Source organism: Muscardinus avellanarius (assembly GCF_963383645.1).
Source record: "Muscardinus avellanarius genome assembly, chromosome: X".
Classification (NCBI taxonomy): Eukaryota; Metazoa; Chordata; class Mammalia; order Rodentia; family Gliridae; genus Muscardinus; species Muscardinus avellanarius.
In genome coordinates, this window is record NC_137792.1 from 110612896 (window position 1) to 110684692 (window position 71797).

At 45.8% G+C, this 71797-nt stretch overlaps 2 protein-coding genes across 2 annotated transcripts; one reads left to right on the top strand and one right to left on the bottom strand.

Moving 5' to 3' along the window:
- Positions 1-5255: 5255 nt before the first annotated feature.
- On the top strand, positions 5256-44843 carry GCNA (germ cell nuclear acidic peptidase; the record flags this gene model as incomplete). The annotated part of the gene is made up of 10 exons (XM_080718992.1): positions 5256-5317; positions 12451-12494; positions 14573-14642; positions 16667-16710; positions 29461-29587; positions 31973-32114; positions 36050-36188; positions 38285-38489; positions 38720-38876; positions 44784-44843. 10 exons carry the CDS (start codon positions 5256-5258, stop codon positions 44841-44843), a joined length of 1050 nt encoding a protein of 349 aa, XP_080575118.1.
- Positions 44844-45002: 159 nt separating this feature from the next.
- CXCR3 (C-X-C motif chemokine receptor 3) lies at positions 45003-50384 on the bottom strand (the record flags this gene model as incomplete). Its single annotated transcript, XM_080718994.1, has 2 exons — positions 45003-46094; positions 50373-50384. 2 exons carry the CDS (start codon positions 50382-50384, stop codon positions 45003-45005), a joined length of 1104 nt encoding a protein of 367 aa, XP_080575120.1.
- Between the last annotated feature and the right edge of the window lie 21413 nt (positions 50385-71797).

Below are 71797 nucleotides of genomic sequence, written 5' to 3' on the forward strand. Positions count from 1 at the left end.
GTAGAAGACTGGCTGAGGGACGAATGGGAGGGGAAATGGGTAGAGGGGTTGAGCCTGACTGGTGGAAGGCTTTGAGGCATGAGTCATGGGAGATGGGTGGAGGGGCTGAAGCCTGATTGGTGTAAGACTGAGAGATGATATATGGTTAGAGGGACTCGAGCCTGATTGGTGGAGGACTGGTGGAGGCACAAGTGATGGGGGGAATGGGTGGAGGGTTTGAGTTCTCATTGGTGGAAGACCAGCTGAGGCAAGCGGGGAGAGGAATGGGTGGAGGTAGACGGCTGGCTGAGGCAAGTGTGGAAGGGAATGGGCAGAGGGGGTCAAGGCTGATTAGTGAAGAATGGCTGGTATGATGCAAGGAAGAATAGGTGGGGGGCTTGAGCCTGATTGGTGGGAGACTGGCTGAAGCACGAAAAGAAGGGAGAGTGGTGGAGGGGTCGAGACTGACCGGTGGAAGACCAGCTGACACAAGTAAGGAGGGGAATAGACAGAGGGTCAGTGCCAATTGGTGGGAGGCTGGTTGAGGCTAGTGAGAGTGGGAATGGGCAGCAGGATCGAGCCTGACAGAAGACTAACTGGATTGGGAGGGGAACGGGTGGAAGGGTTAATCCTGATTGGTGGAAGACTAGCTGAGGCTGGATTACGGAAATGGGCGGTAGTGTTGAGCCTGATTGGTGTAAATCAGGATGAGGCATGCATGGGAGGGGGAATGAGTGGATGAGTCAAAGCCTGAGTGGTGGAAATCTGGCCGAGGAATGAGTGATGGGGGACGGGTGGAGGGGTCCAGCCTGATCTGTAGAAGACTGGCTGAGGGGCAAATGATGGGGGAATGGGTGGAGGGGTTAAAACTTGATTGGTGGAAGACCGACTAAAGCAAATCGAGAGAATGGGAGAAGGCGTCGAGTCCTATTTGTGGAAGGCCGGCTGAGGTAAGTGGAAAGTAGAATAAGCATGCGAGGAACCCGGCTTTTTGAAGGCTAGCTGAGGTGAGCACGGAGGGCAACAGGGGAGGGGTCAAGCCCTATTTGTGGACCGCATGCTTAGACGAGTGAGAGGGAGAAGGGCGGAAAGGGCGGGGCCTGGCTAAAGAATACCTGAGCCACGATGGGAGGGGGAATGGCGAAGGGGGGGGGGTAGAGCACGAGAGGTAAAAAAAAGGCCCGAGGCACAAAGGGAGGGGGGGATGGCGAAGGCGGGAGCTCATGGACGGCGGAAAATGAGGCACTACGGGAGGATGGCAGAGGTGGCAGGGTACGGACGGGAAAACCAGAGGCACTGCGGGAAAGGAATGGCAGAGGGGGTAGCCCACTGACGCGGAAAATGGCTGAGGAAAAACAGGAGGGGGAACGAGTCAGAAAGCTCGAACGGGATTGGTGGGAGACTGGCTGAGGCACGTGGGAACAGGGGAGGACTTGAAGCCGATTGGTGGAAGACCAAGCGAGGTGGGTGGGGAGATGGATGGGCGGAGTGAATCCCTATTGGTAGAAGACTGTCTGGCGCGAGAAGAGAGATTGGGCAGGGGGTGGAGCTCAAGTAGCAAACGACAACGGACTGAGGGAAGCGGGGAGGGAGAGGGTTGGAGGCTTGGAACTTGAGTGGTGGAAGAAGAGGGGCTGACTCCACCGGGTAGGAGGTTGGGACGTCTCGAACCCGAATAGTGGAAGACCTGCTTAGACGAGTGGGAAGGGGGGTGGGGAAAGTGGAGCCCGAATGGTTTACCGGCTGAGGCGAGTGGGGAGGGGGATGTGCGGAGGGGTGGAACCCGAACGGTGGAATAGCTGTGGCGTGGGGGGGGGGCAGAAGAGTGGCGTCCGAAGGGTAAGAGACCTGTGGAGGTGAGGAGGGGGGATAGGCGGCAGGCTCGAGCCCCATTCCTGGAAGTCTCGAAGGGGTAGGGGAAAGTGCAAAGGAGTGGAACCCTAAAGGTTGAAGACCTGCTGAGGCGAGTGGGGAGGGGGATGGGTAGCGGGGCTCGGACCTGATTGGTGGAAGACCTGCTGATGTAATAGCGGGGAGGGGGATGGGCAAAGAGTTGCAATCTGAATGGTGGATTACCCACCGAAGCAAGCGTGGAGGGGGATGGGTGGAGGGCTCGAGCCTGGTTTGTGGGAACTTGCTATGGCACAAGCGACGGGGGACTGGGCGGAGGGGTGGGTCCAAATGGGGAAGTGCGGAGAATGGGCGAAGGGGTTGAATTCAACTGGTGGAAGGCTGGCTCAGAGGGGTAGCGCTCTATTGTTTGAAGAGAGGCTGAGGCGCATGGGAATGGGAATGGGTTTGAAGGGTCGAGGCTTGATTGGTGGAAAACTGGCCGAGGTACAAGTGATGGGGGAGTGTAAAGGCTTGATTGTCATAGTCTTCTGGAGTCTTCTGGGTGGAGTGAGACAGTGCAGAGGAATAAGCCCGCGCCTGTGGAGGCGGGGTGAAGAGGATAAAGTATATCTGATGGAAGACTAAAACAAGGCTGGAGAGAGAAATGGAGATGCAGGGTGGAGGTGGCCAGGGTCATGTTAGACCAGAAGGAAGCAGGAATAAGAAAGTGGAATGGGTACAGCATCGATTCGAGAGCGCAGTGCTCTGTGATGGGGATGGCCGCCTAACCTGGGCATAACTGGCTGAGATGGGGAGTAAGAAGGTGGAATAGTGTGAAAATGTGGAGGAGTCTTTGTCTGATAGGCGAAAGACTAATTTGGGGCATGAGACGGAGCAGTGGAAGAAGTGCTGGGGATTGGTAGACCTTTGGAGGCAAGACGGTCTGGGGGAGGGGGCTTATGAATAATAAAGCCTTAAAATAAAACATTTGGGAGGGTAAGACTGGAGAATGGCGGTTTGCGGACAGCCTCAGGTACTTAACAAGGTCTTTCGCAACTCAGACCCTGTTTCAAAAACTAAAAAGATTAAAAAATAGGACTGGGGATGTAGCTTGGAGGTACAATGCCCATGGGGTCCCAAAATAAATAAAATAAAAAAATAAAGAGGAAATTAGAGCCGGGCGTGATGGTGCACAGTGGTATAACCAGAATTTGGGAGACTGAGACAGAAGGATCAAGGTTTGTGGCCAGGCTCTGCTATTTAGTGAGGTCCTTTGCAGTTCAGTGTGATCCTATTTAAAAATAAAGAATAAAAAATAAGGCAGGGGATGTAGCTCAGAGGTTGAATGCCCCTGGGTTCCATCACCAGACCCATAAATAAATAAATAAATAAATAAATAAATAAATAAATAAATAAATAAGGCAGGGGTGGAGATCAGAGGTAGAATGCCCCTGAGTTCCATCTAATACCTCAAATAAATAAATAAATAAAATGAGGAATTTAACTGGAAGCTAATAAATGAATATTTTCCTTGTGCACTTTTCTAACGTATTTTTATATGATTTAATTTGTTTTGTTCTGATTGATTTCCAGAGAGCCTCACTGAGGAAAGGTGGGGTGGGTGATACACCATATCCCTAGGTTTTTTTTTTTTTTTACTTGTTTTTGTACTGGGGATTGAAATCAGGGCATTCTACCCCTGCACTATACTCCCAGCCCTATTTTATATTTTATTTTGAATCAGGTTTTCAGCTGGGCATGGTGGCCCACTCTTGTAATCTCAGTACTTGGGAGGCTGAGACAGGAGGATTGCAGGTTCTCAGCCAGCCTCAATTACTTAGTGAGGCCCTCCACAATTTAGTGAGACCGTTTTTAAAAGTAAAGAATAAAATAGGGCTGGAGATGTAGCTTGGAGGGAGAATGCCCCTGGGTTCAATCCTCGGTATCGAAAAAAAAAATATAGGACTGGGGGAATAGCTTGGCAGTAGATAGATGCCCCTGGGTTCAATCCCCAGTACCTCCCCCCCAAAAAAACAGGGTCTCTACATAGGGAGGCTGACCTCAAACCTACAATCCTCCTGTCTTAGCCTCCCAACAACTGGAATTACAAGCATGTACTACCATAGCTCACTAGTTTTTGCTTGTTCTGCACTGCTCAGCCTGACCTTCAACTCTTGGGCTCCAGTAATTATTTTGCTTCAGCCTTCTAAGTAGCTGGAAATATAAACATGCTGTTTTTTTTTAACCAAGGAAAATGCAGTCAGAAAAAAATTTTTTTTTGTACTATGGATTGAATCCAGGGGCATCTTATCTCTGAGCTATACCCCTTGCCCTTTTTTAATTTGGAAAAAATGTCGCACTATTGTTGAAGGTAAGCCGAGCATGGTGGCACACATTTGTAAGCCCAGACAGAAGGACTTAGGCCCTTTGCAACTCAGTGAGACCCTGTTTCAAACTAAAGAATAAAAAACACAGCTGGGGGTGTAGCTTAGAGGTAGAATGTCCCTGGGTTCCACTCCTATTACCACAAAAAAAAATTGTTGAAGGGTTTCTTTATATTGCTGAGACTGGCCACAAAGCTACAACCCCCTTGTCTCAGATTCCCCAATACTTGGATTACATAGAGGTTGTGCCACCATGTCAGGGAGCAAAAGATTTTTGTGGTACTGGGAATTGAACCCAGGGGCACTCTAACTCTGAGCTATACTCCCAGCCCTAATATTTTATTAATTAATTAATTAATTTATTTATTTGCGGTACTGGGATTGAAACCAGGGACATTCTACCTCTGAGCTACACCCCAGCTCTATTTTTTCCTTTGCTTTTGAAACAGGGTCTCACTGAGTTACAAAGGGTGTCACTAAGCAGCTGAGGCTGCCCGCGAACCACGATCCTCCTGTCTCGGCCTCACAAATGCTGGGATTACAAGTGTGTGCCACCACGCCCGGCTCTCTCTTTTTTAAAATTTGAAACTGGGTCTTGCTAGGTTGAGGAGAGTCTCACTATTTGCTGTGACTTTCCCTGAACCTGCGATCCTCCTGTCTTAGCCTCCCAAGTACTAGAATCACAGGCATGTACCACCATGCTTGGCTCCAACAATTTTAAATGCTTCTCCTTTCACTGGGCAAAGTTTCAGGTTTAAATTAGGGTGAAGAAGCTAGGTGTGAGTGATGTACACCTGAATCCCAGCTGCCTAGGAGGCTGATGCAGTAGGGTCCCAAGTTCAGAGTCGGCCTGAGCAGTGTGGTGAGACCTTGTCTCAATAAATAAATGCTGAATAAATGGGCTGATATGTAACTCAGTGGTAGAGCCCCTGGGCTCCATCTCCAGGACTGTGAGATAAATGGAAGTTGCCCAAAGGCATATACAGAATGTAGAAATGTTGTGTTGGTTCTGAGTTCTATTATTTTTTAAGAAAGTATATTTTTGTCTTAGCTACAGATATGGACTGGTCAGAAGAACTGCCTGGCCAGTATGATGAATCATACATCGAGGATGGTAACTGGTGAGATGTGAAAAATTCTTGTTTTCTCTGTATAATCTTATTATTTTGGTGAAATAATCAGAAAGCACATGTTTACTTCATTAGACTCTACTTCATTTAGAGTCGGCAAGTATATAGTTTGGTTAATCTTAAAATGAAAGTTATAAGCTGGGCACGGTAGCACATGCCTGTAATCATAGAACATGGGAGGCTGAGACAGGAGGATTGCAGGTTGAAAGGCAGCCTCAGCAAGCAGTGAGGCTCTCATCTTCCTAAGAGACCTATTTTCAGATTTAATAAATAAAATAGAGGCAAGGATGTAACTCACTCAGGTAGAATGTCCCTGGGTTCACACACACAAAAAGAAAATTGTAAAGAAGGACCTCAGAATTCACAAGTCCCGCTTCCTATACAATGAACCTTATATTTAATATCTGTTACTGGCCTGGTGCTCACAGTTCCTCAAAGCAACACAGTACACTCTAAAATACGCACCATTTCTAGAAAATTCAGACCTGTGCTGTGTAACTTCCACCCACTGTTGATAGTACTGCTCCCCCGAGGGGCCTAAATTATTTTTCTTTATGATAGTTGGAAGTATTTTACGTTCCTATCTCTTCTAAGTTGTCTCCTTCCTCTCCAGACAAGAAGGTAAGTATATAATAGGGAAGAAGGTACAAAGCATGGGACAGTCTGGAAATAGATACATATAAAATTTAGTTCATTAGCCAACAATTTGAGGATAACTGGCCAAACATTTGGGAAAAATAAGAGTTGTGTTCTTTTGTGTGTGTGTGTGTGTGTGTGACACTGGGGATGGAACCTAGGGGCATTCAACCTCTGAGTTACACTCCCAGCCCTATTGTAGTTTTATTTGGATACAGGGTCTTGCTCGTTGATGAGAGTCTTACTATTTGCTGAGATTGTCCTCGAACCTATGATCCTCTCAGCCTCCCAGGTATTGGAGATCACAGGCATGTGCCACCACGCCCTGCTTATAAGAGTTGTGTTCTGACCTGGCATGGTGGTGCATGCTTTTAATCCTAGCATTTTGGAGGCTGAGACAGAATATCCAGGTTCCTGGCCAGCCTCAGCTACTTTGTGAGACTGTTTGAAAATAAAGAATAAATATAGGGCTGGGGGTATATTTCGGAGAGAGAATACCACTGGCTTCCATCCCCAGTAACACATACACAAAAAGGATAATTTAAGCCGGGCGTGGTGGCGCACGCTTGTAATCCCAGCATTTGTGAGGCTGAGACCGGAGGATTGTGGTTTGCGGACAGCCTCAGGTACTTAGTGAGGTCCTCTGCAACTCAGAGACCCGGTTTCAGAATAAAGAATAAAAAATAGGGTAGGAGGTATAGCTCGGAGGTCAAATGCCCCTAGGTTCCACCCCCAGACCCGCCCCCCCCAAAAAAAATAGAAAAGGTTAATTGAGAGCCCATCATGGTGACACATGCTGTAATCCCAGTACTGGGAGGCTGAGACAGGAGTATCACGGGTCAATACCAGCCTCTGCAACTCAGACCCTGTTTCCAAATAAAAAAAAAAATAAGGCTGAGAGTACAGTTGAGATGTAGAATGCCCCTGGGTTCAGTCCCCAGTACTGCAAAATTAATAAAATGGGTAACTGAGACTTAAAAAAAAAGAGTGTGTTCTTACCTCATCAGTCCTACTGAAATAAATTTTTGTGGATCAAATATTTTAAAATAGAGTTGGGCGTGGTTGCACACACTTGTAATACCAGTACTTGGGAGGCTAAGACTGGGGATTGAAACCAGGAATATTCTACCTTTTAGCTACGCCACCAGCCTGATTTTTTATTCTTTATTTTGAAACAGGGTCTAAGTTGCTGATTGCCTCACTAAGTAGTTTGTGGACAGCCTCAGCTACTTAGTGAGGCCTTCTGCAACGCAGTGAGACCCAGTTTCATAATAAAGAATACAAAATAGGGCTGGGAGTGTAGCTCAGAGGCCGAATGCCCCTGGGTTCCATCCCCAGACCCGCAAAGTAAATAAATAGGGCTGGGGTTTAGCTCCGAGGTAGAATGCCCCAAGGTTTCATATCCAGTACCACACACAAAATATTGTAGTGGGATGGTCTTCTGTATTTAATATCAGACAGAAGACATAAAAATAGCAAAAAGCTGAGTGAGGTGGCACAAACCTATAATCCCAGTACTTGGGAGACTGAGACAGGAGATTGCAAGTTCAAGGACAGCCTCAGCATGTTTTGAGACTCTAGACCCAATGAGACCCTGTTACAAATTAGGGCTAAGGGTATAGTTCCAAGGTAGAATGTCCCTGGGCTCAATCCTGTTTCATACAAAACACACACATAGATACACAAAGTGGCAAATAAAAATAGGCCCAATTTGGACTGATTCAAAATTAATAAAAAATAGGGCTTGGAGTGTAGCTCAGACATAGACTGGCTATATGTTCAATCCCCAGTACCACACACACACACAAAAAAAAAGGGAAAATATTTACAGTATATTAAAAGGGCTATTTTCTTTACAAGAATTTTTCTTATGGTCATTCAAGGTCTTGAACTCAAGGGAATTCTACCTCCAAGCTACATTTCCAACCCGATTTTATTTTTATTTTGAAGCAGGGTCTCACCAGGTTGATGAGTCTCAGTCTCGGGGGGTGATGGGCCCATTGCTCACCTCAGGAGTTCACGGTCGGCAGAGTCTTTGGCTTCTGTAGCAGAAAAGAGTTTGAGCATGCGCCAGTCAAAAGAAAGATGTAGGCTTATTTTAAAAAGTGGGAGATATATATTCAAAGGTGAACGCTGGCCATCTCATGAGGGAGAGAGCATCTTTGGAGTCTCACAGTTCTTTTATAGGAGGCCCGTGAGGGAGTGGAGGTCTGGACTTTCCCAGAATCCTCAGGGAACAGTCTTGAAGGGTGGTGCCTGAGTTCGACCCTCCTTATGGATCCTTTGTTTTGCTAAGCATCTCAGGAATCTCAGTTGCACAGAGGGGCCATTATGATTAAGGGTGTGGCCCTATTGAGGCCTCTGCCTAACCTTGAACAGACTCTATAGGGTGGGGTTAAAGATAATGAAGTAGTTTTTGTTTCCTTTCCAATTTGCCCCCCCCCTTACTGGGGCTGTATGGAACCCAGGGGCATTCTACCTCCGAGCTATACCCCAGCCCTAATCTTTATTCTTTATTTTGAAATAGGGACTCAGTGAATTGCAAAGGACCTCACTAAGTAGCTGAGGCTGGCTATGAACTGCGATCCTCCTGTTTCAGCCTCCCAAATGCTGGGAATAAGCGTGCGCCACCACACTCAGTGCCAGCATTATTTTTTATTCCTTATTTTGAAACAAGTTCTTACTAAGTTGTGGAGGGCCTCACTAAGTAGCCTAGGCTGTCTGCAAACCTGCGATCCTCTGTCTCAGCTTCCCAAGTACTGGGGTTACAAGCATGGGCTACCATGCCCGACCATTTATTTATTTATTTTTGTAGTACTGGGGAGTGAACCCAGGGGCATTCTACCTCTGAGCCACAACCCCAGCCCTATTTTTAATTAATTTATTTTTGCAGTACTGAGAATGGAACCCAGGGGCATTCTATCTCCATGCTATATCCCCAACCCTATTTTTTAATTCTTTATTTTGAAACAGGGTCTCATTGAGTTTCAAAGGGCCTCACTAAGTAGCTGAGGCTGGCTGCGAACTGAGATCCTCCTATCTCAGCCTCCCAAATGCTGGAATTGCAAGGGTGCACCACGACATCCAGCCCAATTTGTCCTTTTTTACCTATTTTTAAAATTTTTCCTATCCTACCTTATCACTATTTGCTGAGGATGCTTTTTAACCTGTAATTCCCAAGTATTAGTATTACAGACACGCACTACCACACCTGGCCTACAAAGATCTTTTACAATTAAATAATTTTTATAAAGGCAGTCAGGCATGGTGGTGCACACTTGTCATTCCAGTACTTGAGAGGCTGAGATAGGAGGATCACTGTTTCCAGGCCAGACTCAGAAAGTAGTGAGACTCTCATCGACCTATCAAGACCTTTAAAAAAATCAGTAAACCAGGCGTGGTGGCACACGCTTGTAATCCCAGCATTCGGGAGGCTGAGACAGTAGGATCACGGTTTGAGGACAGCCTCAGCTACTTAGTGAGACCCTTTGCAACTCAGTGAAAGAAACCCGGTTTGGGGATGTAGCTCAGAGGTAGAATGCCCCTGGGTTCTATCCCCAGTACTGAAAAAAAATAATAAGCCGGATGTGGTGGTGCACACTTGTAATCCCAACATTTGGGAGGCTGAGACAGGAGGAGCTTGGTTCGTGGACAGCCTCAGCTGCATAGTGAGGCCCTTTGAAACTCAGTGAGACCCTGTTTCAAAATAAAGAATAAAAACTAGGGCTGGGAGTATAGCTCGGAGGTCAAATGCCCCTGGGTTCCATTTCCAGTACCTCAAAAAAGAAAAAAAAATCAGAGCTGGATGTAGTGGTGTGTGCTTGTAAACCCAGCATTTGGGAGGTTGAGACAGGAGAATTGTTATTCGAGGACAGCTTCAGCTACTTAGTGAGGCCCTCAGCAAATCAGTGACCCTGTTTCAAGATAAGGAATAAAAAATAGGGCTGGGGGTGTAGCTCGGAGGTAGAATGCCCCTGTGTTCCACCCCCAGTACCACACACACACACACACACACACACACACACACCCCAGCACACCAGGCTCGGGGTGTATCTTAGAGAGATTGAACTAATGCTTCCTAGTTTAATCCCTAGTACCAAAAAAAAAAAAAAAAGAACAAACCCTGGGCAAGGTGGTACTTGTAATCCCAGTACTTGGGAGGCTGAGACAGGAGGATCGCAGATTTGCAGTCATCTTCAGCTACTTAGTGAGGCCCTCTGCCAGTTACTGAGACCCTGTTTCAAAATAAGAATAAAGGCAGAAGCTGGGCATGGTGGTATAGGTTTGTAATCCCAGTATTTGGGAGGTTGAGAGAGGAGGATTATGGTTCTCTGACAGCCTCAGTTAACACATCAATACTTGTTTCCTGTGTACTTAGTGAGACTCAAACTCAGTGAGACCCTGTTTCAAAATAAAGAATAAAAAGTAGGACTGGGGGTGTAGCTCAGAGGTAGAATGCCCCTGGGTTCTGCCCCCTGTACCTCAAAAAAGAAAGAAAGAAAGAAGAGAGAAGGAAAGAAAGAGAGAGAGAGAGAGAGAGAGAGAGAGAGAGAGAGAGACAGATAGAGAGACAGAGAGACACACAGGAGGACCAAAACCAGCCTCAGCAACTTAAGGAGTCTCTATTTCCAAATGAAAAATAAAATAGGGCTGGAGGTGTAGGTTGGAAGTAGAATGCCCCTCAGTTCAATCTGTAGTAAGACAAAAGAAAAAAATCCTAAAGAAGTTCGTGTGTGTGTGTGTGTGTGTGTGTGTGTGTGTGTGTGTGTGTTACTGGATATTGAGCCCAGGGGTGCTCTAACACTGAGCTACACCCCACTCCTATTCTGTTTTTTTTTTTATTTTTTGTTTTTTGATACTGTTGATTGAACCTAGAGGCATTCTACTTCCAAGCTATGCCTCCAGCCCGGTTTTATTTCTTTATTTAGAAATAGAGTCCCCCTAGACTCTATTTCTGAGAGCCTTGCTACATTCTGAGGCTGGCTTTGAACCTACCATCCTCCCAAGTACTGATATTAGGGGCAGTCTTCACCTCACCTGGCTATTTATTTATTTACTTACTTATTTGTTTGTTGTTGTGGCCCTGGAGATTGAGCCCAGGAGCATTCTATCTCTGTGTTATACCCCATTTCGATTTTATTTTTATTTTGAAACAGGGTCTCAGTAGGGCAATGGTTTGAGATGACAATGTGGGTTCTTGTTCTTAGCTACTTTTAAAAAAGTAACCAGAACTATACTGCTGCAAGGTGGAGAGAAGGGACAGATCAGTCAAAGCCCTGTGTCAGAGGGATGCAATAGAGTGCCTTGAAAGTAAGACACTGGAGTTTTTGAACACATGCACTTTTTATAAGAATCCATTATCTTTCCGCTCCCATCCTGTACTGTCCCCCTGTGTCCTTGGTAAGTTCTTAGCCTTTTTCTATTTCTATCTGCTAGAAGTTATTAATTATGTTGAAAACTGGCCTTATAATGAAGGGAAGAGAAAAAATACAGGGATGTAGTCCTTTAAAGTATGGAAGCTTTGGGCTATAACTCTTTTTGTGTAATTATTAACTAATGTAGGGTTCTTTTAACTTTAAACTACTGTGAGCATTTGGCTTTTCTTTCTGTTTTAACATTCTGTGTTTAGCTGGGCTTACAGCCAACTGTTAGCTGACTTTAGGTCAATATTGGCTGCAGCTCTTGGCTGACAGATTAGAGACAGAGAAAAGGATTTTATTGTTTTGCCTAAGTATGAAAGCTTATTCTTATTAGCAATTAACGCAACCTTATTAACAATCAACACAGGCTCAATCCCCATCAAATAGGTTGATGAGAGTCTCACTACTTGCTCAGGCTGTCCTCAAACCTGCAGTCCTCCAATCTTAGCCTCCCAAGTCCTGCAGGCCTCCAATCTTAGCCTCCCAAGTACCAAGATTACAAGTGTGCACCACTTTTTTATTTTTAAAAGGTTCCCTGCTGAGCATGGTGGCATGAGCTTGTAATCCCAGTACTTGGGAGGCTGAACCTGGAGGATCACAGGTTCACAGCCAGGCTCAGCTACTTAGTGAAGCCTCTGAAACTTAGTGAGACCGTTTCAAAATAATGAATAAAAATTAGGGCTGAGGGTGTAGCTTGGAGATAAAATGCCCATGGTATCAACCCCCAGTATCTCACTCCAAATAAAAAGAAGTAGAAGGCTCCTGCGTTCAATCATTAGTAGTCCCCCCACCAAAAAAAGAAAAAAAAATCTTTGGAAGAAAAGAGCCCTTTCCTTGCGAAGTGATGCTGCTCAGCTAATTCCTTTTCCTAGCTGTCATTCAGCAGTAAAGATGGAACCGAGTGTTGCTTTTTTTTTTTTTTTCCCCTCTGCTGTTGTGATCATAAGGGCTTGAAACCTTTTTAGGGTATAGAAACTGATTAGTTCTCTTCATTCGCGATTTCTGACATTTGGTTGCTTTTGATGTTGGTAGCCCCCTTTTTAAAAAGCATCTGTGTTATTTTTGCAGGGTTCTTACTCTGGAGTCAAGCAGCGATGAAGAAAGTGAGGCAGGTAAGTAGATTCCACTCAGAGCAGTAACGTTCCATTTGGAGTGCCTTTGTCGAGATGACTGAAATGCGATTTGGGAGCACAAAAAGCTGTCTGTGATTTTTCCAATTTCCTTTCTTAACCTTTCTGATTGATTCCTAGAGAGCTTCACCAAGGATAGGTGGCGGGGGATCATCTTGTCCCTAGATGTTTTTGTTTTTGTTGGCTTGTTTTTGTACTGGGGATTGAACCCAGGGCATAATACTTCTGAGCTGTACTCCCAGACCTATTTTATATTTTTATTTGGAAACAGGGTCTCCTAAGCCAGAGAGGCTGGCTTCGAATCTGCGCGATCCTCCTGTCTCTGCCTCCCAAGCGAGGGGATTGCAAGCGTGCACCACCATGCCTGGCCATATATTTTATTTTGAAACAGGTTCTCAGCTGGGTATGGTGGTCCACGCTTGTAATCCCAGTACTTGGGAGGCTGAGACAGGAGGATCGTAGGTTCTCGGCCAGCCTCAGCTGCTAAGTGAGGCCCTCCACAATTTAGTGAGACTGTTTTTCAAAGTAAGGAATAAAATAGGGCTGGGGATGTAGCTTGGAGGGAGAATGCCCCTGGGCTCAATTTTCAGTACCGCAAAAAAAAAAAAAAAAGAATAATAAAAATAGGACTGGGGGCATAGCTTGGAAGTAGATGTCCCTGGGTTCAATCCCCAGTACCTACTCCCCCCAAAACAGGATTTCACTACATTGGGAGGCTGGCCTCAAAATTACAATCCTCCTGTTTAGCCTCCCAGGAACTGGAATTACAAGCATGTACCACCACAGCCCACTAGTTTTTGCTTGTTCTGCACTGCTCAGCATGACATTGAACTCTTGGGCTCCAGGAATTCTTTTGCTTCAGCCTTCTGAGTAGCTGGAACTATAAGCAAGTGTCATGACCCCAGCATCTCTAGTTGTTATTTTTTTTAATCAAGGAAAATGAAGTAAGAAAAAAATGTTTTTTGTACTATGGATTGAACCCGGGGGCATCTTACCTCGGAGCTATACCCCTAGCCCTTTTTTAATTTGGAAACCATGTCCCACTATTGTTGAGGGTAAGCTGTGCATGGTGGCACACATTAGTCATCCCAGACAGAAGGATTGTAGTTCTTGGACAGCCTCAGCTACTTAGTGAGGACCTTTACAACTCAGTGAGATTCTGTTTCAAACTAAAGAATAAAAAGTAGGGCTGGGGATGTAGCTCGGAGGTAGAATGCCCCTGGGTTCTACCCCCATCACCACAAAAACAAAATAAAATTGTTGAGGGGTTTCTTTACATTGCTGAGACTAGCCTCAAAGCTACAACCCTCTTGTCTTAGCCTCCCAAATACTTGGATTACAGGTGTGTGCCACCAGGCCAGGGAGCAAAAGTTTTTTTGCGGTACTAGGATTGAAATCAGGGACATTTTACCTCTGAGCTACACCCCAGCTCCATTTTTTCCTTTGCTTTTGAAACAGGGTCTCACTGAGTTACAAAGGGTGTCACTAAGCAGCTGAGGCTGCCCGCGAACCACGATCCTCCTGTCTCGGCCTCCCAAATGCTGGGATTACAAGTGTGTGCCACCACGCCCGGCTCTCTCTTTTTTAAAATTTGAAACTGGGTCTTGCTAGGTTGAGGAGAGTCTCACTATTTGCTGTGACTTTCCCTGAACCTGCGATCCTCCTGTCTTAGCCTCCCAAGTACTAGAATCACAGGCATGTACCACCATGCTTGGCTCCAACAATTTTAAATGCTTCTCCTTTCACCGGGCAAAGTTTCAGGTTTAAATTAGGGTGAAGAAGCTAGGTGTGAGTGATGTACACCTGAATCCCAGCTGCCTAGGAGGCTGATGCAGTAGGGTCCCAAGTTCAGAGTCGGCCTGAGCAGTGTGGTGAGACCTTGTCTCAATAAATAAATGCTGAATAAATGGGCTGATATGTAACTCAGTGGTAGAGCCCCTGGGCTCCATCTCCAGGACTGTGAGATAAATGGAAGTTGCCCAAAGGCATATACAGAATGTAGAGATGTTGTGTTGGTTCTGAGTTCTATTATTTTTTAAGAAAGTATATTTTTGTCTTAGCTACAGATATGGGCAGATCAGAAGAAATGGCTGGCCAGTATGATGAGTCATATACCGAGGACGAGGATTGGTAAGAAGTGAAAAATTCTTGTTTTCTCTGTATAATCTTATTATTTTGGTGAAATAATCAGAAAGCACATGTTTACTTCATTAGACTCTACTTCATTTAGAGTCGGCAAGTATATAGTTTGGTTAATCTTAAAATGAAAGTTATAAGCTGGGCACGGTAGCACATGCCTGTAATCATAGAACATGGGAGGCTGAGACAGGAGGATTGCAGGTTGAAAGGCAGCCTCAGCAAGCAGTGAGGCTCTCATCTTCCTAAGAGACCTATTTTCAGATTTAATAAATAAAATAGAGGCAAGGATGTAACTCACTCAGGTAGAATGTCCCTGGGTTCACACACACAAAAAGAAAATTGTAAAGAAGGACCTCAGAATTCACAAGTCCCGCCTCCTATACAATGAACCTTATATTTAATATCTGTTACTGGCCTGGTGCTCACAGTTCCTCAAAGCAACACAGTACACTCTAAAATACGCGTCATTTCTAGAAAATTCAGACCTGTGCTGTGTAACTTCCACCCACTGTTGATAGTACTGCTCCCCCGAGGGGCCTAAATTAAGTATTTTTCTTTATGATAGTTGGAAGTATTTTACGTTCCTATCTCTTCTAAGTTGTCTCCTTCCTCTCCAGACAAGAAGGTAAGTATATAATAGGGAAGAAGGTACAAAGCATGGGACAGTCTGGAAATAGATACATATAAAATTTAGTTCATTAGCCAACAATTTGAGGATAACTGGCCAAACATTTGGGAAAAATAAGAGTTGTGTTCTTTTGTGTGTGTGTGTGTGTGTGACACTGGGGATGGAACCTAGGGGCATTCAACCTCTGAGTTACACTCCCAGCCCTATTGTAGTTTTATTTGGATACAGGGTCTTGCTCGGTTGATGAGAGTCTTACTATTTGCTGAGATTGTCCTCGAACCTATGATCCTCTCAGCCTCCCAGGTATTGGAGATCACAGACGTGTGCCACCACGCCCAGTTTATAAGAGTTGTGTTCTGACCTGGCATGGTGGTGCATGCTTATAATCCCAGATTTGAGGCAGGAAGATCTGGGTTCCTGGTCAGCCTCAGCTACTTAGTGAGGCTCTGTAACTTAGTGAGACTCTTTCAAAATAAATAATAAAAAATATAGGGTTTGGGGTATAGTTCAGAGAGGGAATATCCCTGGGTTCCATCCCCAGTAACACACACACACACAAAAATTGAGAGTTTAGCATGGTGACACATGCTTGTAATTCCAGTACTTGGGAAGCTGAGACAGGATCCAGGTTCTCAGCCAGCTTAGCTACTTAGTGTGGCCCTCCACAACTTAGTGAGACCCTGTTTTAAAGTAAAGAATTAAAAAAAATCGGGCTGAGGATGTAGCCCTGGTTTCAATTCCCAGAACCATACGTGTGTGTGTGTGTGTGTGTGTGTGTGTGTGTGTGTGTGTATAATGAAACTACTAAAATGCTTATAAGAAAAATGAATTTTTCTTCCCAATATTTTTGGAAATTAAAGCCATGCCTGGTGGTGCACGCTTGTAATCCCAGTACTTGGGAGGCTGAACCTGGAGGATCACAGGTTCACAGCCAGGCTCAGCTACTTATTGAGGCCTCTGAAACTTAGTGGGACTGTTTCAAAATAAATACCAAAAATTAGGGCTGAGGGTGTAGCTTGGAGGTAGAATGTTCCTGCTGTCAATCCTCAGTATCTCACTCCAAATAAAAAGAAGTAGAAGGCTCCTGCGTTCAATCATTAGTAGTCCCCCCACCAAAAAAAGAAAAAAAAAATCTTTGGAAGAAAAGAGCCTTTTCCTTTCGAAGTGATGCTGTTCAGCTAATTCCTTTTCCTAGCTGTCATTCAGCAGTAAAGATGGAACCGAGTGTTGCTTTTTTTTTTCCCCCTCTGCTGTTATGATCATAAGGGCTTGAAACCTTTTTAGGGTATAGAAACTGATTAGTTCTCTTCATTCGCGATTTCTGACATTTGGTTGCTTTTGATGTTGGTATCCCCCTTTTTAAAAAGCATCTGTGTTATTTTTGCAGTTTTTTTACTCTGAGATTAAGCAGTGATGAAGAAAGCAAGCCAGGTAAGTAGATTCCACTCAAAGCGGTAACGTTCCATTTGGAGTGCCTTTGTTGAGATGACTGAAATGAGATTGGAGATTCTGAGCATGAGGTGGGCCTGGGTGTGCCTCACCCCTGGATGGTGAAATGAAGCCCCCTTCCCTACTGTTGGGAGCACAAAAAACTCTCTGTGATTTTCCCAATTTACTTTCTTAACCTTTTTTTTTTTCTCCTAGGTTTCCTTTTATTTCTTCTTTGTCTTCATGGGAGATGTAATTTTGTGTATGAATGGTGTTGGGGATGGAGCCCAGAGCCTCACATTTCCTAGGCAAATGCCTTGCCACTGAGATATGAGCTTTAGCCCTCTAGAGACATAAATTTTACTAGCTCTAATTTGTGGACCTTTGTTTTGTGGTACTGGGATTGAACGTAGGGGCATTCAACCTCTGAATTGCACCCCCAGGCCTATATTTTGTATGTTTTAAAATATTTTATGTTTTTATTTTAGTACTGGGGATTAAATCCAGAGGCATTCTAACTCCAATTTATACCCTCAGCCCAATTTTATTTCTTATTTGGAAACAGGCTGTCACTAAGTTGCTGAGGCTGTCTTCCAACCTGTGATCCTCCTGTCTCAGTCTCCCAAGTACTGGAATTACAGGTGTGTGCCATAATGCCCAGGGTGAATGTTGGTTTTAGAAAGCTAAAGACATGCTTCTGATGTTTCCTGATACCCTCTTTCTTTCTCTGATTTAGTGGAGAAAAAAAGGCCAGTGAGGAGACGAGTCACGTAAGTAGAATGATTAAAACTTGACTTCTGTTAAAAGTAAAACCCAGGCAGGTGTGGTGCTGCATGCCTCTAGTCCCAGTACTTGGGAGGTTGAGACAGGAGGATCACAGGTTTGAAGCTAGCCTCAACAACTTCATGAGGCTCTCAGCAACTTGGTGAGACCTTTGATCCAAATAAAAATAATAAAATGGGTTGGGGGTGTAGCTTGGAGTTAGAATACCCCTGGGTTCAATCACCAGCACCACAAAAAATCTGAAATAATGTGCTTGATAACTATGATTTCTACATTGACACCTTGAGTTAATGTAGAAATGTGAAACTGGTTATTCTGACCCCTCCCTATATCAAGCTAAATAATTCTCTCATGTGGAAAAAATGTTTTTCCGAGGATTATCCCATGACCTTACCCCCCAGCTCAAGTTCATGAGACAGAGTTCACTTTTATGTGTGTGTGCTGCTAGGGTTGGAATGCAGGGCTTTGTGCATGCTAAAAATTAGCTATGAGCCAGGCACGGTAATCCTAGTACTTGGGAGGCTGAGACAGGAGGATTACAGGTTGGAGGATAGCCTCAGTAAGTAGTAAGACTCTCATCAATCTAGTGAGACCCCGATTTAAGATAAAATAATAAAAGCCGGGCATGGTGGTGCATGCTTATAATCCCAGCATTTGAGAGGCTGAGACAGGAGGATTACCATTCTTGGAAAGACTCAGCTACTACTTAGTGAGACCCTCTGCAACTCAGTGAGACCTTGTTTTAAAATAGAGTAAAAACTAGGGCTGGGGGTGTAGCTTGGAGGTAGAATGTCCCTGTGTTTTATCTCCTGTAGCGCCAAAAAAAAAAAAAAATATATATATATATATATATATATGCTGGGGGTGTAGATCAGAGGTAGAATGCCCCTGGGTTCAACCCCCAGTTCCCCCTCCACACAAAATTAGCTCTTCTACTGACCTATATCCCAGCCCCTCTGGTGAGTATTTTGGTAGCATATAAGCCACCAAGCCTGATACTAGTATATGAAAAGTCATTTAAACTCAGCAGTTGCACTCAGCTGAAATTCTAGAACCAAATAAAGGATCGTATGAAGTCATTAACTGGAATGATTAGTTTTATTAATTAAACATTTAAGGTCAGATTTATTGAGAAATTGTTTATACACAGCAAAATTAACTTTTTCCAGGACTACAGTTGATCTGTTTAGTTTTTGTTTTGTTTTTAGTACTGGGGATGGAACCTGGGGACATTCTATCTCCAAGCTACACCCCCAGCCCTATTTTACTTTTATTTTTAAATTTATTATTTATTTGTTTAATTTTTTTGTGGTACTGGGTATGGAACCCAGAGACATTCTACTTCTGAGCTACACCCCCAGCCCTATTTTACTTTTATTTTTAGATTTATTATTTATTTATTTGTTTAATTTTTTGTGGTACTGGGTATGGAACCCAGAGGCATTCTACCTCTGAGCTACACCCCCAGCCCTATTTTTTATTCTTCATTTTGAAACAGGGTCTTGCTAGTTGATGAGAGTCTCACTATTGGCTGAAGCTGCTCTTGAACCTGTGATCCTCTTGTCTCAGCTTCCCAAGTACTGGAATTACAGGTGTGCGCCACCATGCCCGGATAGTTCCTAATTTTTCAATAGAAAAATTAATTTCTTTCAGTCTCTACCAGGTAGATGTTGAAAAGATGTTTATAGGAAATTCATTTTGAGGGGCCTGCCAGGAATGCCTACAGATCTTGGTTAAGTCCCAAGTGGCTTCTATATATGAGACACTACAGGAAGAGGGTGGATTTGGGGAGAAAGGTGATGAGTTCAGTTTTGGGACATTTTGAAATTTGGGAGCCTACAGGCAGGGCATATACATACATACATACATACATACATACACACATATACATATACATACACATATATATATATATACATATATATATATATTTATATATAATTTTTGTGGTACTGGGGGTGGATCCCAGGGGCTTTTTACCTCCCGGCCATACTTTCAGAACTATTTTATTCTTTATTTTGAAACAGGGTCTCACTAAGTTGTAGAGGGCCTCACAGATTCCCGAGGCTGGCTGTAAACCTGTGATCCTCCTGTCTCAGCCTCCCAAGTACTGGGATTACAAGTGTGCGCCACCACACTCTGCTTGAGAAGAAGGAATTTTGAGGCTGGAGTTGACAGAATAGCAAAAGCCCATCAACGTGTCAGCTTAAAAGTAGTGAACATGAGCCAGGCGTGGTGGTGCACACTTGTAATCCCAGTATTTGGGAGGCTGAGACAGTAGAATTTCAGGTTCCAGACACTGCCTCAGCTACTTAGTGAGGCCCTCCATAACTTATTGAAACCTTGTTTCAAAATAAAGGATAAAAAATCAGGCTGGGAGCCGGGCGTGGTGGCGCATGCTTGTAATCCCAGCACTTGGGAGGCTAAGACAGGAGGATCGCACTGGTTCGAAGCCAGTCTCAGCTATTTAGGCTCTCAGCAACTAAGTGAGACCCTGTTTCCAAATAAAATATAAAATAGGTCTGGGGGTATAGCCCGGAGGTAGAAAGTCCCTGGGTTCCACCCCCAGTACCACCCCCAAAAAAAAAAAAATCGGGCTGGAGGTATAGCTTGGAGGTAGAATGAATGCCCTTGGGTTCCAACCCCAGTACCACAAAAAAAGGTAATGAACATGGTACAAATAGATTAACATTTATGTTTGATAACAGGTACAGAAAAGTCCTGTCATAAGCTTTTGTTTAATTATTATTATTATTATTTTTTTATGGTACTGGGGATTGAATTCAGGAGCATGCTACCATTGAGTTACACCCCCAATCCTTTTTATTTACTTTTTAGTACTAGAGGTTGACCCCAGAGACATTCTGCCTTAGAGTAATAACCCCAGCCTTATTCTATTTTTATTTTGAAACAGGGTCTCACTAAGTTTCTGAGTTTGGTCTTTAACTCCTGCCTCAGCCTCTCAAATACTAGGGTTATTTTCAAAAAATAACCTTTAATCCTAGTATTTTTTGAAAATAACTCACAAGTGTTTTAAGCATTTTTTCTCACCACAGAGTTTATCAACACCTATTTGGAAAAAATGACCCAAAGACCAGGGCCAACTGAGGACCTCAGAGAGTGCTCAACACCTGTAACTTGGGTGGTACAAGGGCACTGATGGGCACGACTCCTGCCAGACCATTCTGTCCATAATAACAGGGGGTGCTAGCCAGGTACAGTGGCACATACCTATAATCCCAGTGTTTAGGAGGTCGAGGCAAGAGGATCGCTGGTTCAAGGCTAGCCGCAGAAACTTGGTGAGACCCTGTTTGAAATTTTTAAAGACGGGCTAGGGTATAGCTTAGAGGTAGAATGTTCCTGGGTTCAAGCCCTAGTACCAAAAATATTGTTTAAAAAATAAAAAGGGTTGGGGGCGCAGCTCAGTGGTAGAACCCCCTTCCCCAATTAAATCTCCAGTGACATCGGCCGGGCGTGGTGGCGCACGCTTGTAATCCCCGCGCTTGGGAGGCGGAGACAGGAGAATCGCGCAGGTTCGAAGCCAGCCGTGCGCGCTGGCTTAGGAGACTGTTCCCAAATAAAAATGTAAAAATAGGTCTGGGAGTGTAGCCCGGAGGTAGAAGGGCTTCCAGGAACCCCAGTACCACCAAAAAAAAAAAAAAAAAAAAAACACTCCAGTAACACAAAACAAGTACAAGAGTAGGGTTGCTGGCTCCAGGCTCCAGAGTGGTGTTGAGGAGAAGCCTCCCCATTTTAGGCTGCTCCTCTCTATCCTTTTCAGACAATTGCATCTCAAATATAAAAATGACAATTAACTACACATTTCTCTCATTACTTTTCCATTGCCCCCAAACTATCTGCATACATACATAGACGGAGCACAGTTCGCTTTCAGTATATGGCAGACATTTCATTTTGAAAGAGTGAGAGACCTGGGAAGTTAAGACAGGAGGATTGCAGGTTAGAGGCCAACCTTAGCAACTTAGTGAGACTCTGTTTAAAATAAAAAATAAAGAGGGCTAGAGATATAGCTTGGGGGTAGAATGCCCCTTGGTTCAATCCCAGTACCTCCCTTAAAGCAAGAAAGAAGAAGAAAGGATGAGAGCTAGAGGAAAAATGCATAAAACGATGGAAAATCAAGACTAATTGAAAGACTGAGTGGTTCCAACAAGGGAAACAGACCAGAAATTGGCGGGTGAACAATGTCATGCTCATATTTCTTTTTTATTTTTCCTCCCATCATATCACTCAGCTATGTGGTTAACAACCCAAAATCTGATGATGAAAATACTCACAAGAAAAAGAAAACTAAGACATGTGAAATAAACAGTGAAGGCAAGTATACTCCCTCTAAAGGAGCAGGTGGGTTCAGAAGTCTCATCACACGCAGCAGGTTCAGGATGAGCGTCAGCAAAGTTTTGGGTTGGAATCAGTGGTGGCTGCCGCCATTTCTTTCCTTGTGTTTGCTGGGCGCGGACTTGGCTGGGCTTCTTCCACCCCCTGCTCGATTTATTTCCTAACACAGCAGCCGCTATTCCTGCTGTGTTGGACCTTGGAGGTCCCCTCGGTAGAATTCTCACCTCCCTAGAATCGCATCAAGGAAGCAGAGGCGAGAAAATCAAGAGCTAAGGCTTAGAAGTGCCAGGGGCTGCTCCGCTACTATTTCTCTTTCCTTTCTCTCCACATGAGAATTATAAGGAGGAAGAAAGGACTGAAAGGCCGGGCTCCTTTCCAACTTGCTAGAGATTTGGGAGGTGATGGTTTAAAAAGTGTCAACCACTCTCTACTATTTTTTTTTCCTATTTGTACTGGGGATGGAACCCAGGGACATTCTACCTCTGAGCTACACCCCCAGCCCTACTTTTTTATTCTTTATTTTGAAACAGGGTCGCACTGAGTTGCAAAGAGCCTCACTAAGTCACCGAGTGTCCACGAACCGTGATCCTCCTGTCTCAGCCTCCCTAATGCTGGGATTACAAGCGTGCGCCACCACGCCTGGCCTACTATTTTTATAATTACATAAAGCAAAGAGCATAGAACATTTAGCCAGGATGTAATCATATAATAATAAAGGGAAGTCTTTTTTTTGGTTTAAATACTAGGGATTGAACCCAGGGACAGTCTACCTGTGAACCACAGCCCTAGCCCTTTTTAATTTTTATTTTGAAACAGGGTCTCATTAAGTTGCTGAGGATCTCACTAAATTGCTGAGGCTGGCCCCAAACCTGTGATCCTTCTGACTCAGCCTCCCAAGTACTGTAATTACAGGCATGCGCCACCGCACCCAGCTGATAGCTCTTTAAATGATAGAAATTTGACTTGCAAAAGAAACACCCCTTTATTACTCTTAATTCCTTTTATTTTGCTTTGAACCACTGAAAATATATAGGACTGCTGACCTGTGTCTGGGAATGACTTAGCAACCACTGCACCCTATTGAGAGAATATGATTTGAAAATTGCCTCTGCTCTGGGCGTGATGGCACAGGCCTGTAATCTCAGTCCTTGGGAGGCCGAGACAGGATCACAGGTTCAAGGCCAGTCTCAACAACTTAGACCCTTAGAAATGTAGCCCTGTTTAAAAATAAAAAATAAATAAATAAAAAGGGCTGGGGGTGTAGCTCAGTGGTAGAATACCCCTGGGTTCAATCCCTAGTACTAAACAATAAAATTGCCTCTGCCCTTTTTTTGTCAATATACTCTAAAATAAAAAGAGGAGAAATAACCTAAAATAACTATGACTGTACTGTGATTTTTAACGTCACAGTCCTCAGCTTGTCTAATTTGTGCTCAATCTAATGTTCCATGTATAGGGAAGAGGTAGAGGGAGTGTATTTATAAATGACTGTGCAGGTGCAATTTGGGGAGCGTTTTCTGACACCCAGGATCCTCCCATAGATACTATTATTGATGATCACGATGATGGTGGTGACAATAACAAATTGGAGGGTCCTAAGCTAATAGAAGGGGATTCCTGTGATTGGGGCAAATTTCTTCCACCATAGAAGAGATGGAGGAGTTTGCTGTTTTTCATAGTAATTCACCTCAAAGTGTCAGTGAGAAGCAGAATCTTGGCAAAAATTATTGTCAACCACCAAATGATCCTGAGGCTGGCCAGAAATTACAGATCAAAAGTTGCTGAGTGAGCCGGGTGTGATGACACACCTCTAAAATCCCAGTATTTGGGAGGCTGAGACAAGGAAGATCACAGATTTGAGGACAGCTTCAGTGATTAGTGAGACTCTCGTCAACCTAGCAAGACTCTGTTTCCAAATAAAAATAAAATAGAGCTGGGGTATAGCACAGAAGTAGAATGCCCCAAAGTTCAATCCCCAGTACCATAAACACAAAAAAGTTGCCAAGCTATGAAAAGCCCATATTGTGTGGTAAAATGTCCAAAGAAAAGGAAGGAAAAACTCTAAAAATATATGTGTGATACCTGTAAGCTTGTCATGCCAAGTATAGCTGCACCACCCAAGTGCCTGACATGCCTTTTCTACTTGATGTGCCTGTGTTGTTAGACCTACCTGTCCTGCCTGTCTACCCTGAGCCATTACAGCATTTACCTAGTGGTAGTTCTGGAAATAGGGGAGGATCGCCCCATATCTTAGTATTTCCTGTTCTGCCTCCCTGACATGCATTTTCCCTTTTGTCCTTAGGATAGGATAGCCCATCTTTCTTTCTTTTTTTTTTTTTTTGCAGGTCTGGGGTTGGAACCCAGAGGCATTTGACCTCCGAGCTACATCCCTGCCCTATTTTTTATTCTTTATTTGGAAACCGGGTCTCAGTGAGTTGCGAAGGGCCTCACTATCTGAGGCTGTCCGTGAACCGCAGTCCTCCAATCTCAGCCTTCCAAATGCTGGGATTACAAGGGTGCACCACCACTCCCGGCTTCACCTATCTTTCTTAAGACCCAGCCTGATTGTTACTTTTTCTATGATGCTACATGTTATTAGAGTGGTTCCTTCCTCCTGGTTTCCCAGAGTTCTCGAGTTAGACCACTAATCACATTGTCCTATCACATCTTCCTGAATCTGTCCCCCTACTGGGCTCTTCATGGGAAGACACTTAATACAGTATTTAGTGTCTCATCCAGGATTTGGTCTTGTGATTGGCATGAAACATGTTTAATACATTTTTTAAATAAATGAATAAGTGACATTTCTCTCTGGCTAGAGTTATTAGCAGTGTGGGCCCTAGACAGAGGTAGGAAGTTCTGGCCTGCATATCAGGTGAAGGTACCCCTAAGGTCATGAGCCATTACTCAGAGCAGGCATGTTAGCTATTTCATGTCTAGTACATCCTTAGACCATGTGAGCCTCGGTTGCCTTTAATGACACATTCACAGACTTGTGACAGTCCTCCATAACTGTAACGACAGAATCTTCCCCAGCGCACTCTGTTGGTGGCCCTGTGATTGCCAGTAAGTCACTCCAAAGATGGCAGTACACAGCCTTCATATGCAGTTTTGTCTGTATATATTGCTCTGTGCTTGCTGTGGGGGCCCTGTCCTTTGGGGCTCTCTCCTTTACCTTTTCTGTCAGTTGTCTGATGATGTTTCCAGGGTATTAATTATCTATTACCCTTTCAGCTGGTAGTGGACGAAAATGTGGGCCTCCAAAGAAGAAACCCAGCTCAGCAAAGGCAAAAGTTGAGACAGGGTATGTACTGCTCACACTCAATCAAATGGGAATTGGTTGCACATTTGTTGCATGTTTGGCGAGCAACTGATCACTTTGGGGGTCTTCAAGGGGATGAAGGCACCTGGGTGTGGGGACAAAGTGTCCGTTCCTGAGTGGGAAAGCACACGTGGGGGAAGAGGCAACATGCCAGTTCCTCCCTCAGCAGCTGAGCTACAGACGAAGCCCGACTGTTCGGTCAACATGCCTGCAGCTACCTGGGCAGAGCAGGGCCCTCCTGCCCCACAGCACCTCTGGCCTCTGAAGTTTCCTTTGTTATTATACTCAGGTCAAAGAATGATGTGAAGCCGGGCGTGGTGGCGCACGCTTGTAATCCCCGCGCTTGGGAGGTGGGGACAGGAGGATCGTGCAGGTTTGAAGCCAGCTGCACTGGCTTAAGAGACCCTGTTTCCAAATATAAAAAAGTAGCCGGGCGTGGTGGCGCACGCTTGTAATCCCCGCGCTTGGGAGGCAGAGACAGGAGGATCGCGCAGGTTCGAAGCCAGCTGCGCACGCTGGTTTAGGAGACCCTGTTTCCAAAATGAAAATGTAAAAAATAGGTCTGGGAGTGTAGCCCGGAGGTAGAAGGGCTTCCAGGAACCCCAGTACCACCAAAAAAAAAAAAAAAAAAAAAAAAAAATATATATATATATATATATATATATATGTATAAAATAGGTCTGGGAGTGTAGCCCGAGGTAGAAAGGCTTCCAGGAACCCCAGTACCACCAAAAAAAAAAAAAAAGAGAGAGAAAGAATTATGTGAATCCAAACAAACTGTATTTCACAAATGTATTTTGAACTGTATTCCACAAATGTATTTTGAAGGGGAAAAGTGATGTGTCAGGCCAACAGAGCAAATCTGAACCTGAGTAAAAAGGTTCTCTGTGTCCCCTTGCCTTTTGCTAGCTAAGACAGCTGATGGCAGCTCACTGTGTGCTTAAATGGACTCTCTTTCAGTGAGGGACCATCTCTGAATTCATATATATATATATGCTGCTTTGCCTATAGGGACAAATATCATGAGTAGCCCCCAGGTTGCTTTATCAGAAATTGTGACAAAAGAAGGCAGAAGATGTCCATTGATGTCTTTGTCAATTTGCCTCATCTAAAGGTAGCTAACCGCCAGGCGTGGTGGCGCACGCTTGTAATCCCCGCGCTTGGGAGGCGGAGACAGGAGGATTGCGCAGGTTCGAAGCCAGCCGTGCGCGCTGGCTTAGGAGACCTTGTTTCTAAATAAAAATATAAAAATAGGTCTGGGAGTGTAGCCCAGAGGTAGAAGGGCTTCCAGGAACCCCAGTACCACCAAAATAAATAAATAAATAAATAAATAAATAAAGGTAGCTAACCTTTTGTATGGTACTGGGGCTGGAACCCAGGGCATTCTACCTCTGAGCTACACTCCAGCCCTTTTTATTTTTTATTTTGAAACAGAGACTTAATAAGTTGCTGAGGCTCGCCTCAAGCCTGTGATCTTCCTGTCTGAGCCTCTCAGGTGTATGCCATTGCACCTGTTCCTGTTGGGAATCTTTTTTTTTTTTTATTTGGTGGTACTGGGTGTGGAACCCAGAGACTTTCTACCTCCAGGCTATACTTCCCGACCTACTTTACATTTTATTTGGAAACAGGGTCTCATTAAGTTGCTGAGAGCCTCACTAAGTAACTGAGGCTGGCTTCCAACCTGTGCGATTCTCCTGTCTCAGCCTCCCAAGTGCTGAGATTACAAGCGTGCGCCACCATACCTGGCCCTGTTTGGAATCTTAACTGTTGCCTTGCTACTTCCTGTGTCAGTCTAGGGGCTTCCTGTTGATGAGTCAGAACTTGTGGTTTGATGGAAGAAACGGTGAGATTTGGGTCCGAAGAGTCATTGTCTCTGTGGCCTTTTTTTTTTTTTTTTTTTTTTTTTTTTTGCAGGTCTGGGGATGGAACCCAGGGGCATTCGACCTCTGAGCTACACCCCCTGCCCTATTTTTTATTCTTTATTTTGAAACCAGGTCTCACTAAGTAGCGGAGGGCCTCACTAAGTAGCTGAGGCTGCCTGCCAACCGCAATCCTGTCTCAGCCTCCTGAATGCTGGGATTACAAGCGTGCGCCACCATGCCCGGCTTCTCTGTGGCCTTTGAGCTTTGTCCCTGAGCTTCAGTTTTTTGGTTTGTCAGGTAGAGATGGGAAAAAACAGTAGTAGCTTTTTTGAAAGGTGCTTGTGAGGATTAAATATGATGATGCAAAAGAAAGTTCTTTGCCAATGATGAAACACCATGTGACTGGTGGTTCTCAGTAGAGGTGGAGACAGTGTGTGTCATTAGAGGCCATGGGAGAAGAGGATATGCTGAAGGACCAAAGAGATGCCACGACAGGCTCCAGTTAAAGCTTTAAGTAGAGTAGGCCCAAGTTTCTGTCCAAATTAAGTTCCTGTTCCCCTGTAACTTTTGCTCTATTTCCTGGAAAAAAGCTGCTAACTGCGCTAATCTGATCTTCCCCTAGCAACAGCCAATCGGTCCCAAGTATAACTAGATCTGGAATTTGCAGGTATCCCAGGCACAGTCACTCTGCCTGGAGTTAGAGACCCACACCCATCCTGAACATTCCTGAGATAAGCTTCCAGTGTTGGTGGGGGGGCAGCTGACTTTTGTTTTAAAATAACCAATCAATGCAAGACAGCAGATTTTTTTTTAAATAACCAATCAATGCAAAGGTGGGTTGGGCGGTTTTTTGTTTTTTGGTTTTTTTTTGGTGGTACTGGGGGTGGAACCCAGAGGCTTTCTACCTCCGGGCTATACTCCCAGACCTATTTTGTATTTTATTTGGAAACAGGGTCTCACTAAGTTGAGAGCCTCACTCAGTAGCTGAGAGCCTCACTCAGTAGCTGAGGCTGGCTTGGAACCTGTGCGATCCTCCTGTCTCACCCTCCCAAGCGCGGGGATTACAAGCGTGCACCACCACGCCCGGCTGGGTTGGGAGGTTTTCTAAAGGATAAAGGCTTTGTTCTCAGGGGAACATGCGCTCTGGAGAGTCCAAGCCCGAGCTTGAATACAATCCCTCATGTAATTTACAACAGACTCGGCTCCTGGTGGTCTTTGGCAGATAACGGACTGGCATAACAGTGCCAAGGCATGAGTGTAGGAAGTTACAATTGGTTTCTAGGGAATGTTTTAGTTGCCTACTTTAGCAAGAGCAGAAATGGTAGCTGGAAGTGGATGCTGGGACCACATCACCGTGGGCCTTGAATGTCAGGTCAGTCAAAAGACACAGAGAGTGTTAATTAGATGCTCTAGGAAAGTGAATCTGGAAGAGTGTGTGTAGTTGGATTAGAAGAAAAAAAGCCTGACAATAAGGAGCAATTAGAGGAATGCCAGTCATTTGAAGGCATAGAGAGGAAAACAGGAACTTTTTTTTCTTTGGGGGGCATTAGGGATTGAACCCAAGGGCATTCTACCTCTGAGCTGTGCCCCCAGCCCTTTTTATTTTATTATTGGGAAACAGGGTTTCACAAAGTTGCTGACAGACTCACTAAATTGCTGAGGCTGGTTTTGAACCTGTGATCCTATTTCAGACTCCCAAGAACTGGGATTACAAGCATGTGCCACCACACCCAGCTGGAAGACGGAAACTTTTTTTAAAATTTATTTTTATTGGTACATTGTAATCATATATCATATTGGAAGACAGAAACTTTAACTGGGGAAGTAATAGTAGGGTTAGAAAGGAGGGGCTGAGTGCAGAGCCCATAGGAAGGGACAATGTCTGGCTTTGTGTTTAGAAAGGGAGAAAATGAATTCAAAGTGCCTCTGAAACCAGGCGTGGTGGCGCACGCTTGTAATCCCCGCGCTTGGGAGGCTGAGGCAGGAGGATCACACGGGTTTGAAGCCAGCCTCAGCTACTGAGTGAGGCTCTCAGCCACTTAGTGAGACCTTGTTTCCAAATAAAGTATAAAATAGGTCTGGGAATATAGCCCAGAGGTAGAAAAGCCTCTGGGTTCCACCCCCAGTACCACATACACACAAAAAAGTACCTCTGAGCTGGGTGACATGGTGTGTGCATGTAATCCCAGTACTTGGGGGGCTGAGACAGGAGGATTGAAGGTTTATGACCAGCCTCAGCTACTTAGTGAGGTTCTCTGCAGCTTAGTGAAACCCTGTTTCGAAATATGAAGTCAAATAGGGCTTTGGGTGTAGCTCAGAAGTAGAATTCCCCACACAAAAAAGTACCTCTGAGGTTTTCAGCTAACTCTAACAGAAGTTTGATGACTGAACATAGCTTCATGTGCTAGTCACTTGAAAATTTGCATCCAGCAATTGTAAATTCGGAACTAGATGTCAGGAGAGCAGAGCCTGAAGCTGCAGGTGTGGAGATTGGTCCTCTTGGGGTCGAAACCAGGCCTCACACCTCTGAGAACGTATTAAGATTGGGGAGCAAAGGGTGCTGCTGCTGGGAGCTTGGGAAACAACACCGTTATTATCATCATCAAAGGGGATTGAAGAAAACGGAGCAGCACCTTTTCCAAATTTCTCGTGGCCTGGGCTTCTTTTTTTCTTGCTTTTTTCAGTACTAGGGATTGAACCTAGCGGTGCCTCACCACTGAGTTATACCACCAGCCATTTTAATTTTTAATTAATTTATTTTGTGTGCCACCACACCTGACTTTTGTTTTTTTATTTTGAGATAAAGGTCTCTGCTGAGTTGCTGAGGCTGGCTTTGAAGTTGTGCCTGGATTTTCGTTTTGTTTGTTCTCGGTACTGGGGATTGAACCTAGGGTCACTTTACCTCTGAACTACATCCCCAACTTTCCCCCTCTTTTTGTGGTATTGAGGATTGAACCCATGGGCATTCTACTCTGAGCTACACCCCTAGATCTTTTTATTTATTTACTTTTTGGTGCTGGGGTTTGAACCCAGAGGCATTCTACCTCTGAGCTACACCTCCAGCCTACTTTATTTTTATTTTGAAACAGGGTCTCCCTAGGTTGATGAAAGTCTCCAACTACCTGCCGAGGCTGTCCTCAATCCTGTGATCCTCCTGTCTCAGCCTCCTAAGTACTGGGATTACAAGCATGTGCCACCATGCTTGGCTTAGTTTTTATTTTGAAAGAGAATCTCACTAAATTGTGGAGGGCCTCACTAAGTTGCTGAGGCTGGCCATGAACCTTTGATCCTCCTGTTTCAGCTTCCCAAGTAATGGGATTACAAATGTGCACCACCACACCCAGCTTGCCCTTTTAATTTTTTCTGGTGTGTATGTGTGATACTGGAGTTTGAACCCAGGTATAGTCTATCTCCAAGCTATACCCCTGGCCCTACTTTTATTTTATTTTATTTTATTTTATTTTATTTTTGTGTGTGGTACTGGGTGTGGAACTTGGGCTTTTCTACCTCCGGGGTATACTTCCAGATCTATTTTATACTTTATTTGGAAACAGGGTCTCACAAAGTTTCTGAGAGCTTCACTCAGTAGCTGAGGCTGGCTTCGAACCTCTGTGATCCTTCTGTCTCAGCCTCCCAAGCGCTGGGATTACAAGCGTGCGCCATCATGCCTGGCTATTTATTTTATTTAATTTTTTGAGGTACCAGAAGTGGAATCCAGTGGCATTCTACTTCTGAACTATACTCCTGGCCCTATTTTTTATTCTTTCTTTTGAAACAGGGTCTCACTGAGTTGCAAAGGGCCTCCCTCACTAAGTAGCTGAGGCTGTCCCCAAACCGCGATCCTCCTGTCTCAGCCTCCCAAATGCTGGGATTACAAGCGTGCACCACCACGCCCGGCTCCTATTTTATTTTTATTTGGAAACAGGGTCTCACTGAGTTGCTGAGGGTCTGCTAGGTTGCTGTGGCTGATTTCGAACTGTGATCCCCCTGTCTCAGCCTTCCAAGGACTGGAACTACAGGTCTGTGCCACTGTGCCTAGCTCTTTTCTTTTTCTTTCCAATACTGGAGATTGAATCCACACACTCTACCACTGAGCGACACCCTAAGACCTTTTATTTAATATTCTTATACTTTTACTGATACGTTATAATCCGTACATCACAGTGAGATTAAAGTGATACATATTTACACGCACACAAGCACTTGGTATATTTCCCTCCACATCCTACCCCATTCCCCCCCCACAGATGTTAGTGAGATTGTATGTGGGCATAGCAGTATTTGAGCCAATTCTTTAAACAGTCTCCTTTTCTCCCTCCCCACGTCTCTCCTCCAGCCCCCTTCCACTATTCTACTGGTCTCTCCTCATTTATCTTAAGTCCCCCCTTTTTTTTGGTGGTATTGGGGTTCCTGGAAGCCCTTCTACCTCCGGGCTACACTCCCAGACCTATTTTTTTTTTTTACATTTTTATTTGGAAACAGGGTCTCCTAAGCCAGCGCGCGCGGCTGGCTTCGAACCTGCGTGATCCTCCTGTCTCTGCCTCCCAAGCGCGGGGATTACAAGCGTGCGCCACCACGCCCCGCCTCTAAAGTCCCTTTTGTATCCTCTTTTCTCTCCAGCTTCCACATATGAGAGAGACCATACCACCCTTGACTTTCTGTGGCTGGCTGAAATCAGAATCCTATTCTCTCATTCCATCCATGTTTTCTGCAAGTGACATAATGCACACAGTGAAATTTTATTCAGCCATAAAGAAGAACGAAATTATGTAATTTTTAAAATTTCTGAGATAAGATCTCATTAAGTTACTAAATACCGACCTTTCACTTGTGATCGTCCTGCCTCAGCCCCCCACTGGAATGATGGACATGTACCATATACTGCTCCTTGCTTCTGCTATTTCTCTGGCTTTATAAAACTCAGATGAATTTACTTTTGCAGGAAATCTATATGCAAAATACCTGGATGTTTCTTGCGTGACCTTGACGACTCCAAATATTCTGGAAAGTATTTCAAGCAACATAAGGATGAGCTGCTTCAGAAGATCTACGAACTGTTTAACAGAACTGTCTTTGATGAAAAGGTAGTATCAGTGAACAAGCATTTACTTAACACCTGCTCTATGCCACCATTCATGAGTGCTGTTTAGTTTGCAAAAAATGTGTATGTCCTGCCTTTGAGGAGTGCAGGTTTAGGTGGCGAGATGTGTATATGTGAAAATATAGAGAATGTTTATGGGTTATAATGTGTGGTGCAGATGCCTATTACCACAGGAGATCAGAGAGAGAAATGTTGAGAAGTAGGATTTCCTGGAGCAAGTGAGGCTCCTGGTTCTCGAAAGATGGTAAGTAGGAAGTCGGGTGTGGTGGCATATTCCTGTAATCCTCGTACTTGGAAGGCTGAGAGAGGAGGATCAAAAGAAGCAAAATAGCGGTGGGGGTAATAGCTTTGAGGTACAATGCCCCTGAGTTCAATGGTTCAATCTCCAGTAACACACACACACACACACGCACGCGTGCGCATACACACATACAAATACGGTAAGTAGGGGGACCCACAGTGTTCAGGAACAGGGCATGTGTGGAAGCTTGACTCTCTGGAAGAGAAGGTTCATGTAGAAGGAAAGCGGGAAAGAGTACTGTGAGCTTGGGCAAGTTACCAAACTTCATTTTGCCTGTTTCTTCACCTATAAATGGAGCCAATAATTGCAGTCACCCCTAATAGGAGATTAGTTCCAGGGTCCCCCAACAAATACTAAAATATATAGATGCTCAAATCCATAATATAAAATGGTGTGGTGCTTGTATATAACCTATATACATCCGCATATCTCTCTTTTTTTTTTTTGGTGGTTGTTTGTACGGGAAATTGAACCTGGGGCCATTCTACTTTTGAGATATATCTCTAGTCTTTGTGTGTGTGGGAGGGGATACTGGGGATTGAAACCAGGGATGTCCTATCTCCAAGCTACACCCCTCAGCACAATTTTATGGTTTTTTTTGTTTGTTTTGAAACAGTCTTGCTAGTTGGCTGAGAATCTCATTACTTGCTGAGACTGTCCTCAAATCTGTGATCCTTTTGTCTTAGCCTCCAAGGACTGGGATCACAGGTGTGTGCCACCATATCCTACTCATCCCCAGCCTTTTAATTATTTTTTATTTTTTTATTTTTATTTTTTTGTGGGTCTCGTGATGGAACCCAGAGGCATTCGATCTCTGAGCTACACCCCCTACCCTAGTTTTATTCTTTATTTTGAAACAGGGTCTCACTGAGTTGCAAAGGGCCTCACTAAGTAGCTGAGGCTGTCCTCGAAACACAATCTTCCTGTCTCAGCCTCCCGAATGCTGGAATTACAAGAATGTGCCAGCACACCTGGCCTGAGTTGTTCTTTCTTCCTTCCTTCCTTCTTTCTTTCTTCCTTCCTTCCTTCCTTCCTTCCTTCCTTCCTTCCTTCCTTTTTTTTTCTTTCTGGGTCTGGGAAATGGAACCCAGGAGCATTTGACCTCTGAGCTATACCCCCTGCCCTGTTTTTATTCTCTTACTTACTTACTTACTTACTTACTTACTTACTTACTTTTTGGTGGTACTGGGGTTCCTGGAAGCCCTTCTACCTCTGGGCTACACTCCCAGACCTATTTTATTTTTGGAAACAGGGTCTCTTAAGCCACCGCCATCCTCCTGTCTCCGCCTCCCAAGCGCGGGGATTACAAGCGTGCACCACCACGCCCGGCTTATTCTTTATTTTGAAACTGGGTCTCACTGAGTTGCAGAGGGCGGCTGTCGGCGAACCGTGATCCTCCGGTCTCAGCCTCCAAATGCTGGGATTACAAGCATGTGCCACCATGCCCGGCCTCTGAGTTGTACTTTCAATTCATCCTTGCCACAGGTTTCTGGCCCACCCCACCCCTGGCTGCCTCAGGCTCATCTCCATGCAGGCAACCACAACTCCTACATACACAGGGTTTCAACAGACTCCTAGTGTCTTGATCAACTACTAATTTTTTTTTATTTTGTGGCCTTCTACTTGGCTTTTATTCTCCTCAGAATGGTTAGATTTGTGTGTCCTATCAATAGATTTCTTCACAGCTTGATCTGAGCTAAGAACCTGGAGGAGAAATTTCCTCTTACCTTTTTTTTGTATGAATACTTGGGATTGAATCCAAGGGCACCGTACCTCTGATCTACACCCACAGCCCTACCATCATCACCATCACCATCACCATCATCACCATCACCACCACCATCATCACCATCACCACCACCATCACCATCATCACCATCACCACCACCATCATCACCATCACCATCATCACCACCACCATCATCACCATCACCACCACCATCACCATCATCACCATCACCACCACCATCATCACCATCACCATCATCATCATCACCATCACCATCACCACCACCATCATCACCATCACCACCACCATCATCACCATCACCATCATCATCATCACCATCACCATCACCATCATCACCATCACCACCACCATCATCACCATCACCATCATCATCACCATCATCACCATCACCATCACCATCATCACCATTATCACCACCATCATCACCATCACCACCACCATCATCACCATCACCACCATCATCATCATCCTCACCATCACCACCATCATCACCACCATCATCACCATCATCACCATCATCACCACCACCATCATCATCATCACCATCACCATCATCACCATCACCACCACCATCATCACCATCACCATCATCACCATCACCACCACCATCATCATCATCACCATCACCATCATCACCATCATCACCATCACCATCATCATCACCATCACCACCACCATCATCATCATCACCATCATCACCATCACCACCACCACCATCATCATCACCACCACCATCATCACCACCACCATCATCATCATCACCATCACCATCATCACCATCATCACCACCATCACCACCACCATCATCATCACCATCATCATCATCATCATTTCTTCTTCTTCATACTGTGGATGGAATCCGTGGGCTTTTCTACCTCCGGGCTACACTCCCAGACCTATTTTCTACTTTATTTGCAAACAGGGTCTCACTAAGTTGCTGAGAGCCTCACTAAGTAGCTGAGGCTGGCTTTGAACCTGTGCCATCCTCCTGTCTCGGCCTCCTAAATACTGGGATTATAAACATGTGGTACCACGCCTGGCTCCTATTTTTTTATTTATTTATTTATTTATTTATTTATTTATTTATTTATGTGGTACTGGGGATGGAACCCAGGGACATTCTACCTCTGATCTACACCCCCAGTGCTATTTTCTATTCTTTATTTTAAAACAGGATCTCACTGAGTTGCAATCCTATTTTATTTTGAAACAGGGTCTAAGTTTTTGAGGCGGCCCTCGTACCTACAATCCTTCTGTCTTAGCCTCCCAAGTACTGATTTACAGGTGTGCTCCACCATATCCGTCTCCTCTTACTTTTATGTGTGTATGTGCGTGCGTGTGTGCGTGCGTGCGTGTGTGTGTGTGTGAGACTGTGGATTGAATTTGAATCAAGGGGCATTCTACCTCTGAGCTATACCCTCAACCCTATTTTTTTCTTTTGAAACAGGTCTCACAAAGTCGTTGAGGGTCTTTCTAAGTTGTTGAGGTTGGCCTTGAACCTGTGATCCTCTTTCTCAATCTTCAAGTACTGGTGTCCCAGGTGTGCGTCACCATGCCCGGTTCTCTTTGAATTAGAGGGAGAAGAACTCACTGGCTATGGTAGCGTATACATGTAATCCCAGTACTTGAGAGGCTGAGACAGGATGATTTCAGGTTCGAAGCCAGCCTCAGCAACTTAGGCAGACCTTGTCTCCAAATAAAAACTAAAATAGGTCTAGGGGTGTAGCCCAGAGGTAGCAGGCCCCCCGGGGTTTCATCCCCAGTACCACCAAACCAACAAAACAGATAGAAGGAAAACTCTCGAGCCTGTATTTTCGGATTTGCTTCACACTGCGTTCGATCCCTCCCATTTGCTCTTCATCCTCAGATGCCGGAAACCGTAGAAGTCCTTTGGAATAAGAAGATGCTGAGAACCGCTGGCCTGTGTACCACTAGCGAGAAAGAATACCCGAAGAGGGAGCGCCACGCCAAGATTGAGATTTCTCCAAAAGTCTGCGACTCTGCAGGTGATGCCGGGGATGTGGCTGCTCTACTGAAGCTCTGCGTTTTTTTTTTTTTTTTTTGGGTCTGGGGATGGAACCCAGGAGCTTTCGACCTCCGAGCTACACCTCCTGCCCTATCTTTTATCCTTTATTTTGAAACCGGGTCTCACGGAGTTGCAGAGGGCCTCGCTAAGTAGCTGAGGCTGTCCGCGAACCGCAATCCTCCAGGTCTCAGCCTCCCGAAGGCTGGGATGACGAGCGTGCGCCGCCACGCCCGGCTTAGCTCTGTGCTTCTGATGGGGCTCGCTTACGTGATTCTTAGCTGGCAGCCGGTGTCAGGCCTGCAGTGTGTCGCTCAGCAGACCGTGCTACTGGTTGTTTCAGCAGTCCTGAGCATCCAGATCTTCGGTTTCTGGGTCAGACCTACCTATAGGTGTGCGTTGCTTGAGGGAGGCAGCGTCTCCATTCCATCAGCTTCGGAGGGGCAAAGGCCCCTCTATCTAGTCAGTTTCCAGATCTTCCTCCTCCGTGACTGTCCTGTCATCACTCCTCCATCTCTGGCTTCGCTGAGGTATGGGCCCTCACCCTCTTCCTCCTCGTGCTGCCTTCTGTCTCCTGTACACCACTGCATCACTCTCCTGCTTAGAAACACAGAGCTTTTCAGTGCCCAGAGCCTGGTTTTCCAAGCCATCTTAATCTGCCCCCACTGCACCTAGCTGGTCCCATCTCAGTACTCCACCACTAGCCAGCCCCTGCTCCAACGTGACCATCCTCACACTGGTTCTCAAAATGCACCACAGCTTTTCCTGGCCTCAGACCTTGCTCTTTTTTTTTTTTTGCGAGTCTGGGGGGCATTCGACCTCTAAGCTACATCCCCTGCCCTATTTTTTATTCTTTATTTTGAAACAGGGTCTCACTGAGTTGCAGAGGGCCTCACTAAGTAGCTGAGGCTGTCCGCGAACCACGATCCTCCGGTCTCAACCTCCCGAAGGCTGGGATGACAAGCGTGCGTCACCACACCCAGCTTTCCAGCCCTGTTTTTTATCCTTTATTTTGAAACGGTTTCACTGAGTTACGAAGAATCACATTAAGTAGCCGAGACTGTTCACGAACCTGCAATTTTCCTGTCTCAGCCTCCCAAGTACTGGCATTAAAAGTGCGCACCACCATGCCCAGCTTCAGAAACCAAGTCTTATGTAGGTGTATTTCTAGCGGTGCCTCACGCACACACAAAAAATTGAACAGATTGCCTGTAATCACAGTACTTGGGAGGCTGAGACAGGAGGATTTCAAGTTCAAGGACAGACTCTGCAACTTGGTGAGACCCTGTTTGCAAATAAAACATAAAAAGAGCTGGGGGTGTATCTTAGAGGTCAAGCCCCCCCCCCTTGATCAATCTCCAGTACTACAAAAAAACTAAAAAACCAAAAAAAAAAAAAAAACCCAAACAAAAACATGGTGCTGTTACGAAAAGAACTGCTCACTTAAGGTCCCTGCCATTAACAAAATTGGGTTGAAATAAGCAGAAGTTTCAGAATCCTGGGAAGGTAGCCCTCACAGCTGCCTGTGTAAGCTTCCTAAGATGGCTTCATAGCCCAGCATGGTGGCACACACCTGTAATCTCAGTACTTGGGAGGCTGAGACAGGAGGATTGCAAAGTTGAGGCCAGCCTCAGCAACTCAGAAGACCCTCAGCAACTTAGTCCATCTCAAAAAGTAAAAAGGGCTGGGAGCTGTCACTTGAAGGTAGTTAACGTTCAATCCCCAGTATCAAAAAAAAAAAAAAAAAGATGGAAGCTGGGCATATGCTTGTAATCCCAGCATTTGGGAGGCTGAGACTGGATGATTGCCATTCTCGGACAGCCTCAGCTACTTAGTGAGGTCCTTTGCAACTCAGTGAGACGCTGTCTCAAAATAAAGAATAAAAAATAGGGCAGGGGGTGTAGCCTGGAGGTTGAATGCCCCTGGGTTCCATCCCCAGACCCGCCAAAAAAAATAAAAATAAAAATAAAAAGACGGCTTTGTGCCTGGTGGGGGTGCAGCAGGTCGAGGGGTTGGTGGTAGCAGCTCAGAAGACATTCGGTTTCAATGCTCATAATTTCTTTTTATTCCTTTTTCAAGATCGACTCCGGGATACCTTGATTCATGAAATGTGCCATGCAGCCTCCTGGCTGCTTGATGGCATTCGAGATTCTCACGGAGAAGCATGGAAGTATTACGCCAGAAAAGCCAACAGTGTGCACCCGGAGCTGCCCGGGGTCACCCGTTGCCATAACTATAAGATCAACTACCGGATTCATTATGAATGCACCCAGTGTAAAGCTCGGTAAGACCTTTCATCGGTGGCTGTGTCATTCGAGGGGTGAATCTGTTCCTTTCTCTGTCCCCTTTATTCTGTTCCCTAATGGGGAACAAGTCTGACCCCCACTGCTGCTTGGGGGCCTACTCTCTGAGAACCCACAGAAAATTCTCTTTGGGCTCCGGGCCCACATCTTGGGGCTGCTGCTGAGATGTGGTAACTCATTCCTGGCTGTGCGGTGTCCCTTTCCTCTCCAGGATTGGCCGCTACACCCGATCCCTGAACACTGACCACTATATCTGCGCCTTATGCAAGGGACCTCTGGTTTTGCTGCCACTGACTCGGAAAGATGGGACCCCCATCGAGCCCCATGTGAGACCGTTTGCCAAATATGTGCAGGAGAATTATAGAAAGGTGCGTCAGGAGTCGGCAGAGCTCAGCCACACGGAAGTGATGAGAAAGCTCAGCAGGGATTACAGTGCCAGTAAACAAAAGAAAAATCAGTAAGGTTATCTCAGAGTTTGTGTGAGCTGAAGCCTGTTTTCCTGACAAGTAGTGTCAGAAAAAGTTCTGGGAAGAAGTAACGAATATTAGAATTGAAGCACATGTCTTTAGATTCATGTTATCCACGGCAATCAATTCTTTTTTTTTTTTTTTTTTTTTGGTGGTACTGGAGGTGGAACCCAGAGGCTTTCTACCTCCGGGCTATACTCCCAGCCCTATTTTCTATTTTATTTGGAAACAGGGTCTCACTAAGTTGCTGAAAGCCTCACTCAGTAGCTGAGGCTGGATTCGAACCTGCGCGATCCCCCTGTCTCAGCCTCCCGAGCGCGGGGATCACAAGCGTGTGCCACCGCGCCCGGCTGTGACGGCAGTCAATTCTAATGGAAAGTTTTATTGCTTACTGTTTTATGCCATTGAGAGTGCCCTGAAATTCTCTACATTTACCGTGGGTCTCATTTTGATCATAGAGTTTTAACATGTAGAACAAAATACAGGAAAAAAAAAGTTTTTGAGAGTGGAAGGTTGAGATGACAAGAATAAGGCTAGAAAGAGGATCAGTTTTAGACGGCGCGCTTCACAAATAGGGCCGTTGTCAACATAACCTATTAAATCTGTACATGCATAAGACCAACATGTTTCATGAATTCAGTTGTTGCTGATACTGAGCAAAGCATTCTGAGCCATATATATGTTCAGAAAATAAAAGTTTTATTGCATCATACTTGTTAGTAAAATCTGTTTATTATGTTTCTCTTATTGCTTTTTTTGGGGGGTTGGGGGTACTGGGGATTGATCCCGGAGCATTTTATCTCCAACCTACAATCCCAGTCTTTTTAATTTTTTTTATTTTTTGGTGGTACTGGGGATGAAACCCAGGGGCTTTCTACTTCCGAGCTATACTCCCAGACCTATTTTTATACTTTATTTGGGAACAGGGTCTCACCAAGTTGCTGAGAGCCTCACTAAGTAGCTGAGGCTGGCTTTGAACCTGTGCGATCCTCCTGTCTCAGCCTCCCAAGCGCGGGGATTACAAGCGTGCACCACCACGTCCAGCTTTATTTTATATTTTGAAAGAGGGTTTTACTAAGTTGTTAAGGGTCTCACTGAGTTGCTGAGACTGGCTTTGAACCTGAGATCCTCCTGTCTCAGTCACTCAAGTACTAGGATTATGAGTACCAATGTACTTGGAGGGAGGGAGGGAGGGAGGGAGGGAGGGAGGGAGGGAGAGAGAGAGAGAGAGAGAGAGAGAGTGTGTGTGTGTGTGTGTGTGTTACTGGGCATTGAACCACGGGGCATTCTACCTCTGAGCTATATACTCCCTGAATCCCTGTTTTATTCTTTACTTTAAAACAGGTTCGCTGGGCGTGATGGCTCATGCTTGTAATCCCTTTATTTACATGAGAGACTGAGATAGGAGGATTCAGGTTTGTGACCAGCCTCAGCTACTTAGTGAGGCCCTCCACAATTTAGTGAGACCCTGTTTAAAAAAAAAAAAAATAGCCGGGCATGGTGGTGCATGCTTGTAATCCCCGTGCTTGGGAGGCTGAGACAGGAAGATTGCACAGGTTCAAAGACAGCCTTAGCTACTTAGTGAGGCTCTCGGAAACTTAGACCGTTTGCAACTCAGTGAGACCCTGTTTCAAAATAAAGAATAAAAAATAGGGCTGAGGGTATAGTTCAGAGGTAGAATGTCCCTGGGCTCCATTCCTAGTACCACAAGAAAACATCAGGCTGGGGGTGTAGCTTGGAGGTACAATACCCCTGAGTTCAATTCCCATCACCCACAATAAACAAACAAACAAACAGGGTCTTGCTAAGTTACTGCACACTGGCCTTGATCCTGTGATCCTCCTGCCTCAGCCTCCAAAGTACTGGGATTATAAGTGAGCACGACCACACCCAACAGCACTTCTCTTATTTCTGACTGCCCATAGTGCTTTATCAGACCCTAGTTTCTGACAGTTTGTAGACTGGAATGAACATTGTATTCATTTCCTCTGGCTGCCACAAGAAAGTACCATAACCTTACTGGCCTTAATAACACGATGTGTTATCTACAGTTCTGGAAGTCAGAGATCTGAAATCTGTTATCCTGGACTCAAGATATGCACAGGGCTGTCTGGGGACCTACTTAGCGAGGCCCTTTGCAACTCAAAAATAAAGAACAAAAAAGAGGGCTGAGGGTGTATCTTGAAGGTAGAATGCCTCTGGGTTCCATCCCCAGTACCGCAAACAATGATAATTAAAAAAAAGATATGTGCCGGCACGGTGGCGCACGCTTGTCATCCCCGCGCTTGGGAGGCGGAGACAGGAGGATCGCGCAGGTTCGAAGCCAGCCTCGCTGGCTTAAGAGACCCTGTTTCCAAATAAAAAATATAAAATAGGTGTGGGAGTGTAGCCCGGCGGTAGAAGGGCTTCTGGAAACCCCAGTAGCACCAAAAAAAAAAAAAAAAAAAAAAAAAAAGCTATGCCTTTCTGGAGGCTCTAAGGAAAGAATCCATTTCTTTATCTTTTCAGCTTGTAGAGACATCCCATGGTTCACAGTTGCTTCTTCCATCTTCAAATATAGAAACAGCGCTCTGTTTCCCTCTGCTTCCCTTTTTAACTTTGTGTGTGTGTGTGTGTGAGAGAGAGGGGGGGCAGGCTGGAACTTGGACTCAGGGATATTTTACCTCAGAGCTACACCTCCACACCTCCAGCCCTTTTTTTTTTCTTTTCTTTTTTTTTTTTTTTTTTTTTTTGCGGGTCTGGGGATGGAACCCAGGGGCTTTCGACCTCCGAGCTACACCCCCTGCCCTATCTTTTATCCTTTATTTTGAAACTGGGTCTCACTGAGTTGCAGAGGGCCTCACTAAGTAGCTGAGGCTGTCCGGAAACCCTGATCCTCCTGTCTCAGCCTCCCAAATGCTAGGATTATAAGCGTGCACCACCACGCCCGGCTGCCCTATTTCATTTTTATTTTGAAACGGTCTCTCTAGGTTGATGAAAGTGTTACTATTTGCTTTCCTTGAACCTGTGATCCTCCTGTCTCAGCCTCCCAAGTATTGGGATTACAGGTATGTGCCACCGTACCTGGCTTTAGAATATCATCATCATCATCATCATCATCATTTTGTGCTACCAGGGATGGAACCCAGGGGCATTCTACCTCCGAGCTATATCCCCAGCCCTATTTTTAATTCTTTATTTGTGTGTGTGTGTGGGTCTGGGGATGGGACCCAGGGGCATTCAACCTCCGAGCTACAACCCCTGCCTTTTATTCTTTATTTTGAAACAGGGTCTCACTAATTTGCAGGGGCCCTCACCAAGTAGCTGAGGCTGTCTGCAAACCACGATCCTCCGGTCTCATCCTCCCGAATGCTGGGATTACAAGTGTGCACCATCACGCCTGGCTCGCTCTCTTTTCTTTTCTTTTCTTTTCTTTTCTTTTCTTTTCTTTTTTTTCCTTTTCTTTCTTTCTTTCTTTCTTTCTTTCTTTCTTTCTTTCTTTCTTTCTTCTTTCATTCCTTCTTTCTCCTGGGGATTGAATCTAGGGATATTCTACCTCTGAGCTATACCCTGAGAACTATTTCATTTATTTTTTAAATTTTGAAACAGGGTCTCACTAAGTTGCAGGGGCCCTCACCAAGTAGCTGAGGCTGTCTGCGAACCACGATCCTCCGTTTTCAGCCTCCCGAATGCTGGGATTACAAGTGTGCACCACCACGCCCGGCTTAATTCTTTATTTTGAAACCGGGTCTCACTGAGTTGCAGAGGGCCTCACTAAGTAGCTGAGGCTGGCCGCGAACCGCGATCCTCCTGTCTCAGTCTCTCAAATGCTGGGATTGCAAGTGTGCGCCACCACGCCCAGCTTAGAGTATTTGTTAAGTGGCCCAAAACTCCTATATGTGGTGAGATGTGCTCAGAGGGTGTATGTAGAGTACGATGTGCTTCCCCAGCTAACTGCTTGAATTCTTCCCCTCACTCCCTCTAGCATTACTATGGCATATGAGTGCTTTCATTAGGGGGAAGTGGCAGAACAAAGCATCCACCCCTCCACCCTTGCACCCTGGCCTTAACTCAGCAGCCCTGTCACATGTCCTCCTGGGAAGCTCCCATATTTCTTCCACTTACTGCAACTCCAGTGATAGGCGTGGGAAAAAAACGTTCCCTACAGCCCACATCCCGGTCGGCTAAGTGCTAATGACTATTTTCTTTCCCAGTACTGGGGATGGAACCCAGGGGCATTCTACCTCCAAGTTACATCCCAAGCCCAATTTTTATTCTTCATTTTGAAACAGGGTCTCACTGAGTTGCAGAGGGCCTCACTAAATAGCCAAGGCTGTCTGCGAGCCATGATCCTCCTGTCTCAGCCTCCCGAATGCTGGGATTTCAAGTGTGCGCCACCACGTCTGGCTGCTAATGACCATTGGCAATTCTTTCAACCTTGTTGCTTTTCTTCTAAGCCCAACACCATTTCCATAGTAAGAGTCTGCATCAAAGTCTTGTGAGGTTTTGTATGCCTGTAATCCTATCTCCTTGGGAGGCTGAGGCAAGAGGATGGCAAGCTTGAGGCCAGCCTGGGTAATTCTGACTCTGTCTCAAAACAAGCCGAGCATGGTGGTACACACATATAATCCCAGTCCTTGGGAGACTGAGACAGGAGGATCGCATGTATGAAGCCAGCCTCAGCCTACTTAGTGGGCCCTCTGCAACTTAGTGAGACCCTGTTTCCAAATAAAAAATAAAATAGGGCTGGGGGTGTAGCTCAGAGGTAGAATTCCCCTGAGTTGAATCCCCAGTACCAAAATAAAAAACAAACACATACCTTTAATCCTAGTATGTGGGAGGCTAAGACAGGAGGATCACAGGTTTGGGGTCAGCCTCAGCAACTTAGCAGGATTCTATTTCAAAATTAATAGGTCTGGGGGTGTAGCTCAGAGGTAGAATACCCCTAGGTTCTATCCTGTGTTCCATAAAATAAAGGGTTAGGGTATAGCTCAGTATTAGAGTGCTTCTGGGTTCAATCCCTGGCACAGAAAAAAACAAAATCTTCATTACCTCTTATGTCACCTGAATAACAGTCTTTTGACTGGTCGATGATAACATTACCTGATCCCCAGCTACCTTTCAGTCTGATTTTCAACTCTTCCCCATCTGGGCTCTTAACCCCAGCCAGTTAGGACCACTTGTAATTCCCCTTCCCCATGAGCATTGCTGTTTGCATCTTTCCCATTTTGCCACTGCCCTCCCTTCTGCCCGGAAATCCTGCCTTCTCTTTACCCTTGAAAAACCCCACTTACCCTTTAAACCTCCAGGAAACCTTCCCAAATGGTTCCAGCCTACCTGCTCGGAGCCCTGGGTTCTATGTGCCGCCTCCTGGCCTACATTGCTTGGTACTGCTAGCTCTCCCCACATCTCCCATGTCAGCCTAAGGTTCTGGGGTGCAGGGTCTATGTCTCACATGTGTCCAGTGGCCCTTTCCCCAAATTTTGTCCAGCATCCAGTCACTGAGCTGTTAACTACATACTGCTCCAGGCCCGGGCAGTAGGGGAACCAGTAGAGGCCAAAACAGTGCTAGGGAGGGCGAAAAGAAGGCCAGAGACAATACCAAAAGCAGGCTGGGCTGGGCAGGGAGAAGCAGGAAGTGGTTCCCAAGCCCAGTAGGGATTGGCTGTAATGATGACTACCAACATCCTGGTCCTGATTAGCTTGTTTATTGACAGGTTTCATGCAGATTTCTAGACATAAAAATGAAAGCGAGCAAATACATTAGTCTGGAGAAGCACAGCTGCCAGCCAGCAGCCTGTGCTGTTCACCCCATTTTTCCCACCATAGGGAAGGCTGAGTTCTAGCAGCCACGTCAGAAGGGCGGTGGGCTCCGGGGAGCATCTTTGAAGCGGTGAGATGGGGTTTGGAAGCCCTGAGGTGCCAGGACTGTGGCTGAGCCCCTGGGGTTGTGGGGGCCAGTGCCAAGGGGGGCAGCAAGGGAGGGGCAGGCCTGGCATATGAGGGAAGCCAGGCTGCAGGCTCCAAAGGGGAGGGTCCTTCCCACCCTCACAGGCCTGAGTAGGAGGCCTCTGTGGTCTCAGACCAGGATGACTCCCGGCGGGAGGTCATCGATCTCTGCAGGCCTCTCTTGTCAGGGCAGCCCAGGCGTGTGAGCAGCAGCCACATCCGCCCTCGGAACTTGACCCCCACGAAGGCGTAGAGCAGCGGGTTGAGGCAGCAGTGCATGTAGCCCATGCCTGAGGTGACCGACTTGGCCACGTCCACACGGCTCTCTCGGCCACAGTTGCGGCCCAGGACTCCCAGGTCCATGAGAGTGTCCACTAAGACCACCAGGTGGTAGGGGGTCCAGCAGAGGGCAAAGGCCGCCACCACTATCACCACGAGGCGCATGGCTCGCACGCGCCGCTGGCCTCTGGAGACCAGCAGCACAGCCAGGATGTGGGCATAGCAGTAGGCCATGACCAGCAGGGGCAGCAGGAACCCAGCCACCAGCTGCAGGCCACGCAGAGCCGTGCGGCCCACCGGCGGGAAGATGTACTGGCAGTGGGTGGCATTGAGGCGCTCATCATGCTGGGAGGATAGAAAGATGAAGTCTGGGATGGCAAAGAGCAGGCAGAGCCCCCAGACGACCACGCAGGTGAGGGCCACGCGGCCCGGGGGCCCCCGGCGGTAGAGCTGCGTGGCGTGCACGATGCTCAGGTAGCGGTCGAAGCTGATGCACGCCAGCAGGAGGGCCCCCGCGTAGAAGTTGATGTTAAAGAGGGCTCCCGCCATTTTGCAGAGGGCAGAGCCGAACACCCACTGCGTGGCGGCATCCACAGCCCAGAGAGGCAACGTCAGCACGAGCAGCGTGTCAGCCACGGCCAGGTGGAGCAGGAAGGTGTCGGTACTGCTCAGGACCACCCGCTGGCTCAGCAGCACGGCCGCCACCGTGCCATTGCCCAGCAGCCCCAGCACAAAGAGGACGCCGTAGAGGCCGGGCAGGAAGGCCCGGTCGAAACTGAGGCTGAAATCCTGCTGGCAGGGCGGGGAGGCGTCGTAGGAGTTGCTGTCGTTGTTTCCATAGTCATAGGAAGAGCTAGAGTTTTCCAGCAGGGAGGCAAAGTCTGAGGCGTCCAGCACTTGGTGTTCGCTCACCTGCAGGAGGAAGGAGAGAGGGAAGGGAGGCCCAGCCACAGTCAAGCCTTTGTTTTCTTCAGTGCCAGGGATCAAACCAGAGCCTCCCAAGAGCTCTACCACTGTGTACCGCTGAGCTCCATCCCCGGCCCGAGGTGCCTTTTCTTTTTCCGTGTGTGATACCAGGGATGGAGCCCAGGGCATTCTAACTCTGTGCTACACCTCCAGCCCTTTTTAACTTTTTTATTTTGATGGGTCTTACTAAATTATTGCTAATTACTGAGGATGGCCCCAAACCTGCCATCTTCCTGTCTCAGTCTTCCAAGTACTGTGATTATAGGCATGTGCCATCACACCTGATACTTTATGACGTGTGTGTGTGTGTGTGTGTGTGTGTGTTACTGAATTGAATCCAGAGGCATTCTACTTCTGAACTATACCTACAGCCCTTTTTATTTTTATTTTTGTACTGAGGATTGAACCAAGAGGCTCTCTACCTCTGAGCTACACCCCCAGTGTTTGTTTATTTATTTATTTATTTGTTTATTTATTTATTTATTTATTTTTGTACTTGGGATGTAACCCAGGGACCTTCTAACTCTGGGCTACACTCCCAGACTTATTTTATTTTTTATTTGGAAATAGGGTCTTACTAAATTGCTGAGAACCTCACTAAGTTTCTGAGGCTGGCTTCAAACCTGAAATCCTCCTGTCTCAACCTCCCAAATACTGGGATTACACCTGGTCCCTTTTTATTTGGAAACAGAGTCTTATTAAGTTGCTGAGGGTCTTGCTAAATTGCTAAGGCTGGTCTCAAACCTGTGAGCCTCCTGTCTCACCTTCCCAAGTACTGTGACTACAGGTGTACACCAACACACCTGGCTTTATTTATTGTTTTTTTTTCTCTTCTTTTTGGTGGTACTGGGGTTCCTGGAAACCCTTCTACCTCCAGGCTACACCCCCAGACCTATTTTTTAATATTTTATTTGGAAACAGGGTCTCTTAAACCAGCGAGGCTGGCTTCGAACTTGCGCGATCCTCCTGTCTCCGCCTCCCAAGGGCGGGGATTACAAGCGTGCGCCACCATGCCCGGCTTATTTATTGTTTTGACACATGGTCTCATTAGGTTGCTGAAAGTCTTGCTAAGTTGCTGAGGTTGGTCTTGAACCTGTGATCCTCCTGTCTCAGCCTTCAAAGTACTGGGATTACAGGTGTGTGTGAGACCTTGCTTAGCCTCTTCTGACTTTTAACTTGGTCTGAAGAGCATTTCTCTAAACATCTTCTTTGTGAGACAGGGCCTGAGGCCTGGGCCACACCCTGTAACTGTCACTACCTTTCTTCCAGGATCTCTGTCCAGAACCTTATCTGCTCAGCCTGGGATCTGGGATGGTGACTTACTTCTTCGTTTTTTCTTTGCAGTACTGGGGATGGAACCTAGGGGCATTCTACCTCCAAGCTATACCCCCAGCCCCATTTTTCATTCTTTATTTGGAAACAGGGTCTCACTAAGTTGTGGAGAGCCTCACTAAGTAGCTGAGGCTGCCCTTGAACCTCCCATCCTCCTGTCTCAGCCTCCCAAGTACTGGGATTACAAATGTGCCACCTGCCCGGCGACTTCCTTTCTGAAAGGCTATTTCTCCCTCACTTTTGGAGACCATCCCCTGAGTCGGGGATCCTGGGTGGAAGGAAAGGCTTTCCTTCAGCGTTTAGAGCCTTCCTGGCTGCTCTCCCAGTGTGCCTGCCAAGCCTAGTTCAACCACCTGCCTCCCCACGCACCTCCCTGCTGTCCCCCCTCTCAGCCACTGGCCCTTTTCTTCCCTCATGAACCTTTACCACCCGAAGACTCCAACTTCCTGCATCCCCCAAAGCATGCTATTTGCCCCATGCTCCCACCCCCTCAACCTGACGCTCATGTGCCAATGTAGCCCCACCAAGCTCCTCCCTCCCTTCCTCCCTCCCTCCCCTTCCTTCCTTCCTTCCTTTCTTTCTTTCTTTCTTTCTTTCTTTCTTTCTTTCTTTCTTTCTTTCTTTCTTTTTCCTTTTCCTTCCTTCCTTTACTCCCTTTCTTTCTTCTTTCTTTCTTTCTTCTTCCTTTTCCTTCCTTCCTTTTCTCCCTTTCTCTTTCTTCCTTTCTTCCTTCCTTTCTTTCTTCTTCCTTTTCCTTCCTTCCTTTTCTCCCTTTTTCTTTCTTCTTTCTTTTTCTTTCTTTCTTCTTCTTTCTTTCTTCTTCCTTTTCCTTCCTTCCTTTTCTCCCTCTCTTTCTTTCTTCTTTCTTTCTTTCTTCCTTTTCCTTCCTTTCCCCCCTTTCTTTCTTCTTTCTTCCTTTCTTCCTTCCTTCCTTCCTTCCTTTCTTTCCTTCTTCCTTTTCCTTCCTTCCTTTTCTTCTTTCTTTCTTTCTTTCTTTCTTTCTTTCTTTCTTTCTTTCTTTCTTTCTTTCTTTCTTTCTTTCTTTCTTTCTTTCTTTCTGTTGGAGCCCAGAGGCATTCTGCCTCTGCTCTTCACCCCTAGCCCTTTTTTTAGTTTTTATTTTACTATTTTTTCTTTTTTTAATGTGGGACTGGGAATTAAATCTACCTCTGAGCTACACCCCCAGCCCTATTTTTTAATTTTGAAACAGGGTCTCACTAAGTTGCAGAAGGTCTCACTAAGTAGCTGAGGCTGGCTGTGAACCTGAGATCCTCCTGTCTCAGTCTCCCACGTACTGGGATTACAAGCGTGTGCCACCATGCCCAGCTAGTTTTTATTTTGAAACTGAGAATTGCAAAAAACCTGTGATCCTCCTATCTTAGCCTCCCAAGTACTAGGATCACAGGTGTGCAACATCGTGCCCAACTCCCCACCGAGCTTAAGCCGAAATTTTCTTTTTTTTCTTTTCTTTCTTTTTCCTTTATTTCCTTCTTTCCACTACCCTCCTCTCCCTTCCCTTCTCCTTTCTTTCTTCCCTCCTTCCTTCCTGGAGCCAGGATCTCATGCTGTTGCTCAGGCTGCCCCTGGAATCCTGGGTTCAAGCCATCCTCCTGCCTCAGTCTCCCTAGTGGCTGGCACTGCAGGCATGGAACACAACACCCAGGTAGTGACCAGGATCTTCTCTTCTTCTTTCTCCCCCGCCTCCTCCTCTTCCTCTTCCTTCTTTTTTGGTACTAGAGATTGAACCCAGGGGCATTCTACCTCTGAGCTACAACCCCAGCCCTATTTTTTAGTCTTTACTTTCAAGCAGGGTCTTACTAAGTTGCAGAGGGCCTCACTAAGTAGCTGAGGTTAACGGCGAGCCCGCGATCCTCCTGTGTCAGCCTCCCGAGTAATGAGATTACAAGCATGTGCCACCATGCCTGGCTTCAGACCTATTTTTTAAATTAAATTTTTAAATAGGTTAGGTACTGGGGATTGAACCTAGAGGTCCTCTACATCCAAGCTAACCCCCCAGCCCTTTTTATTATTTTGATGAAAGTTTCACTAGGTTGATGAAAGTCTCACTACTTGTTAAGGCTGTCCCCAAACCTGTGATCCTATCTCAGCCTTCCAAGTACTAGGATTACAGGCGTGTACTTTGCATTTGTTTTTTTATTTTGAAATAGTGCTTCATCCTCTAATGCACATGATGTACTTTAACAAACATTATCAATATCAATCACTAAGCCAAACATGAGAAGGAGGGAGGGGGAGAGAATGGGGCTGGAATTGGGTAAGGGCTAATTGGGTGATGTGTGCATGCATGTCTCCACCATCGTGTACCCCATTAAGATGTATGACTACAATGCACCGATAAAAAATTTAAAAAATAAATTCAAAATTCATCTCTAACATTAAAAAAGAAACAGGGTCTCTCTAAATTGCTGAGGCTGTCCTCGAACCTGTGGTCCTCCTGTCAGTCTCCAAAGTTCTGAGATTACAGGCGTGCACCCACCAAACCTGGCTATAGGCATCTTCTTTACCCCATCACTCCCACCCCAAACCACCCCAGAGCTGTAGGCCTATTTCAGGCCAATTCAGTCCAGCACATAAGAGCCAAAGTTCCAAGCCAGAGCTAAAAGTAGTCTTAGTGGTCAACAAGGCTGAGCCACTATCTAGCCTCCCCACCAACCTCCCCCATATGTTGCTGATGAGGTACCCCAACAAGAGAGAGGAGGGGACTCCCTTGTGGTCAGTGGCCAAGCTGGGTTCTCGGTTCCCCGTCTAGTGCTCCTATCTCAATCCCTGTAGCTTCTTCTTGCCCAGCCCTCAGGTGGCCCTGGCCTCTCCCCGGTGCCTTGACCCCACCACTCCAGCGATGGTTTGGCCAGGCTGGGTTGCAGCACTCACCTCAGGGACCATGGCCGGGCTGGTGCACCTGCTACTCCGGCTGTGTGCTGCCTGCCCCTTTGCTTTGGTGCTTGTGGTTTCGAACTTGCAGCTTAGAGGAAGTGAAGGGTTCAGAGTGTTTGGTGCTGACTCTGACAGGCGGCAGAGTTCCTACCCCAGCCATCCCGTGGCCAGACGAAACCACTCTGGAGGTGCTGACCGAGAGCCTGCCACCAGAAAGTCTGGGTCAAGGGAAGGGTGCAGTGGTGGGTGGGCTGAGGTGTCGCTCAGAAGTCAACACTCCTTGTAATCCCAGCATTCAGGAGGCTGAGACCAGAGGATTGCGGTTCACAGACAGTCTCAGCTACTTAGGCCCTCCGCAACTTAGTGAGGCTCTGTTTCAAAATAAAGAATAAAAAATAGCCCGGGTGTGGTGGCGCACGCTTGTATTTCCCGCACTTGGGAGGCTGAGACAGGAGGATCGCACAGGTTAGAAGCCAGCCTCAGCTACTTAGTGAAGCTCTCAGCAACTTAGTGAGACCCTGTTTCCAAATAAAATATAAAATAGGTCTGGGAGTATAGCCCGGAGGTAGAAAGCCCCTGGGTTCCATCCCCAGTACCACCAAAAAATTAAAAATAAATAAATAAAACCTATAAAAAAGAATAAAAAAATAGGACAGGGGGTATAGCTCAGAGATTGAATGCCCCTGGGTTCCATCCCCAGTCACACACACACACACACACACACACACACACACACACACACACGTGAACAAGTGAACACTCCTAGGTTGACCCCCAATACTACACACACAGAAAAAGCAGACTGTTGAGGCACATGCCTGTAATCCCAGTACTGGGGAGGCTGAGACAGGAGGATCACAGGTTCAAAGACAGCCTCAGCAATTTGAAACTCTCATCAATCTACAAGACTCTCTTTAAAAAAAAAAAATAAGGCTGAGCTATAGCTTGGAGATAGTATGCCCCCGCGTTCAATCCCCAGGACCATAAATAAATAAATAAATAAATAAATAAATAAATAAAGGATGGGGGATGTAGCTCAGAGGTAGAATGCCCCTGGGTTCAATCCCTGGTAAAACACACACACACACACACACACACACACACACACGAAAGAACGAAAGAAAAAACTTTTAAATAAACTATTTTTTTACTGAAGATTCTAGGGTATTCATAGAAGGGGTATTCTACCTGTGAACTACACCCCCAGTCCTGTTTTATTTTTTTATTTTGGAAAGGTATCACTAAGATGTCTTGAGTCTAAGTTGTTGAGGCTGGTTGTGAACCTGCGGTCCTCCTGTCTCAGCCTCCCAAAGATTGGGATAACAGGCTTGTCCCACCACGCCCAGCTAAAACTATTTTAAAGGAAACTCATCACAGGAAATCGAATTCCTTGCCATTGCCCCTCCCGGCTAATCCACAGAAGAGAAAGGGAAGTTCTAGTCGTGAATTTGCTATGTATGAGACGTTGCTAATTTAGGTGCTTTCTCTGACTCTGCCTCACTCCAACCACAGAGTCCCTTGTGAAGGAGTGGGCAGTCCCCACGGATGATTCAGAAAGGGGGAATGTCTTTGCCAGACCTGGCGAGTAAAGGCGGGCACAAGCACTGAACCCAAGGCTGTCTGACTCACCTTTTATCACTCATCAGACTGCCTTCATTTTCTTTTAAATGGATAAACTGATAAATTCATGGAGCTAAAATCAGAGAAGTAAAGTTTCTATTCTTTGTAATACTGGGAATGGAACCCAGGAACATCCTATTTCTCAGCTACACCCCCGGTTCCCTTTTATTTTGAAACAGAGTCACATGAAGTTACTACACACTAGCCTTAAATCTGTGATCCTCCTGTCTCAGCCTCCCAAGTACTGGGATTGCAGGCGTGCCCCACTGCAACTGGCTATTTGTTCTTTTTTAATTTTTTTTTTGGTGGTACTAGGGGTGGAATGCAGAGGCTCTCTACCTCTGGGCTATACTCCCAGACCTATTTTATATTTTATTTGGAAACAGGGTCTCACTAAGTAGCTGAGGCTGGCTTCGAACCTGTGAGATCCTCCTGTCTCAGCCTCCCAAGCGCAGGGATTAAAAGCGTGTGCCACCACGCTTGGCTCTATTTGGTCTGAAGTCAGCTGGGTGTGGTGGCACACATCTATAATCCCAGTACTTGGGGGGCTGAGACAGGAGGATCACAGGCTTCAATCTAGCCTCAGCAATTTAGTGAGACTGTGTTTCAAAATAAAAAATAAAGCTGGGCATGGAAGCACGAGCCTGTGATCTCAGTACTTGGGAGGCTCAAACAGGAGGATCACAGGTTTGATGATAGCCTCGGCAAATAGTAAGACTCTTATCAACCTAGTTTCAAAATAAAACTAAGATAGAGCTAGGGGTGCAGCTTGGAGGTAGAATGCGCCTGAGTTCAACCTGTAGTACCACAAAATAAATAAAGGATGTGGTCCACAATTACGTTCTTCATCCCATTTGTAGTATTAAAAGGGCCTTTGTCTTAGAGGAAAAGATGGTGAAAAGTCATGTGCAGCAACCTGTAATCTCAGAATTTGAGAGGCCGAGACAGGTAGATCATAGGTTCGAGGTCAGCATCGGCAATTTAGCAATACTTTATTTCAAAATAAAAAATCAATAAATAAAAGGGACTGAGGGTATATTTCAGAGTCCGGCCACCCTAGTGTCAGGCTGGGTCCTGATAGGGCACCCTAAGCTCTCACGCTCCTGGAGCCTCAGGACCAGGTGGGCAGCTGGGAGGTGTGAGTAGGACTAATCACAGCCCCGTCTCCAGCCGTTCTCAACCTCCTCAGTGGGGTTCTTCCCAGATCGGCCGACATCACCAAAGCCAAGTACTTCGCAGAGACACAGCGATGGCGGAGCTGTGTGAACCAGCGCAGCCCAGTTCATCTGTCTGCCTCGGGTTTCTCATCTGAAAAGTGGGTCTAAGGATAGCATGCATCTGCTAGGGTTGCTCTATGCACTGTGTGTGGTATGGGTGGAAAGTGTTTGGCACAGGGCAGATGCCCTTGAGTAGCTCCCTCCTTCCCCTCTGGTAACTTTCCAAAACATCCCCTCCCCAAGCTGCAGAAAGGCAGGGCTGGCCGGGCATGGTGACGCATACTTGAAATCCCCATACTTGGGAGGCTGAGACAAGAGGATCATAGGTTCACAGCCAGCCTTGGCAATGTAGCAAGACCCTGAGCAACTTAGTGAGATCTTGTTTCCAAATAAAACATAAAATAGGGCTAGGGGTGTGGGGAGCCATTAAGGCTTTCCCCTAGATTAATGTTTCTGATTCAGCCGACTGTCCTTCGCCCAGAGTCAACAAGGTTTGGGGTTATGGAAAGTTCAAAGAGGTCTGAGAGAGGATCAGGTGGTGATGACACGAGGGTACTGATAGGCCTATCTGTAATATGTGTCTTTTGTATTGGTCTTTATTGTATTCTGGTGGTGGTAGCACGAGGATATTGATTGACCTGTGACTGTATAAATACCTCTGGAAAAACAAACCCGGCATCGGCGCAATAGAGAATACTGACCCACGCGGCGTAGTCGTCGACCCGTAGGAAGAGGGGTCGACCAATAGAGATAGTAGGCTAACGGCTCCCCCCCACGTTAGAATTAAAAATTCTTCATCCTCACGCCTCTCTTCAGAACCCGTACTTTTGCCAGCTGAGACAGCAAGATCACAGGTTTGAGGCCAGCCTCAGCAATTTAGCAATACCTTGTTTCAAAATAAAAAAAAATAAAAAGGAGAACTAAAAAATAAAGCATTAAACAGGGCTAGAGGTATAGCTCAGTGGTAGAGCACCCCTGGGTTTGATCTCCAGGGCTACAAAACCAAATAAACAAATTAGAGGGCCAGGCAAGGAAACCATAATCCAGGAACCTTCCAGGGCACTTAACTGAGAAAGTCTTCACAGCGCGCCACAGACTTGCCTTTTTTTTTCTTTCTTTTTTCTTTTTTTCTTTGTGGTACTGGGGATTGAACTAGGGCATTTTATCTTCAAGCTACATCCCAGTACTTTTCTGTAAATTTTGAAACAGAGACCCATTAAATTGCTGAAGCTGGCCTTGGACCTGTGATCCTCCTGTCTTAGCCTCCCAAGCACTGAGATGACAGACGCAAGCCACCAGGCCTGGCATTTTTTTTTTTTTTTAATTTTGAGATAGGGTTTCACTAAGTTGCCCAGGCTGGCCTCCGACTTGTGAGCCTTCCTGCCTTAGTCTCTCAAGTAGCTGAGATTACGGGTGTGTGTCTGGTTAGTCCTACCCAGTCACAAACAGACCCTTGACCATGTCACAGCCCGGCCCAGCCTTGGAGGAGGACGTGCACCAAGGCGGGAAACCTGAGGAGGAAGTTAGTCAGAGTGAAGCCGCTCAGGGCCCAACCTGTGGTCAAGGTGTGAAAGTGCACCTGGCTCCTCTCTGTTGCCCCTCCCCCTGTTATTTTCATCAGTTCACACCTCTGGGCTGCGGTTTGGGAGATGGGAGGCTCAGCTGGGCCCAGGCCCTCACAGGAAGGAGGGCCCCTACAGCTGTCTGCCAATTCATAGCCTAGCCAAACTCTATTTAAAAATAAAAATATAAAGGGCTGGGGTATAGCTAGGGTGTAGAATGCTCCTGGGTTCAATCTCTAGTACCAGAATAATACTAACAATAATTCTAAAAGAAATAAAATAGGGCTGGGGGATGTAGCTTTAGAGGCAGAATGCCCATGGGTACAATCCCCAAAAAGAACGGTGTACATATACAACATTATCAATGCCAATCTCAATATCGTGCACGGGGAAGGGCAGGGAGTAAGGTGGAATCATGGAGGATGCTCACCAAGTGCTGTAGGCATGTATGTCTCGATTGCCTTGAACTTCATCATGATATATGATTATAATGCACCAATTGAAAAATAATGCACACTTTGATGAATAGAAGGGATTGGTGCTAGCCAAGCATGATGGTGCATGCTTGTAATCCCAGCATTCCAGAGGCTGAGACAGGAGGATCGCAGTTTGCAGACAGCCTCAGCAACTTAGTGAGGCCCTCTGCAACTCACTCAGTGAGACCCTGTTTGAAAAATAAAAGACAGAAAATATGGCTGAGGGTGTAGATCGGAGGTAGAATGCCCCTGGGTTCCATCCCCAGCACCGCAAAAAAAAAAAATTAATAATAATAAATGAAGAAGGGGTTGGTGCTGGTGTCCTTCAGAGGATGTCGCCAGTGGAAAGCCTGAAGTTTTTCCTCTTAATCTGCAATGCCAGCTGGGAAGGCCACTCTTCCTGAGGGGCAGCTGGGCTGGACTGGGCCCGAGCTGCTGCCAAGCTCCCACGAGTATTGCCCAATCTGCAGGCTTGTTCTCTACTCATTGGCAAATAACCAAAAAGCTCCGCTGGGGAAGAGGCAGGAAGTTTTATTCAATGGTCAAAGAATGGAGAAGGGGATGCCATGCTTTACAGGAACCTTATCTACGAGTGGGTGTGGGGTCTGCCTTTCCACTAGGGCTGGGCCACTGGAGATGTAGTATGCATATTGTCATCAGAACTTTTCATGGGAAGGGGAGATTTATAGGAATAAGCGTGAAGACTTTTTTTTTAGGTACTGGAGATGGAACCCAGGGGCATTCTACCCCTGAGCTACACCCCAGCCCTATTTTATATTCTTTATTTTTGAAACAGGGTCTCATTAAGTTGTGGAAGGCCTCACTAAGTAGTTGAGGCTGGCCATGAACCTGTGATCCTCCTGTCTCAGTACTCCCAAGTTACAAGCGTGTGCCACCACACCTGGTTAGGGTGTAGACTATTTTTCCCCCAATTTGGGTACAGTGGGATCTATTGTGTCATAACAGTAGAGAATATATATAATATATATGTACATGTTCCTATCATATATGAATATATATATTCATATATCATATATATGACATATTTTGTGTTACCTGGGATTGAATTCAGAGGCTTTATTACACTGAGCTGCACTCCTTTTCTTTTTTACTTTTGTTTGGTACTAGGGATGGAACCCAGGGGCATCCTACCTCTGAGCTACACTCCCAGTCCTATTTTATTTCTTTATTTTGAAACAGGGTCTCAGTTACTGAGGGCCTAGCTAAATTGCTGAGGCTGGCCTCTAATCTGCAATTCTCTTGTTTTGCGTCCCAAGTACGGGGATTATAGGCGTGCCCTGCCTAGCCAGTGGCTGTGTTTTTGTTATTAGGATGCTATTATGTTGTGTTTTTGTTATTAGGATGCTACTATAATGAGCCAAGTTCCTCTGGAGTATCCACATAGCTTTGAGTGGTTGGTAGTTGGCGGCATGTGGTTTCCAGTCTCCAGTCTTTATCTTCTGTAAGCAAGAGGCATACCTGACAAGACAAATGGTTTTCAGTAGTTACAGGGTTTGGTCTGGCGACATGAAAAGAGAAAGGCACCCCTGAAAATCAGGATGCCTGCCACTCCACTGAGCAAAAGCCGCCGAGCAGTCTCCCTTCCCAGGTCATTCCACTGTGAAGTACCCAGTTGCTCTGGTACTTGAAGCTGCCCTCCCAGGACCCTGCACAAGAAAGGCATGCCTAGCTCTGGTCTGGGCTCTCTGCCTGCTTGAGCTCTCTGACTTTCTAGAAAATTCCTTAACAAGCCCAAACCAATTTACTACAGTCCCAATAGCATGGCTTAGGCCTTGGGGCTCTGTCCACATTCCCCGTCACGGTGCCATGGCCAAGGGCCCCCATCCATTAGAGTTGAGCCCGTATTTCTCTAACTAGGCAGCAGGTGATCTGCACAGGTACTGGCATCAGTGCTGTTCTGATCAGAGCTGAGCTGGCCTGTGCGCGGCAGTGGCGCCTAGCCGGTAAGCACAGGGCTGAGAGCAGGTTGTCTGGATTGGGCTATTGGCTCTGCTATTTACTGGCTGTGTGAGCTTGGACAGGTTATTTTATCTCTCTGTGCTTCAGTTACCTCTGGATTGGTGTGGTGACACATGCCTGTAATCTCAGTACTTGGGCAGCTGAAATAGGAGGGTTGCAGGTTCGGAAGCCAGCTTCAGCAATTTAGTACAACTCTTTCAAAAGAAAAAAAAATACTAAAATAGGGCTGAGGGTAGAGTTTGGAAGTAGCGTGCTCCTGGGCTCAACTTCCAGGACCAAATAAATACACACGCGCGCGCACACACACACACACACACACACACACACACACAGAAGCTTGAGGCCAGCCACGCCTGCAAATCCCAGCATTTGAGAGGCTGTGAGCAGAGGACAAAAGTTTCAAGGCAAGCTCCAGCAAATTAGTGAGATCCTCTGCAACTTAGCAAGACCCTATTTCAAAATAAAAAATAAAATAGGACTAGGGGCATAGTTCAGAGGTAGAAAGCCTCTCGTTTCAATAAAAAAATATTATATTTTGGTAGTACTGGAGATGGAACCCAGGGGCAGTCTACCTCTGTGCTACACCCCAGCCCTATTTTTTATTCTTATTCTTTATTTTGAATCAGGGTCTCACTGAGATGCAAAGGGCCTCGTTAGGTAGCTGAGGCTGTCCAGTGAAGCCGGATCCTCCTATCTCAGCCTCCCAAATACTGGGATTACAAGCATGCACCACCATGCTCAGTAATAATAATATATTTTTTAAAAAGGCTAGGGGAGCCAGATGTGATGGTACATGCCTGTTCCCAGTACTTGGGAGGCTGAGACAGGAGGACTGCAGGTTGGCAGCCAGCCTCAGCTACTTGTGAGATCCTCTGCAACTTAGTAAGACCCTGTTTCAAAATGAATAAAACCAGGCTCAGAATATAGCTTGAAAGTAGAATGCCCCTGGGTTCTGATAAGTAAAATAAAAAATTATGCAAGTAAAATAAAAAATAATGTGAGTACGGCAGAGTGTGAAAAACACGAGAGAGGTCCGGTACACATTTTAATGGCACAGCTCTCCTGGGGATCAGGGCGAGGCACCGTGGGGCTCACACGCCTGTCGAAGCTAGAGAACGCGGGTTCTCCTTTTCAAGGTATGCATCTCGCGAGATGGGGGTTTACTCGCGGGAACGCCCAATTCTCACGGGGGTTTCAGCCCCTCCCTTGCCCTGCAGAGGTCATGTGACACAAAGTCACATGAGTGCAGGACCCAACTTATCAGGTTCCATTTCAGTATCACACAAAAAGGGGACAGGGGCTAGGGTATAGCCAGGAATGGTGGCATTTGCCTGTAATCCTCTTAGTTGGGAAGCTGAGACAGCAGGATCATAGACGTAGGTTCTAGAATCATAGCATAGATTCTACTAGCCTCTGCAAGTATTGAGACTCTCAACCTAGTGAAGCCTTGTTTCCAAATAAAAACAAAATAGGGCTAGGGTTGTAGTTTGGAGGTAGACTGTCCCTGGGTTTAATTCTCAGTACCAAAAAGAAGAGACAAGCTGGGTGTGGTGGCGCACGCTTGTAATCCCAGCATTCGGGAGGCTGAGACAGGAGGATCGCGGTTTGTGGCCAGCCTCAGCTACTTAGTGAGGCCTCTGCAACTCAGTGAGACCCTGTGGCTTGGAGGTGGAATGTCCCTGGGATCAATCCCCAGTACTGAAAGAAAAGAAGAAGAAGACAAGGAAGAAGGAGAAGGAGGAAGAAGAGGAGGAGGGAAGGGAAGGAGGAAAGGCCATTAAGTGTATTAGGGAGGAACAGAGAACGGTGAAGCTGACCTCTGGTGGGCTCAGTCAGGCCTGGGAGAGCGAGCTTGTGGCCGGAGGCAGGGCCCTTGCTGAAGCCCCACAGGCATTCTGCAGCTGAGCGCCAGCAGGAAGACTGAGGACAAGAAACCTAGGAGTCAGGAACTGGAGGTGGTTACCAAGGAAACCAGCAGTGTGGTAAAACTCAAAGCCGAGCCTGTCTGGTTCTATAAAAGAGCGTTAAAAAAAAGTGATATTTTTAAAAATGCAAGATTTTTTTAAAGATGGCTTAGGGCAACCCCCACCCCCATGGAACTCAAATGAATTTTTCGCATGCTTGCTAGTGGTCTTTCTTAAACCTACTTGGAGTATTTATGCAACATTGCAGCCTGTGATCTAGCTAGAGAAGTGCTTGAGAGGTGTAATGTGTTGGTGTAGGCTTGGAGGTAGGGAAAGCCAAGTGTGGAAGAGGGAAGATGATTTGGGAGCAGTGGGGGGAGACCAGTTTGGGGGGACATTAGCTGAAGCAGGGGTGGCAGAGGAGCCACGTCAGCCTTTGGCGGGCCTCCATCTATCTTCACCATGGGAATGGCTCCAAGGTGGCCCACTGACTTGCCCTCTGGTCCTCTTGCCAGGCCTGGGAAGTCCTACTTCAATAACAGGAATCTGTCTAGCCTCATTAACTCTACCTTACTTAGCCAGGCGTACTGACACATGCCTGCAATCCCAGTATGTGGGAAGCTGAGACAGGAGGATCATAGGTTCGGGGACAGCCTCAGCAAGTAGTGAGACTTAACAACCTAGGAAAACCCTGTTTCAAAATAAAAATAAGGCTGGGGGTGTAGCTCGGATGTAGAATGACCCAGAGTTCAATCCCCACTGCCACAAAACAAGCAAAAACAGCTCCCGTTTACTTGATGAGGAGTCTTTACTTTCTCACAAAAGAACAGGTTCTGTTACTGCTAGCACTCTTCCAATGCTGATTTGCAGAAATCTGTAATCCCTGTACTTGGGAGGCTGACATAGGAGGAGCAGATGTTTGAGGGTAGTGGGAGCTAACTTACTGAGGAGGCAGACATATAGTAGGCAGATAAGACCAGAGGGCTACAGTGGAAAAGCTTAATTTCCTAAGAGGTAGCAGGTGCTAATTAAATTCCAACATGTCTGAGCATCAACAGGACCTAGTCTCCTGAGTGCTGCTAAGATTAAAAACCTCCTGAGAGGGAGGCTGAGATAGGAGGCTCACAGGTTCCTGGCTAGCCTCAGCAACTAAGTGAGACCCTCTGCAGTTTAGTGAGACTCTGTTTCAAAATAAAAATAAAAAGGGCTGGGGGGTGTAGCTCAGAGGTAGAATGCTCCTGGGTTCAATCCCTAGCACTACCCAAAAACTATAAAGGAAGAAAAAAATAAAACCTCATGAGAAGCCAAGCATGGTGGCACACGCTGGTAATCCCAGTACTTGGGAGGCTGAGACAGAAGGATCACAAGTTCATGGCCAGCCTCTACTACTTAGTGAGGCCCTCTGCAACTTAGTGAGACCCTGTTTCAAAATAAAGAATAAAAAACAGGGCTGGGGTATAGCTTGGAGGTAGAATGCCCCTGGGTTCAATCCCCAGTACTGCAAAAAATAAATAAATAAAAGCCCCCAAACCAAATAAAACCCCTTCAACCTCCTGAGAGTGACCAGATGTTTACAGGACTCCAGTTTTTTTTTTTTTTTTCTGGGAATAAGCAGATGCTATCTAAATCCCAGGAAAGAGTGTCTGGGACCTCAACCAAAGAGAGAGACTCAAAGAAGGACACTAGCTAAATCCCAGGAATAGCCTCTGGGACCCCAACTGAGAAAGGAGCATATAAACCCCTAGACAGGCCATCTCTGTTTCCTAGGAAGCCATGCCGGCCGTGAGAGGAGGCAGTACATAATTAACTGCAATGGGCCTGAGCCCTCCAGGGTAGCAACCAGGAGGCACCTGCTGGACCTTAAGGTCAGCTGAAGCCCCTAGGAACGGACTGCACCTCTCTTTGGTTTTTGTGGATTGTGTGGATTTTGGAAGAAAGCAATTTGCAACAGACGGCGTGTGTCTTGGGTTACTCCCAAGTCATGTCCAAAAGGCAGCGGCCCGACACACCAGTCCTCACTGCCCACAAACTTGATCTGCCTCTCTCTCCCTCCCGTTCTCTACAATAACCCCCCTGCTTGCCTTTCTTCACAGACACAAACCCCGGTAAGGAAAAACGTCTGATTTATTACCAAGATCCTGTTTCAAAATGAAAAATAAAAAGGGCTTGAGGGTGTAGTTCAGAGGTAGAGTGCCCCTGAGCTCAATCCCCAGTGCCGAACAAAACAAAACAAAAAATGTCCCCAAAGCAAAAAAACAAACACAAAAATGCAAATTGTCTCAGGACACGCCATGGCAAACACCAGCCAGTGCACGGAAGGCTGTTCTGGCCTGGCCTTCAAGGGCTTCCTCAATCAGCTTCAGCTACCAACCCGGCCTGATTCTCCACTCCGCTTTGTACATCCTGCATGCTAATTGAATTAGGCCGCATACCACTGTAAACCTGCCCTGAAGTTTCACTGCTTGGCTGGTCCCTCTGCCTGAGTCCCACCAACATCCAGGACTCAGAGATGTGGCTCTGAGACACAAAGGTCGGACTCTTAGGCTCTACCTAAGGGCTCCAGATAAGGAGCAGGTCAGAAAGGAGAGATGAGGAGACCCGGGGAAGGAAGCAGGAAATTTCAGTATCCTACTTTGCTAGCACAGAAATAGGTTGAAGTGATGGATATGGTAATACACACCTGTAAATCTAGTACTTGGGAGGCCGAGATAGGAGGATTGTAAGTTTGAGGACAGCCTCAGCACCTTAACAAGGCCCTCAGCAACTTAGCAAGATCTTGTTTCAAAATAAAAAATTAAATAGGTTTGGGGGTGTGTCATGGAGGTTGAGTGTCCCTGGGTTCAATCCCCAGTATAAAATTTAAAACAGCGAGAGGTTGCAGCAATTTTTATTTTTTTATGGTACTGGGAATTGAACGTAGGGGCATTCTACCTCTGAGTTATACCTCCAACCCGATTTTGGTTTTGTTTTGTTTTCTGTGGTACTGGGGATGAAACCCAGGAACATTCTACCTCCGAGCAACATCCTCAGCCTGATTTTATTCTTTTATTTTGAAACAGGGTCTCACTAAGTTGCAGGGAGCATCACTAAGTAGCTGAGGCTGGCTGCAAACCTGCTATCCTCCTGTCTCAACCTCCCAAGCACTGGGATTACAAGCGTGCGCCACCATGCCTGGCTAGGTTGCAGCAATTCTGTAGAACAAGTCTCTGGAGACACATGTCCTTTGCCATCTGACCTGGTGCCAGCCTTCTCTGAACCTTCAATTCTACTTGGAATCTGTAAACAAGCATAGAAGGGCCAAGGCAGGTTCTGGGTAGGGGTTCAACAGGAGACCAACTGAATTCAGAAACCATAAAGTATGCATGGTGAATGGGCTTGGTTTAGTGTCAGGCCTAGGTTTTAATTCCAAATTGGTCACTTAATAGTTTGATCAGCTAGGCATGGTAGGGCACACTTGTCATCCCAACAACTCTGGAGGCTGAGGCAAGAGGATCTCAGATTTGAGGCCAGACTGGCCAAATTAGTGGGTTCTTACCTCAAAATTAAAAATACAAAAAAGGTTGGGGATGTAGTTCAGTAATATAGGACCCCTAAATTCAATCTTCAGTATTGTTAAAAAAAAAAAAAAAAGAATGTCGGGCGTGGTGGCGCACGCTTGTAATCCCCGTGCTTGGGAGGCGGACACAGGAGGATCGCGCAGGTTCGAAGCCAGCTGCGCTGGCTTAAGAGACCCTGTTTCCAAATAAAAAAGTATAAAATAGTTCTGGGAGTATAGCCTGGAGGTAGAAGGGTTTCCAGGAACCCCAGTACCACCCCCCCAAAAAAAAGAAAGAAAAAAAGTATCTCTGTGATTATGATTAATTTCTGTATCTGTGAAGTAGAGATGAGATCTACTACCTTATACGACAAGATTAAATGGTTGAGAGGATTTCATGCGATTAATTTAGATTAATCACCTAGTATATCTTCCCTGCCTCTAACCCCTTTCAAATCATTACCTTTTCTGTTGTTGGGGATTTTTCTACCACTGAGCTATACCTCCAGCCCTATTTTATTTTTTATTTTGAAATAGATTCTTCTTAAGTTTTCTTTTTTCTTTTCTTTTTTTTGTGGTACTGGGGTTCCTGGAAGCCCTTCTACCTCCGGGCTACACTCCCAGACCTATATTTACTTTTTTTAAAGTTTGGAAACAGGGTCTCCTAAGCCGCATGCGCTGGCTTCGAACCTGCGAGATCCTCCTGTCTCTGCCTCCCAAGTGCGGGGATTATAAGTGTGCGCCACCACGCCCGGCTCTTGTTAAGTTTTCAAGGCTGGACTCGAACCACTGATTCTCCTGTCTCAGCCCCATAAGTACTGGGATTACAGGTGTGAAAACTGCACCACGCTCTGTTTTATAATCTTCATAGCATTCATCACCATTTGCTATTTATGTGCTTACTAATTTATTGACTGGTTACTCCATGAGAACATACTTTTCATAAGAGATACAATATTTGTTACAGTGAAATATGTTGTGGTGTGGGAAGGGAGAAATAATTCCCCCAACACAACCACACAAACAGAAAAACCGCAGGTTCTTGTCCTGAGCTAAGGATAGGTATACATAGCTCGGACACTTGCTGAAGATTTAAAGAAGTTTATTAAAAAGATAGAAATACAGAAGACAGTTATAGCCCCATGCCAGAAATGGGGGCGACTAGAGCGAATACACCCAAAGACCCCTGCATGCTGAGTGTTCTTATCCTGACCAAGTCTGCGGCAGGTCTTTTGATATGTAGATATGCTGCCCTATCTGCAGCCCAGTTTTCTGCTGTCTCCATCCCAGCCGGATCCGGCCCTCGAAGGCAGGGGGGCAGCACTGTCTCGGGCACAGACCTCCACACCTTTTGTTGCCCTCTCAAGATGTGTTAAGTTGCTTCTCCGGGATCTGGGATCTCCTCCCATCCTTGAGGCAGTTTGTCTCTCTTTAGAAATGTAAAGAACCCTTTTCTCTGGCTCCTGGCTTTCTTTACTTCTCTTTAGAAATGTAAAAAGGCCCTTCTTTCTGACACTCCTGGCTTTCTTTAGTACAAAGGATATATTTTCAAAATTGGAAATCTTTCCCAATACTGGTACATTATTACATTTTGAAACCTCTTCCCAATACTAGTACAATATTGGTTTTGTTTTTGCAGTGCTGGGGGGCCTCATACAGGTTAAGTACCACTGTCTGGTGAGCTATACCCCCATTGTATATTTTTTATCCTATATTTCCAGTGCCTCTAATCATTTGTTTATTTAACAATTCAAGCCAGGTGTGGTGGCACATACTTATAATCCTAGTACTTGGGAGACTGAGACAGGAGGATCAGGGTTTCCGGACAGTCTCAGCTACTTAGTGAGGCCCTCTGCAACTTAGTGAGACCCTGTTTCAAAATAAAGAATAAAAAATAGGGCAGGGGATGTAGCTCGGAGGTAGAATGCCCCTGGGTTCCATCCCTATTACCGCAAAAATAAATTGGTAAGGCTGGCCCTGAACCAAGTGATTCTCTTGTCTTAGCCTCCCAAGGACTAGAATTATAGATGTGCCCCACAGCCCCAGCTCATAAAGAGCTTCTTTTTATACTGGGTATGGGGGAGCATGCTTGTAATCCCAGTACTGAGGCTAAGACTGTGCAGGTTCGTAGCCAGCCTCAGCTGTCTTGTGAGACCTTCCACAATTTAGTGAGACCCTGTGTTAAAAAATAAAATAGGGCTGGGGTTGTAGTTCAGAGGTAGAATGCTTCTCTGTTCCATCCCAGTATCCCCCTCCACACACAAAGATATTTTTCCCAAATAAAGTAACATACACAGGTACTAGATTTTAGAACTGGATATATGTTTGGAAGCCCTTATCAGCCAACCATAGACACTAACTCCTGTTTTCCACAATTCCTCTCACTATAGAATATTTTTAAAAATTTGGTAATGGGATTAAATCCAGAGATGTTCTAACTCCAAGTTATACACCCAGCTCTGTTTATGTTTTTATTTTGAAACGAGGCCTCACTAAATTGCCGAGAGGTCTTGCTCGATTTCTGAGGCTGGCCGCAAACCTTCACTCCTCTTGTGTCAAGCTCCCAAGTATTGGGATTACCAGTGTGATCACCACACCTGGGTTACTACAGAGTATATTTTGTGAAATGGTGGCTTGAGGAGAATGGCTTTGTAGAAAGAATGGAGGTGGGGATGGGAGTAGAGTACGAGAAGAGACAACTTCATGAAAATTGAAAAGAATCCTACAATCGAGGGGCCTGCTGCAGGGTGGGAGTGGGGGCTTGATATTGACCCAGCTCTCCTGCTGATTGTTTTTGTGTGTCAAGGATTGAGAACCGCAGAGTACAAAGACATGGAGAGGTAATTATGCCTGATGGAGAGTAATGACTATACTGTGCTTCTCATGTAATTAGGCCCTGATGTCTGGGCTTGGGTGGCTTTCAAGAGCTCTCTAGGTAATTGTAATGCACATCAAGAGTGGGGAACCACTAGATAATAACGTGGAGGCCATGTGATTTCAAAACAGCTGCTAATGCATATTATCTTTAAGAGCAGTAAGAAGGTTCATAATGTTCACTCAATAATTAACCCTCTTGACCTTCTCAGTGAGATAATAATGAATGTGTAAGAGCCAAGAACACTGGCTGCTGCGGGGGAGAAGGTGCTCAGCAAGCTGGAGATGCACACAAGAGCACAAGGGGAAAGGTCACAGAGTCACCATGTTTCACAGCCTCAGCCCCCGGACGGCAACTACAGGGACAGTGACCTGCGGATGTTGGGAAGCAGTAGAGAGCTACCAAGAGTTGTCTGCAAGAAGATGGAGCCGAGAAAATCACAGGTTCATGGCCAGCCTCAGCAATTTAGTAAGACCCTATTTCAAAATAAAAGATAAAAAGGGATGGAGTATAGCTCAGCAATAGAATGCCCCTGGGTTTGGTCTCCAGCACCAAAACAAAACAATGACAAAACAAACACAAACAAAAAGGTGAAAAGGGATGGGGGTGTGACTCAGCGATAGAGCACCCCTGGGTTTAATCCCCAGTGGCACCGAAAATTTAAACCTTATCATAAGTAGGTATGTATAGGAAAAAACATAGGCCAGCATTATTGGTAGTTTCAGGCATCCAATGGGGTTCTCGGTTTGTAGCCCTCACGGATAAAGGAGAAAAGGTATATTCCTTTTGGGAGCTGCCAACCTCAAAAAGGTTCAAGTCAATCTTTAGTTACAAGGCCTCATAACAGCTAGCTTGAAGCTGATGTGTATATTTCCTACTTTGGCACCAAAACCATTTGGCCCAACCTAAAAGGCAATTTATGTTACAGAGATCCAGCAGTGAGTTGCTGTAGACCCCCATCTCTGGCCTCAGCAGTCATGACTGGACTATTTTTGTTCTCCTGGAGACAGAAGGGAAGAGAGGTCAATGACCCCTAGGCCCAGACCAGGAACTTTGCTTTAAAAAACAACAGAGCCAGGTGTGGTGGCACACACTTGTAATCCCAGCATTTGGGAGGCCGAGACAAGAAAATCAAGGTTTTAGGCCAGCCTCAGCTATTTATTGAGGCCCTTCGCAACTCAGTGAGACCCTGTTTCAAAATAAAGAATTAAAAAACATAGGGCTGGGGTGTAGCTTGGAGGTAGAATGCCCCTGGTACCATCCCCAGTACCTTAAAATAAAAAAGAAAACAAAACAATAAACAAAAAAAAAACTAAAGTAGGGCTGCTGTATGGCTAAGAGAATTGGGTTCTATCCCCAGTACTGCAAAAAACAACAAAACAAAACAACAAACTAAAGTAGGGCTGCGGTGTATGTAGCTCAGAGTTAGAATGCCCCTGGGTTTCATCCCCAGTACCAAAAAAGGGCTCTCCAGGGGCGTGGAGGAGCCATGGGGCAAGTGGGCGGGCGGGAGCCTGGCCGAGTAGGGGCCTGGACCCCGGCAGGCAGGCGCGGGTTGAGGGGAGGGTGGGGAGGAGCCTCTGGCCACAGCACCCGGGTGAAGACAGCCAGGACCACCGGTGCCGCTTCCGCCGTTGTCCCCTTCCGGTCCATTCCCGTTCTCCCCGGAGCCATCGGCCCTGGCGTGGCCACCTCCACCTCGCTGGCGGCCTCTTGGGGTTGCGGGATTCCCTTGGGACGGTCTACCCCAGTCAGAGGTACCTGCTGTCCCCACTCGGGGCTCTAGCCTCGGAGTTGCATGGATGACCCTTACTCTGTTCACCCGCTGGGCACCGGCGACCCCTACCCCGGATTCTGTCGGAGGCGGAATATTTGCACCTGGGAGAGCAGTAATGGCGATTCGGGGTCCATTTTCTTCCAGGAGCTTTGTATGACGAGGAAAACTGAGGTACGGTTCTGTGACTGAAATACTGATGCAGCCTGGCCTCCGTATCCGAACTCCGCACTCTTCGGGGTTCAGGGGTGAGCCTATAATGCTGTCGAAAACAAGAATGTAAACTAAAACAAAAAACACAACAGGAGTTGGGTTCGGCGGAACACGTTTGTAATCTCAGTACTCAGGGGCCTGAGAAAGGAGGTTCGCGGCCAGCCTCAGCAACTTAGTGAGGCCCTGTTTCAAAATAATAAAATAAGTCAGGCATGGTGGTGCACACTTGTAATTCCAGTAGCTGGGAGGCTAAGGCAGGAGAATCGCAGGTCTGCAGCCAGCCTCAGCTACTTAGTGACGCTCACTGGAACTTAGTGAGAGCCTGTTGCCAAATAAATAACAAAATATAGGGCTGGGGGTAGAATGTCCCTGGGTTCAATCCCAGTCCAGCAAATAAATAAATAATAAAATAGGGCTGGGGGTGTAGCTTGTAGGTAGATTGCCCCTGGGTTCCATCCCCAGTACAAACAAAATATAAACAAAAGCAAAAAAACAACAAAATATAAAACGATATGTGACTTTCTATTTCTTTTTTCTTTTTTTTTTTTGGTACTAAGGATTGAACCCAGAGATATTCTACCTCTAAGAGACACCCAACAGCCTTTTAATTTTGTATTTTGAAAGAGTCTTTCTAAGTTGCTGAGGGCCTTACTCAATTGTTGAGGCCTAGAACCTGAGATCCTCCTGTCTTGTTATCCCAAGTGCTAGGATTACAGGTGTACACCACCATACCTAGCTCTGGAATTTTCCATGACATATTTTAAATCCAGAGCTGACCATGCGTAACAGTAGTTGTGGAAAGAGAAACACCGATAAGGGTGACTGCTGTGTTCCTTTCTTCTCTACTGGGTCTTACCTGGGGCTTTTCCACTTACTATCTCCCGAAGTCTTCTAGCTGTCTGGGGAGGAAAACCGAGCAGACAATTTTTCTCATTTTTTTTTACTGTGGTAAAATATATATGATATGAAACATCATTTTAACTATTTGGGGGAACAGGCAATGAGAGATATATTTTAATGACAGGCAATGTATTCTTGTGGGTATGGGGGTACTGGGAATAGAACCTGGGGTATTCTACATCTGAGCTACAACCCCAACCCTTTTTATTTTTTATTTTGAAACAAGATCTTGCTAAATTGCTGAGCGTCTCCTGAAGTTGCTGAGGCTGGACTCGAACCTGCGATCCTCCTTTCTCAGCCTCCCAGGTTCTGGGATTATAGGTGTGTCCCACCACGCCCGACACAGTCAATGTATTCCACACATGTGGACTATCATCACATTTAACCTCAAAGCCCCAAATCAAACCATTTCAGTATATGAAAAGGATAACATGGCTTTGAAGTTGCTTTCTATAAACCTCAACATTCTGGCTTATTTGGAATATTATAAATATCAGGAAGAATAAATTATTACATTTTGTCTTTGTCTCAGCCACAATTATGAAGTAGGAAAAAGAATATCAACCAGACACACTTTTGGTGGCACTAGGGGTGGAACCCAGTGGCTTTCTACCTCCAGGCTATAGTTCCAGACCTTTTTTATACTTTATTTGGAAACAGGGTCTCACTAAGTTGCTGAGAGCCTCACTAAGTAGCTGAGGCTGGCTTCGAACCCGTGCGATCCTCCTGTCTCAGCCTCCCAAGAGCGCGGATTACAAGCCTGTGCCACCATGCCTGGCTAACCAGATACACTTCTGATTGATATCAAAGAATATCAATCAGACTTTGTTTAGAGTCATTTAATCCAGACATTATTTCATTTATTTCTTACTTTTTAATTTATTTTGTTGCTGGGGATTGAACCAAGGGCATTTTATTTTTGAGCTACACCCTCAACCCTTTTAAATTCTTTTAAAAATTTGAAACAGGATCTCACTAAATTGCTGAAGCTGACCTCGAACCTGTGATCCTTGTGTCTCAGCCTTTCAAGTATTGTGATTACAGGCATGTGCCACCACTCCTGGTTCCTCTCCAGTATATTTTTATCATTTATTTGGCTAAAGACATTAGTGGACATGCTCACCAAATATGCAGATAATTAAGTCTGAGAGAGAAACATCTACTAGCAAAAGCAATTTAATTCTGATATACTCATTATTTTTTTATTTCTTGTGGTACTGGGGATTGAACTCAGAGATTTATTACCTCTGATCTATTCCACTAGCCTTGTTTTTTACTTTTTTGAAACAGGGTCTCACTAAGTTGCTAAGGCTGGCCTTGAACCTACAAACTTCTGGTCTCAGCCTCCCAAATACTGGGATTACAGGTGTGTGTCACCATCCCTGGCTCCAGACATTTATTTATTTATTTATTTATTTATTTATTTATTTATTTATTTATTTTTGTGGTACTAGGGATCGAACCCAGGACCATTATACCCCCAAGATGTACCCCCAGCCCTATTTATTTATTTATTTATTTATTTATTTATTTATTTTGCGGTACTAGGGATGGAACCCAAAGGTATTCTACCTCCGAGCTACACCCCCAGCCATATTTTTAAAAATGATTTTGACACAGGGTCTCACTGAATTGCAAAGGGCTCACTAAGTAGCTGAGGCTGTCCTCAAACTACAATCCTCCAGTCTCAGTCTCCCGAATGCTGGGATTACAAGCATGTGCCACCACACCCAGCTACCTATTTTTTATTCTTTATTTTGAAACAGGTCTCACTAAGTTGTGGAAGGCCTAAGTAGCTAAGGCTGGCCATGAACCTCTGATCTTCCTGTCTCAGCCTCCCAAATACTGGAATTACAAGCATTCACCACCATGCCTGACTCCAGCATGCAGTTTTTTGTTTGTTTGTTTGTTTTGCAGTACTGGGGATGGAACCCAGGTGCATTCTACCTCCAAGCGACAACCCCATCTCTATTTTTCATTCTTTATTTTGAAACAGGGTCTCACTGAGTTGCAAAGGGCCTCACTAAGTAGCTGAGGCTGGCTTCGAACCTGTGATCCTCCTGTCTCAGCCTCCCAAATGCTGGGATTACAAGCGTGCGCCACCACGCCTGGCTTCAGCATGCAGTTTTTATGAATTGTGGTAAAACACATATAACTTAAAGCTGACCATCTTAACCATTTTGAAGTATTCAGTTCAGTCACATTAAGTGCACTCACTCCTGTGAAACCACCACCATCCACCTCTAGAATTCTTTTCCTTTTGCAAAACTGAAAGTCCGCACCCACTAAACTCTCTCATTAATGTCTTCCTGCCTCTGTCTCTGCCTCCGCCAACCACCATTCTGCTTTTTTTAAATTTTTATTTATTTATTTATTTATTTATTTATTTATTTATTTATTTTTTGGCGGGTCTGGGGATGGAACCCAGGGACATTCGACCTCCAAGGTACACCCCCTGCCCTATTTTTTTATTCTTTATTTTGAACAGGGTCTCACTAAGTTGTGGAGGGCCTAAGTAGCTGAGGCTGTCCGCAAACCGCAAACCCCGATCCTCTGATCTCAGCCGGAGAATTTGATTGCTCTGGGGACTTCATAGAGGCAGAATCATACAATATTTGTCCTTACATGTCTGGCTTATTTCACTTAGTATCATATCCTCTAAGTTAATCCATGCTGTAGTGTGAGTCAGAATTTCTTTCCGGTTTAATGATGAATAATGTTCCCTTTTAGGGATATGCACTTTTGTTTGTCTTGTTTTTGCAGTGCTGGGGCTGGAGCCCACACGGAGCCTCACATATGCTAGGCCAGCCTCCACCACTGAGCCACACACCCAGCCATATGTTTATTTATCCATTCATCCATCAGTGGATACCTGATTTGCTTCTTTCTACCTTTTGGCTGCTGTGAATAATGCTGCTGTAAACAGGGATTATTACATGCAGGAGAGGAAAGTGAGACTGGGAAAGGATGAAGCAAAAAAGTAGCAGGACCTGGATTCCCATGTGGAAAGATGTCATGATCTTTCCCCTAGTCTGTGTATTGCCTCCTAGGACTTCATGACTATACTCCTAAACCTGTTTTATTTTATTTTATTTATTTTATTTTTTGTGGTACTGGGGGTGGAACACAGGGACTTTCTACCTCCGGGCTATACTCCCAGACCTATTTTATATTTTATTTGGAAACAGGGTCTCACTAAGTTGCTGAGAGCCTCACTAAGTAGCTGAGGATGGCTTTGAACCTGCGCGATCCTCCTGTCTCAGCGTCTCAAACTCGGGGATTACAAGCATGAGCCACCACACCCAGCTCCTATTTTATTTTTTATTTTGAAACAGAGTCTCACTAAATTGCTGAGACTGGCCAAAA